This window comes from Amphibalanus amphitrite, unplaced genomic scaffold, assembly GCF_019059575.1.
Source record: "Amphibalanus amphitrite isolate SeventyFive unplaced genomic scaffold, NRLGWU_Aamphi_draft 000429F_arrow, whole genome shotgun sequence".
Lineage (NCBI taxonomy): Eukaryota > Metazoa > Arthropoda > Thecostraca > Balanomorpha > Balanidae > Amphibalanus > Amphibalanus amphitrite.
Genome location: NW_024881923.1, coordinates 158,556 through 216,584, shown reverse-complemented (window position 1 = coordinate 216,584; position 58,029 = coordinate 158,556). Strand labels below are relative to the sequence as shown.

Sequence of the window (58,029 nt, the reverse complement as noted above, 5' to 3'; positions counted from 1 at the left end):
TCTCTTTTGGTCTTCTGTTTGCACTCACACTTTAGCTAACAATGCTATTTATTCCTGACTCCATTCCAACAAATGCCGTAGCATGGCTCCGAACCCTCCACAACCAATAAGGCACCGGACATTCACTCTCCTTCCTTCAGATTCAGATCCAAAATCCCTCACAAACTCCGCCGGTGTCCGAGCACTCCAAGTCGGCGCTTCTCCACTCGCGGCTCTGACTGACGAGGTGAACCACTCTACATGACGTCAACTGCTGACCAAATCACCCCGACCCGTCCGGCCCTGCTTTCACTGGGGCCGACCGCGCCGGCCCGCCCGCCAACAAAAAGACGTCAGTCGGCCCCTCGTCCCGGCCCGGCCGATATACCCACCTGGCTGCGGTCTTGATGGATGACCTTAGCGGCGTCCCCCTGCCGCTCAGCGACGGGGCTCCTTCAGCACGGGGAGAGGGTGTTTGAAGGAGTTGGGAAGGTGCTTTGGAGTGGGTTACGACCGGTCGACTGGGTGAGGGCCGGCGTGGATCGGGCAGGGATGGAACGGTCCTCTCGGAGGCGATATACGAGTTTATCGGAGCCCCTGCTCTCTCTCTCTCTCCATCGTTCGCTGTTTATCGTCACTGTAATTACAGAGAACAGAAGGCCGATACTAAATTCCGCAACTGTCCAGCAATAGGCAGACGAGGAGGACATTAATTAGGCTTTATTAATGAACAGTAATGAGCGCGCCCGGGGCGGCGGCGGCGGCGGCTGAGTCGGTAGTCACTCCATCAGCGGTGTGACATGGGCTGTGTGTGGGGCGCCGGCCGGCCGACTGTCCTACTGGCCGCGCCCGGGGCGGCGGCGGCGGCGGCTGAGTCGATAGTCACTCCATCAGCGGTGTGACATGGGCTGTGTGGGGGGGGGGGGGCGCCGGCCGGCCGGCTGACTGTCCTACTGGCCGCGCCCGGGGCGGCGGCGGCGGCGGCTGAGTCGGTAGTCACTCCATCAGCGGTGTGACATGGGCTGTGTGTGGGGCGCCGGCCGGCTGACTGACCTACTGGCCGCGCCCGGGGCGGCGGCGGCGGCGGCTGAGTCGGTAGTCACTCCATCAGCGGTGTGACATGGGCTGTGTGTGGGGGGCGCCCAGCCGGCCGGCTGTCTGTCCTACTGGCCGCGCCCGGGGCGGCGGCGGCGGCTGAGTCGGTAGTCGCTCCATCAGCGGTGTGACATGGGCTGTGTGTGGGGGCGCCGGCCGGCTGTCCTACTGGCCGCGCCCGGGGCGGCGGCGGCGGCGGCTGAGTCGGTAGTCACTCCATCAGCGGTGTGACATGGGCTGTGAGTGTGGGGGGGCGCCGACCGGCCGGCTGACTGTCCTGCTGGCCGCGCCCGACGCCCCCGGCCGAGCGATCCCTGAGGCTCCCGCGCCCGTCTCTGTTCCCAGTCCGGCCCTCGGGGTGTAAGAGAGACCTGGACCGAACTACCGGCGCCCAACTTGAGTTGCGTGTGGTATACAGTGCTTAGAGCGTTTCCTTCCCGTGTTGTGGCCTATTTTTCCTCGCGGTGGCTTACATGCGTCTCGGTTCACAACATGTCATCAGTCATGAGATGATCGGAGTATTGAAATCTTATTCAGAAATCTGACAACGCTGTCGCTGACTAATTGACCCCGCCGGGTTTGACGGCACCGAATTGAGACGGTCTTCGTCAAACAACGTCGGGCTGTTGCCGGCTGACGGCCAGGGTTGACCATGCAGCTGGTGTTGATGGTTTTGATGGCAGTGATGGCTCCCGGTGTGACTGGTGCAGCGACTCTATCACTGGCCTGTATCGTGGGCCCGCGGCGCTGGGCAGTGGGTAATTGCCCCGCGCTCCCGCCCGTCTGGCGGCGCCGGGTGGCCCGATTCACCGGCCGCGGCGCCGGGCCGTGACGCTCCCCTGCCGCCGCGGTGACGGTCGTCACGGGCCGTGACGCCAGAGCTGACCGGCCTGCTCCGGGCCGGAGGGAGGCCGTCACACCGGCGGGCGCACAAAGGGGCCGCCTGCCGCACCGGGTGGGGGGGCGCAGCACACGTGGTCAGCTACACGTGCAGTGGGCACAGACGGGCGGAGGACTGAGAGCTACCAACACACTGCCGTGTGGTGACGTAGTGGAGCAACATGCAGCGGAATTAAGGCGTTATGCATTGAATGGCTCCTGACTTTCGATTTCCTTTTCGCAACTATTTGTCGGATTTTTAATGTCTGCATATCAAGAGAAAGAGTGGGTTTGGTGGGTTTCACGGTAAAAATCTGCACGCCACCGTTTGCCACAGTTTGTCGTCAGTCAGGTCCCAGCTGCCATGAATGTGTCACACGCCTGACGAAGTGTATAGCAAACAGAGCTACCGGGGTCCGTCAGCAGCTCTTTACAGATCAATGTGACTGCACCCTGATTGGTGGCATTCCATGATGTCTTACAGTGATGATCGCCTACCACAAGCCTTGGTGAGTTACCGGTGGTGGTTGACAGAGCCATTAGTGCTTAACCAGATCCACGGTAGAAAATAAATTTTCCGTGACAAGCAGCATGAGGTAGAAGCACGATTATTTCAAGCAAGGTACTACTCTTTCGGTGTAAATCTAAAATAGCTTTATCAAAAGCACCGATAAATTCATTTTTGATTGAGGCGTCACATATTTATTTGGCTTTTGCATACTTCACTGCAGGCTCAAATGCAAATGCATTTTTTTCAAATGCAGGCTGCAATTTTCAAAGTCAGAAAATTGTCGGTTTTCACCCACGGAAGACGCCGCGCCATTGTCTCTCGGTATGTACCGAGGTGTGAGCAGCAGCTCAATTCCTGCAGTTTATCGAGAGAGGGCGGTAGTTACCTTGGTCGGCTCCCTGACAGTGCCAGCGGCAAACGACCAGTGGAAGAGTGAATGTCGCCACCCACTGTGCCTTTTACATGGTCCGCGGGTCAACTGACATACCGTGCTAAATGGCCGTAAGGTCCGGTACGGTGCTCGGTGCCGATTTTTGTTTGTCACCGACTCACTTTATTCTCGTTGAGAACAAATTTCGCACAGTGTCGCACAGGCGACCCGTGTGACCTTGTGCGAGTGTAAAATACAAAACACGATTTGTCAACGTTGTCGGCGGGCCGCCGAAGGACCTCGGTTGTCGTCCCGGCCCGCGGCCGCCCGCTGACCGGCGCGCTGTGACCCAACCGCCGCGAAACCTTTCCACCTGTTCTCACCGGCGCCGCACGCGTCTCCCGCTCGCACAATGCGCCAAATGGGATTTCACGGACGGCTGAGCACGAATGCGGCGCACTGGGGGCGAGCGCGGCGCACGCCCCGCCCGGTGTGCGTCACAATGGTCACCGTCGGCTCGCGCTCGCGGCGGTCGTGGCGCAGCGGCGGCGGTGGGTCTATGTCGGGTCAAGGGCGGGGAGCACTGAAAACAATTTAACCCAAGGCTGGCGAGTAAACCGGTGTTTTACGGGTACCCCTATCCGCAACCATTTTTAACCACCCTCCCAGGAGTAGTGCTAGGTCCCATTGCGGTGTAGTCGTACTTGCTCTGAGCGGATATAACCGCTGTCAGCGAACAAGTCCGCTGAGAGCAGGGACGACTACACTGCAATGGGACCTTACTGTACTCCTGGGAGGGTGGTTAAAAATGGTTGCGGATAGGGGTACCTGCAAAACGCCGGTTTACTCGCGGGCCTTGGGTTAAATTGTTTTCAGTGAGGGCGCCGGCGGCGCGGTCACGCCTGGCTGGAGGGCGCCGGGGCGCCGCGGGGCACCAGGAGGTCGGCAGGTGCCGGCGCCCTCCCCCGCCGCCGGCTCCCCTCCCCGCGGCACGCACCCTCCTCCGCTGCTCCGACGGGGAGGGGCCGCTGCCGGCTGCAGGCCGCGACACCGCGACTCCGCGGCGGCGGCGGCGGCGGCGACCCTTTGTTCACGGCCTATGCAAATCGAGCGGTCCTTTTGCGCCACCGCTCACCATTACCCATTTACGCCTATCATCGGTTTTGTTTTTCAACCGTTCATGCCTGCTCGTCAGTCGCCACCAAGTATTGTTTTGCCGAGTTGCAGAGTTGTCCCGGGTACTGGGGAAGGGGAGGGGAGGGGTGGGGTGGGGGGGGGGACTGCACATCGACCGGCGGTCCGTGTTGTCCCTGTAACCCTGGTGACCCCCCACTGACGTCATCAGGCCAGGACACCGCGCCGCCGACTCACTGGACACGCTAGACGCTAGAGTCTCCTCGCTACGGGACAAGGCCCATTGGAACCCGGACATCCAAGTCCTTGACGAATGTAGAGAGTTCCCATTTTATTTTGTTGTTGTTGCTGACTAGCCTTTACGAGGCAACAGTGCACTTACATCTCAAGTGTTCCATGAACGCCCCGGCTCCCCATTAGTTACAGTACGACGCCGGTGACCGGTAGGGGCGCTGCAGTCGCCCAGCGGCCCGAGGTCGGCGCTAACCGGTACCATGACTCAGCGGCGCCCCGCCCCGGGGTTATTACATACTGCGCAGTTGCAGCGGTCCAGACCGGGACAAAGGCCGACGGAGGGGCACGAGCTGCGCTGCGTCCACCGGCCGGGTCAGTCGACAGAGCGGGTGGTCCAACAGTGTGTGGACGGTACTGAGCTCTGTCCACCGGAGCCGACCACGGCGGAGGCGGCGAATATCAGGTGAGCAGGACCGACCTGTGTGTGTGTGTGGAGGGGGGGGGGGGTCTGTGTGTCCCTGTGTCTGTTGTCTTAGGCTGGAGACTTCCACACGCGGGTAAGTCGTGTGTTAGTGGTTTGCGGGTAAATTGGCGTTTATCTCGCGTTTTTAAGTCGGCGGGTAACTTTGCCCGGAGATTTCCATCTGCGGGTAAATAGTTTGTTCGCTAAGTTAGCGAACGAACTTACACGCGAGCCACGCGAGTATTAAGTTCGCGGGTATCTTTTCGGTGGTGCTTTTTTTGGGGTCCTTAGGTGGTTTTGAAAGTTTTTTTTTTGTGCAAATTTTATGTTGAAGTGATAGACAATAGTGCAATCAGTGGCGTATCCAGGATCTTGTAAAGGGGAGGCCAAACCTGGTCAAGGGGCCCCAACCTTACCTTAGGGGCCCCAGTAGTGGCGTACTTAACCCACGCCCAGGTGCGGTTCCTAGCCACATTCACCATGTGAGGGAGCCTTTTTAGGCACACTCGGCAAGCTAAAAAAAAAGAAAAGAAAAACGAAAAAGCCATCGATATCGATAGCTCTGTATGTAGTGTACAATTTATTTCAGCAGTAGGCATACAGATTTTTTTTTTTTGCTTTGGTCGTCCCCGGGGCCACTAAAAGATTATCAAAAGCAAAAAGTTTTGTAATTTTGTACAATTACGATTTACGATTTTTAACGATATTTTTCCAAGGGAAGATGTTAATCTCTTAGTGTCTTGCGCTGGTTGAGGGCTGATACCCTTAACTTTAGAAGGGCCCGACTCGGGTTGAGCTCTGATCTAGACTCTGATGGCTCTATGTCGCCCACATTGGCCTCACTCCGACCTCTGAAGGCTCATTCTGGCCCCTGAAAGCCCCACACCGGCAACATAGTGAACCACGCTTGCCTCCGGGCCCCATAATGGCCTCAGGAGACCCATGCTATGGCTGACCTCATAGCCCCCCCCCCCCCGCTGGCTCTTGGGAGTCTTTGAGTCAGTCTGACGACCCTATGCCGCTCTCGAACCCACGCCGGTCTCTAGAAGCCCATGATGCCCCCTGAGGGTCCCACACCAGCTTTTAAGGGCCACTCCTATCTCAAGGGGCCCAAACATGCATAAGATCTGAAAAGCAGCTGCCGAGACCCTCGAGGTGGCCTCTAATGACCCGACGTCAGCCTATGAAGGCCCGCGCTGGCTTCTGAGGGCCCAGCACCAGCCTCTGAAGTCTGAAGTCAGATGACAGATGGCCCCACGTTGGCCTCAGAGGGTTCACGCTGGTCACAGAGTGTCCCACACTGGCCTAAAAGGGCTCCACATTGTCTTCAGAAGGCCCCAAGCTAATCTCGGTGGCCAATGGACCTCAATCTGACCAAAGAAGGCCCCATGTCGCTGGGCACGGGGGTCATTTTTTTGCCCCCCCCCCGTATCTCCAAAACTACTGGACAAATCCGGAAAATTCAAACGGCGTTCGATAGCCCTGTCAAATTTGTCGAAAGAAACCAAATTTGATTGATCTCGGGGCCACCGATGACGTCACAGGTCATGTCAAAGATTAAATGTTTGACCATTCACGGGGCTTCTAGGGAAAGCGCTATCACACCGAGTAAAACGCATTTTTTCGAAAATCAGCGATAGGGCGTCAGTTGTCTAGTACATATGTTGCTATTAGAGGTCACTGGTCATACCAGGTCAGGTCACATGTCAGGTCACCAAAGGTCACCAAGGGTCACCACATGAACCCAAATTTACTAAGGTTGCGCGATGCATGTTTTATGACCAGTTTTTCATTTCCAACTCAATGGTGTTGGTTATAAGACCATCAGGTACGGTTAACACGCGCAGTGGAAGGGTTGCGAGTACTACGCCCAGTGGAAGGGGGGCGGATGTCGCCCCCCCCCCCTAAGATCTCAGCTCCCACTGGAGCTAGAAACACGAAATTTGGAGGGTAGGTGGGGGCCATGGGGAACTCTGTTGTGTGTGAATTTCATGACCCTAGGTCAATATCTTCAAGGTCAAATTAGGTCAAATGTGGTCAAATCTGCCATATTAGCGATTTTTTGCGTTTACACGCCGATAACTCAAAAAGTTACCGGTCGATTTTCTTTTTTCTTTCACTATACGAAAGAACAAACATTTGGAAGTATGTATGGTGAATTTCTAGATAATCCAACAATAAATATGGAAGTTAGAAGCCTGCTAAGGGTAAGATGTCGCCGGCTGAAGCGGGATCGGCGGACGCGGGAAACGCGGGAATCACAATTTTGTGTTTACACACTCATAACTCAAATTGTTACCGGCCGATTTTCAAAATTCTTTGACCATATGATTGCCTGTACATTTCTCAGTCTTCTCACCGAATTTGACGCGAATCTAATATAATCAGCGGTAAGGAGCGCGATGTAAAGACGGAACCGTCCCGCCCCGGCACAGTCTACAATTCAGGCGGCGCGTAACGGCTAGCGCCGGCCGCCGGGCCACCGCGCCGCCGCGGCGGCAGGATGTTTGACTTTACACCGCTATTACTAGAAAAGTTGTGAACCGATTTTCTTATTTCTTGCATGAGAAGATCCGCAATTCAATTTTGGACAGGTAGCCAAAATTTCACATTGATATTATGTTCGCGGTGCGAGTTATTGGCGAAAAACTCGCATGGCCCCCCCCGTTGGGGGGGCCATTTTGGCCCCCCCTGTGGTTTTTCCTGAATAGCAAGAAAACGGCGGCGCGCAGCGCCGCCAAATTTTCAGTACCTTCCCGGGCATCAATTTGACACCTTCACACCAAATTTCAAGTCTTAGGTCACCTTAGGTCAGGAGTTATTGAGGTCAAACTGAGGTCATGTTCGAGCAAAAATGAGCAAAAAACATGCAATCTTGAAACGCTCACCAAATCTACAGTTATCAAGCAATTTCAAAGTTCTTTATATGGTCTAGTAGACAAAAAGCGGCGCTACAAAACTGCTATCTCGGATTTTCAAAATTTTTGGTTTTTGACAAAAAAAAAAATCAAAAAATTGATTTTTTTAGAAAAACTTTGAAAAAATCCAAAACATTTTCGAATTTCGAAAAAACCGGAATATATGTGATAGTCCCAGCGCTCTTCTATATACATACCAAATTTCGGATCGATATCTCGTTTTTTGGCCAAGTTATAGCGAAAAAACTGTTCAAAAATGATGACGTCAAATCTTTGAACTCAATTTTTAGCGATTCTAGACCACGTACGGCAAAACAAAGACCACTATTGAACTCCCCGTGACGAGCTGCATCGATTCGATACCCATTTTATGCAAAAATATTAACTTTGAAATTTGACCTAATTTGACCTGACCTTGACCTGACCTTGACCTGACCTTGACCAAAACGTGATCTAAGCTGGCCCCAAAGGCTGCCTGACCCATATAATCGCATTTGTCATGTAAAATGGACCATAAAACATGTATCACACGACACTTTCATATTGTGACCCCCCCGTGACCTGACCTCTGTGACCTGACCTGGTATCAGTGACCTCAAATAGCAAAATATGTGTTTGAAGAACATTTCCCCATCGATGATTTTCAATGAAATGCATTTTACTCGATTTTACAACGCATTTCTTGAAGTGCCTGTAAACGGTGAAAATTGGACCTTTGACCTGACCTGTGACGTCATCGGTTTGACCTAGGTCAATAAAATTGGGTCACAAGGTAGTTCCCCGTTGGGGCTATCCAACGCCGTTTACCGCTTGTCGCTATGTTGCGGGGTTCTCGAGATCTTAGGGGGGGGCCAAAATGGCCCCCCCCCAACCGGGCGCGTTGTTCGGCAGAGCCCAACGGGGCGCGGGTTAAGGTCACTTTCTGGTGGAGGTCAGGTCAAGGTCAGTGTTCCGGAGGATCCCGGATAATACTCTGGTGTTACTCTCGAAAGTAAAACAGCAGAAATAGCATGTGCCTCCATGCGCGAGGAACTAAAGAAATTTGTGCTTAAATAGAGTGTTTTTGATGTCGAAAAAGGGCTGGGAAAAATACAAAACTAGAGAAATGTGAAAACAGTTTTTGAATATAAAGTTAAGTTTAATTAAGCTATTAAGAAACAAGGACACAACGCGAGAACACTATCAACAACATCTGGAGCCGTATTGACCCGGATTCGCCGGTGATTAAGAAATCTTTGAACGCCTTGTGCAAATTTAAAGAGTAAAGTAATGTGAAGTAACGTAGGTAACTGGTGTCTTGAATTGGCTTTGAGTAATGTAAGTATCTGTTAAGCATTAATTAAGTGTATTCTTTGACAAGATGGCAGGGAAGAAGAAAAGGAGAGCTGACAATACAGAAGCTGCCGATCAAGATAACTCGGAGAGTTCAGATAAATCAGATTCAACGATGCCTCTGAAAAGGGACATTAGCAAGACTATGCGTGAATTTCACCGAACACAAAGACGACTCACTTCACTTGTAGAGAGCGGTGAGATCACAACTGGAAACTAACCGATGCCATCGAATTACTAGAGGATTTGATCGAGCATATGCATGGACTGACGGAATCACTTTGTGAAGAAGTAAGTGATCAAGGCGAAAAGGAAGAACTTTGGCAGGAACTGGAGCAGGTTGAGAAAGAATCGCGAGAAACCATTCGGTTGGCCAATAAAGCCATTCGCGAGAAGATTAACCCGCAGCCTGCAAACGCACCAAGTTCAACTGATGCGAGCACGTCCGGAACCCAAGCAAACAAAGGAGTGAGAAGAACTCAGATGGACTGGACCACCCATGGTCTAAGAAGTCCTCAACTGCCGGTGTTCTCTGGAGAGGACTATGAAAATTGGAAGATAACATTCGACGCATTTGTGGGAGACGAGGACATCCCGGAAAAATTCAAGATGATACAGCTCAAAGCCTGTCTCGGCGGTGACCCGCTGAAGCTCGTCAGCCGATACAATCCCACGGCAGCCGGGTATACAAAGGCCAGAAGCGAGCTGGAGCGCAAATACGGCGGAACGGGAAGACGGATCAGACGTCAACTTGAAGAGATCCGAGCGATGAAGCCGGTACGAGCCGGAAACTGCAAAGACTTGGATGATCTTGCTGACTGCGTCCAGAACCTAGTGACCAATTTGGAAGACAGTGGATGTGTGGCGGATCTGACCGAAATGTCAGCATACTACATTTTGGTCAAGGAGAAGCTGCCGGCATCATATTTGAAAACCTACAAGCGGTGGCAACAGGATGGGAACAGGACGGACAGTTTGATTCTGTTCGCTGACTGGCTGGCAGATGAAGCTGTATGTGAGCGGGAGGCGCAGGAGATAAGCTTGGCCGGTCAGCAGAGACCTGAAGGCAGAGGCAAGGCGGAAACCGTACCGAAGAAGCCGAGAAGAGTTTTCAGCACGGAAACCGTCGGACAGCCTGAACGAAGAGCAACGTGTCTGTACTGTAACGAGCCGCACAGTCTGGATAACTGCCCGCACTTCACCCGGTGGACTGTCAGCAGTCGCTACCACTACTGCAAAACTAACAGGATATGTTTCCGCTGCCTGTCTGGCCATCATCTGGGGCGTAACTGCCGGCAGTTCAATGGCTGCTCGGTGAATTCATGTGAAGGCACGCACCACACACTGCTGCACGCTACAGCCAAGCCCGCTACTACTGGCCGTGAGGGAGCCATGGGAGGCCGGTCGGTACCTCACGAAGCTGAAGTAGCTGGTGCAGAATACGTCCCATCCACCCAGACACAGAGAAGTTCCAAGCAGTCGTTTCGCACAAAGAAGCCATCTGGAGACGCTCAATCGAGCCCCGATCGAGTGGCGTTTCAGACGGTGCCAGTGAAGCTCTCTGCGAATGGGAGATCAGTCATTGTGAGTGCACTTCTGGACCCGTGTTCTGATGCCAGCTACCTGACGGAGGCCGCTGCGAATGAGCTACAGCTGCAGGGAGAAGATGAAGATGTGGACCTGGAGACGGTGAACGGAAGCTCACAAATGAGGATGAAGAAAACTCAGGTTCAACTCAGCTCAGTGGATGAAGGCTACAAGGCCAAGCTCAGCGCATTTGTCATCAAAGATCTGTCCAGCGCATCAACAAAAATTGACTGGAACCTGATGAAAGATCGCTGGGATCATATGAAGAAGATCCCGTTCCCGACCGTATCCAGGAAAGGCGGCATTGATATGCTTATCGGCCTGACGGGCGACACCATGTCCCTGTTCCTACCTGAGGAAACCATCCAGGGGCCTCCCGGTGATCCAGTGGCGGTGAAAACCCCACTGGGCTGGACCGCCTTCGGGCCGGTCAGTGGAGCCGAAATGGAAAGCATCAAGACCCTGAGAACCCATATCCGAAGCAAGCTGAAAGTGGAAAATCAGGAAGAGATTAAGGCCATGCGAGAGATGAGAGAGCTATAAGTGATCGGTGTAAGGGAGCAGAAAGAAAAGATTCTGTCAGTTGAAGACAAAGAAGCGATGAAGAAAGTTGAGAAGATGAAGCATGAAGGAGGGCGATATGAAGTGAATGTCCCCTGGCGAAATGATGAGCCCAATCTGTCCGGAAATTTCGGATATGCGCTCAGCAGGCTGAGAAAAACGGAGGAAAATATGAAGAAACGTAAAGATGAAGCCATGGAGAAAAAGTACGGTGAGATCTTCGAAGATTACGTGAAGAAAGGCTACTTTCTGAAGATAGCCGCCGGTGATGAAAACTGGACAGCCGCCACCTGTGAAGGGTGGTTCTTGCCTCACTTTCCAGTGATAAGACAAGACAGGGCAACAACAAAGATCAGACTGGTCTTCGACGCTGCGGCAAAGTACCAGGGAAGGAGCTTGAACGACGAGCTGTACCCAGGTCCTTCAATCTGCAGCGATCTGATCGAGATTCTACTGGGATTCCGGCGTCATTCCATCGCTCTGACGGGTGATGTCGAGGAGATGTTTCTCCAAGTGAAGCTGGCGACCGCAGACAAGAAGTATCACCGCGTCCTATGGGGCGACGGTGAAGCAGAGAGGGCGCCAGATATATACGAAGCCCAGCGATGGATATTTGGAAACGCGGCTGCACCTTTCGCTGCTCAGTATGTCATGAAGGAAAATGCTCAGATACACGCTGCCGAGTTCCCTCTCGCCGCTCAAGCCGTGGAAAGATCATTCTACATGGATGATGCGCTCTGCTCCTTCAAAACTGAAGAGGAAGCCAAAGAAGCAAGAGAGCAGCTCACTGATGTGATGAAGCAGGCAGGCATGCACATACGGAAATGGCGAAGCAGCAGCTCGGATGTAACAGCAAGTATCCCGGAAAAGGAGCGCGCTAAGAAGCCGGAATTCAAGATCGAAGATGGCCCAAATCAGACAAGCAAGACGCTGGGTCTTCTGTGGAATGCTGATGAAGATACTCTTGGAATCTGCGCTTCCACTTCCTCAGACGCCGCGCCTGAAAACCGGCCAACAAAAAGACTCTGTCTCAAGAAAATAGCTGCGGTTTTCGACCCGCTGTGTCTGATCTGCCCGCTCACCATCACCGCCAAGATCATCTTTCAAGAGACTTGGGCTCGCGGTCTGGATTGGGACGATCCACTGCCGCCCGACATGGAAGCTGAATGGCTGACCTGGCTTGAAGATATTCAGGAGGTGAGCTCATTGATTGTCCCAAGGTGCGTTCATTCATTTTCCAGTGAAAACGCACAACAACTGCATGTATTCTCAGACGCATCGGAGCAGGCGTACGCCGCTGTGATTTACGTCGTCACTGACTGTGAAGAAGGGATCGTGTCAAGAATAGCTCTGGCTCGAGCTAGGGTCACACCAAGGTCAAGAAAGGTCACCATACCTCGACTCGAGCTTATGGCTGCGCTACTTGGCCTGCGGCTCGTGAAGAAGGTCTGCGCTGCGTTTGAGATTCAGCTGACGGACGTGGTGTTCTGGTCGGACTCGCTCAACGTTATCTGCTGGATAAAAAATGACGTCAAGCGCTTCCAACCGTTTGTCGCCCACCGCGTCTCAGAGATCCGGGAGTTCACGAGTCCTGATCAGTGGAGACACATTCCTGGAACGGAAAATCCAGCAGATCTCCCCAGTAGAGGTGTCAAGCTGGAAGACCTGAAGCACATCAGCCTCTGGTGGGAAAGACCTCCATTCCTTCTGGAGTCACCCGAGAACTGGCCAAAACAGAGAGACATCTCTGAACAGGCATACGACCCCAGTGAGTTCCGCAAAGAAAAAGTAACTACTCACTCAGCGCGGGCGAAGAAGATGGACACAGACTTCCGGCTACAGCCAGCACGCTACTCGAAGTGGATGAAGCTCATCAGAGTGACAGCATGGGTGTTCCGCTTCGTGAAAAGGCTGAAACAAAGAAGAACCGAGGCTGAATCTGAGAACTCGGATAGCTCCTGTGGTTCTCTCTCGAGTGAAGAACTGACTCAAGCCGAGTATTTCTGGTTCCTGAAAGCTCAGGAGTGCTTCGAGGACGAGCGACGTCATCTGCAAGCACAAGAGGAAGACAATGACGTAGTGCACTCAAGGCACGTGTGCAAAGACAGCAAGATCCGTCGCTTGTGTCCAGTGCTGGATAGCAACGGATTAGTGAGAGTTGGCGGCCGTCTACAGCAGAGTGGACTGTCCTTCGACGCCAAACATCCGGTGCTGCTACCGAAGCATCATGACGTGACGAAGTTGTTCGTGCGATACGTTCATGAAGATGGCGATCACGAGCTGGGAATCGAACACACCGTCTCTGAGCTTCGTCAGAGGGTGTGGATAATCGGCGCCAGAGAGCAAGTGAAAAAATGCATTTGGTCATGCCCAGAATGTGTGAAGAGGCGCCGACTACCCAGAAGCCAGCTCATGGCTCCAAAACGCACCAGTGAAGTAAAGGGGCCCTATCGGGCTTTCTTGAGATGTGCAGTGGATTTTGCTGGGCCGTTTGAAACCAAGCAGGGCCGATGCAAGTCAAGAACCAAGCGCTACTTGTGCCTCTTTCTGTGTCAGCAGACCAGAGTGGTGCATCTCGAGGTCGCCTTTGGCCTTGACACAGACAGCTTTCTCAGAGCTTTCATGCGATTTGTAGCTCGCAGAGGTGTACCTGCTGAAATGACCTCAGATAATGGGAAGAACTTCATCGGAGTGAGCCGTGAACTACAGAAGCTGGCGAGCAGCCTGGACCAGGGCGACATCACAACGAGGACCGCGCACTTGCGTGTCAAGTGGAACTTCACGCCTTCAGGCGCTCCTCACTTCAACGGAGGCTGTGAAGCAATGGTGAAGAGCGCAAAACGTGCGCTTCGGAAGACGCTGGAATCGGCTCATCTCAGCGATAAAGAGCTACAGACAGCGTTCTGCCGCGCTGAAGCTCTGCTTAACTCGAGACCTTTGACGAGTGTCGCATCTGATCCGAATGACCAGCCGCCCATCTCTCCGGCGTCGCTCATGTTGGGCCAAACCAGGCTCGACTTCATGCCTGATGATGATGGAGATGCAGAAACGACAAGAAGACGCTGGCGCCGCCTGCTGCAACTGAGCTCGGAGTTCTGGCGACGCTGGATTCGCGAGTACCTCCCAACTCTGCAAGGCAGGCAAAAATGGACTGAGCAATCTGAAAACCTGCGTGAAGGTGAACTGGTGCTGTTGGTGGATCCGAATGCACCGAGAGGACTGTGGCCGCTAGCCAGGGTCACGAAGACGTTCCCAGGACCAGATGGGCTCGTCCGTGTTGTAGAAGTTAAGTTAACCCGCGCCCGGCTGGGGGTCCTGGATTTCCACGCCCTGCTGGGGGGGGTGTTTGAACACCCCCCCTTCTAACTCGGCTCCTGGGCCACGTAGCGATACGCGGAAGGCGGCGTTCGAAAGAGCGTCAAAAATAATGAGGAAATCACTTCGGTCAATTTTTTGGTCAGGTCAAAGGTCAGGTCACCAGAGGTCATTGAAGGCAAAATTTCGCCGATTTCCAGGTCGAATGTCGACAATTTCCAAGAAGCCAGCGCATAACTCGGGAACCAATAGAGCTACAGCGCCGCGGAAAAGCGCATTCGATAGCCCTATTAACCCTCGCCCGCACATGCCATTTTCCCATCCTAGAACGCACATGGGGGGGGTGGTTGCCACCCCCCCCCCGCGCCATTTCGTTCCTGTTGGAGATAGAGCTTAGCAGTAAAGACCAAAAAGATTCTTTGGGAAGAGACGAATCCAATGATACCCAGTTTTACCTTCTCAGGTCAGTCATTGACCTTCCAGGTCAGGTCAAACTAAAAAATGTTGCTGTTTTGGGTCACCGTTGGATATCAAGTGCGCTGCTTATCAAATACCGATGACGATGCTGTTTTCTGGTGCCAAGCCAGCTAGAACCTCTTTGTCACACTATCCGACCAGGATTTTGCTGCTGAGGTCATTTCAGGTCAAGTTAGGTCAAGGTCAATTATATGTGTTTGTATGTCTGTGTGTGTCTGTGTGTATACTGATGTGTGCACCGATTGTTTTTGGGTCCATATCACATGAAATCATGATCTGAGAAGCTTTTACCAAAAATGCAGTCAAAAAACTTCAAAAAAGTAAATTCAGCTTGCCTAAAACGCAATTATCTTAGATGACCTAGGTTGACCTTGACCCTGACCTTGACCCTTGTTCATCGTCGAACAACATGTTCCATGATAGGTGGGAGGTAAGACTGGCAAAAAAGGCCGAAATCAGAGTGTCAAAAGCTCACAAGGCCCATGGCAAACGCAAGATGTTGAGAATTGGCCATTTGGGTCATGACATGACCTGAAAAACAAGGTCATATCTCCGAAACTAAAAATCACAGAAACTTGAAATTTTCAGTGGACATCAAGAAAGGATAGACGAGCAGCTATACGAAAAATCAGCCTTCTAGCTCTAAAAATGTTGAGTGCAGAGCAGAAAGACTGCCTGGGGGGGGGGGTAGCAACCACCCCCCCCCCCCATGTGCGGGCGAGGGTTAACGCCCTTTCTGAGCAATTCTCTCAGATTTGACCTAACGTCAACGGTTTTGCCTGCAGGGGGCAAAAACTGCAAAAATAGCCGATTTTTTCGGAAACAGTTTTTCTGCAATAACTTTTGACCCAAGCCTTGTACGAGCTTACTTTTACCAGCATCGTGTTCCTCTCGTCAAGACGCATCGAATGAACTATAACTTGACCTTGAAAAGTCAACTTGAAAATTTGACCTCAGGTCAAGGTCATGACCTGACCGGAAAGGGTCATGTTGCATATCAGTCGATCCGTATCGTCGAGCTGAACACATCTAAGGCGTTTTCATCGCTCTAGCATGCCTCTATCAACAGTTATTTGCGAAAAACTGTTAGATACCATTCGTGACCTTAGATGACCTCAGGGCATAAACAGGGGTCACGGACACCATTTCCATGTTCAGTGTGTCTAAACCACTTGTAATTCAGTGTTTGGGAGTGTTTATAATGTCTTTCGTCCAAAAGAGGCGCATTTCAATTTTCTCCCATTGACTTATAATGGGGAGGTCGCAAAATTGACCTGACCTTAGGTCATCGATATCAAAATTCTGAGATATACATTTTGTACTTGCTATTGCTCTTAGCAATCGCTGAAAGTTTCAAAGCGATCGGTCACTCGATGTAGCTATGACAGACATTGAAACTTTTAATGAGGTGAGGTCACTTCAAGTGACCTGGTGACCTGACCTTGAATGACCTTGGTCTGAAATTTTCACAACATGTGTAGAATTGATGTATGATAAGGTGTACCAAAAACGGCGGCGCTCCGCGCCGCCGTTTTTGAGATATTTGCGAAAAACCACAAGGGGGGTGTTCAAACACCCCCCAGCAGGGCGCGGGTTAAGACGGCAAAAGGTGTATATAAGAGGCCAGTCACGAAGACTGTTCGACTGGAGCTGGATGTCTGAAGAGGATGACTGTAGACGCCATCGGTGGGTGACTGTCATGATCCAGGGATGCAGCTGATGTGGTCTAAAGTGATTCTGAATGACCGGAGGTTCATTCAGAGTGGGGGGTGATGTTCCGGAGGATCCCGGATAATACTCTGGTGTTACTCTCGAAAGTAAAACAGCAGAAATAGCATGTGCCTCCATGCGCGAGGAACTAAAGAAATTTGTGCTTAAATAGTTTTTTTGATGTCGAAAAAGGGCTGGGAAAAATACAAAACTAGAGAAGTGTGAAAACAGTTTGTGAATATAAAGTTAAGCTTAATTAAGCTATTAAGAAACAAGAACACAACGCGAGAACACTATCAACAACAGTCAGGTCAAAAGAGGTGAAATTTCAAAGTTGATATTTTTGCATAAAATGGGTTTTGATTAGATGCAGCTCGACTTGGGGAGTCTAATGGTGGTCTTTGTTTTGCGCTACAAGGTCTAGACTTGCTAAAAATTGAGTTTGAAAATTTGACGTCATCAATTTTGAACAGTTTTTTTTTCGCTATAACTTGGCCAAAAAAAGAGGTATCGATCTCAAATTTGGTATGTAGATAGAAGGCAGTAGGGACTATCACATATTTTCCGTTTTTTTTCGAAATTTAAAACACTTTTTGAATTTTTCGGCTATTACATTCAAAAAATCAATTTTTGTATTTTTGGGGGTCAAAATCCAAAAAATATAAAAAATCCGAGATGACAGTTTTGTAGCCCTGTCAATTCTACAGCTTTTATGTTTTTTAACGTTTTTCTGTATATGCAAAGCTATAGGCCTGACAGCTCTTCCCGCGAAACCCTTTTTTGGGTGGAAAACGGCAGAACATGACGTCACTCTGACGTCATTTTCGGCCAACCTATCATAGCCTTTGGAAATTTGTTTGGTCACAATGTGCAATAGCTGTTCACGGGAGGCTCCTGAAAGTTTGGTGACGGTCGGCGCAGCGGTTCTCGAGATATATCGAAAAAACTAAAGGGGGGCAAAAAATGCCCCCCCCCCACCGCCTGGAAGGCTAACTGGGGGAGGGCATAGGCGGCGGAACGGGAGCGGGGACACCAGGGAACCGTGCCCAAAACAAAAGTGATTTTCCCTCACTGAATACCTAATCCCCTGAAATACAAAAAAACGACATTTTTGTTAACCCGCTCCCCGTAGGCGCGCACGAATTGCTCGTCAAACACATATTTTGCTATTTGAGGTCACTAATGCCAGGTCAGGTAACACAGGTCAGGTAACTGAGGATCACAATATGAAAGTGTCGTGTAATACATGTTTAATGGTCCATTTTACAAGACAAGTGTGATTTTGTGGGTTATGCAACCTTTGAGGCCAGTTTTAGGCTACGTTCTGGTGAAGGTCAGGTCAAGTTCAGGTCAAACTAGGTCAAGTTTTAAGGTTGATATTATATGAAAATGGGTACCTATCGATTCGATGCAGCTCGTCACGGGCAGACTTGTGCCAAGAACCCAAAAAGATCCGGGATCCAGGATCTGCAAGATCCAAGATCTGGGATCTTGTGGGATCTTGGATCCAGCACTTCAGCTTTTATCGATGAATCGTGGAGATATGGGACTCGGTGTCATCATTTCGTCGATAGATCCTGGAGATCTTGGATCCTGGTTTTTTATTTTGTAGAGGGATCTTGAAGATCTTGGATCTTGAGTATTTTTTTCAGAATCATGGGAGGTTTGTATTCTGAGTAGAAAGGTTTATTACCATTTGACATTGGTGGCGGTGTTTTGATGTTGTAACTATTTAGTATTATATCTGACAGAGGTTTGATATGTTTGATGTTGTGCATGTACAGCCCTCTGCAAACTGCGTGGTAGGTATTCTTTCTTCGACAAAACCGAGAATAACGCGGATATTATGCTATCGGTCTCTCGGAAATCATAACAGCAAGATGCGCGAGATTCCGCACCTTAGATTGGCATTACCATCGCATTCATTTTCCATCCAGTTTGGCAACAAAACCCAAAAGTTTATATTTGCCCCCATAACAAACTTTTGCATTTTGTTGCCACACAAGGCATATACTTTGTTTAGTGATATACCCAATCGAAGGAGTAGAGCATGGCGCCTCTATTTTCAGTGAGTTTCGACCGACTGACAGCATAGTCTTTGAGTTATTACTGGTTTTGTCGAAAAAAGAATACCTACCACGCAGTCTGCTGAGGACTGTACATGTCCATTTAGTGCCTAGAAAACAACTCTCAAAATAGAAGCAAATTGACGAACATATCCAGAAACACATTTAAAATCCAAAACAATCAGCCAACATCCAGCAATGAGCAAACCAGTGGTACAAAACATGAATAAATGCTGATGAAAGCATATCATGCAACAAAAACCTAACAGCAAACTTATAGGAAGCTGAACTGAAGTCTACATCTAGTATACTCTATACATTATGCAAGAAACCAGACCGTTCAATGACATGTTGAAAATCAAAACAAATGTCTGTTACTTTATTTGCGCCTGGTCTGCAATCTGGATAAAAAAGGGAGCTATCAGCTAACCAAAATTTGATGCAAATTCATTAATTTTCTTACCCTACCACACCGAATATCACGGACACAACACACAGAACTAATTGCTTTTAAAAAAATCAAAATATTTAATAAAATGCGGCTCTATATCACACGCAGGATCAATTATTTCCAACCTCACAAGGATTGGTATTTGACTGTGCCAATTTTCAGTCTTTAACCCTCGCCCTGGCAGGGCATTTATCATAACACGGCATGGCAGGGGGGGGGGGTCGATGCGACCCCCCTCGCGATTGGCTCCTATGGCACCGCTATATAGCGGTGCCATAGGAGCCAATCGCGCCAATATAGAAACACTAAATTTGGTAGGTAGGTGAACCCCCTGGAGTTCTCGCCCCTGTGCAAATTTGGTTCCTCTAGGTCAATATTTAGAGGAAGTTGGGGGGTATAAATGTACAAATTTTGCTTAAACAGGCCAAGGGTTTTTCGTCTATAACTTCTGATCTAATTAACCCGCGCCGGGCCGGTGCTCTGAGATTCCGCGCCGGGCCGGGGGGGGGGGGTGTCTGAACACCCCCCTTCTAACTCGGCTCCTGGGCCACGTAGCGACACGCGGTAAGCGGCAATCGAAAGAACGTCCAAAATAAGGACGAAAACACTTCGGTCATTTTTTGGGTCAGGTCAAAGGTCAGGTCACCAGAGGTCACCAAAGGTCAAATGTCCACTATTTCAACATTTTGGAAACTGCCAACGGCTATCTCGAGAACCGATAGAGCTACAGCGCCGCGGAAAAGCGCATTCGATAGCCCTTTTACAGACCTTTCTGAGTAATGTTCTCAGATTTGACCTCAGGTCAACGGTTTAGCCTCCAGGGGGCAAAAACTCCAAAAATAGCCGTTTTTACGAAAAACGTTTTTTCGGCAATAGCTTTTGACTCAAAAGAGTCATGACATTACTTTTGCCACCATCGTGTTCCTCTCGTCGAGACGCGTCGAATGAACTATAATTTGACCTTGAAAGGTCAACTTGAAAATTTGACCTCTGGTCAAGGTCATGACCTGACCGGAAAAGGTCATGTTGCATATCAGTCGATCCGCAACGTCGAGCCGAACACTTCTAAGGCGTTTTCAGCGCTCTAGAACGTCTCTATCAGAAGTTATTAGCGAAAAACTGTTAGATTCTGTTCGTGACCTGAGATGACCTCGGGGACATAACGAGGGGTCACAGTTGCCATTTTCCGGTTCAGTGAGTCCATTTTACCTACATCTCGATGTTTGAGAGTGTCTAGAATAACGTTCGTGCAAAACAGACGCTTTTCAATTTTCTCCCATTGACTTATAATGGAGAGGTCGCAAAATTGACCTGACCTTAGGTCACCGATATCAAAATTCCGAGATATACATTTTATAGATAATGTTGCTCTAATCAATCGCTGAAAGTTTCAAGGCAATCGATCATTCGGTATAGCTATGACGAGCATTCTTATTTTTTCTGAGGTGAGGTCACTTGGCGTGACCTGGTGACCTGACCTAAGGTGACCTGGGTCTGAAATTTTCACAACATGTGCGGAAAAGATGCACAAACAGGTGTGCCAAAAACGGCGGCGCTCCGCGCCGCCGTTTTTGAGATATCTGCGAAAAACCGCAGGGGGGGGTGTTCAAACACCCCCCCCCGGCCCGGCGCGGGGATAGAGCAAAAAAAGCACCAGTGAACTCAGCACGTCAAGGCGCGTCGAATGACATACTTGTTTGCCTGCTTAAGTGTACTTAACCCGCTCCCTAGGCGGTCTCAGCCAACTTCGCCCTAGTGGGGGGGGGGGGGGGTCATATGTTACCACCCACCTCTAACTCAAAAACTAAGAGGGCTAGAAAGACGCGGTAAAAAGCGGTCGATAGCTCTCAATGCGTACATTTGAAAGTATTAAGGTCATTTTTCATCTTAGAGCAATATTGGGGTCACTGGAGGTAATCAAAGGTCATAATTTGCCAAATGTCATTATATTTTTCAGAAAACATGCATTTATCTCAGGAACTATGATAGCTAGAAAAACGCATGGAAAAGTAATCGCTAGCTCTTGAACTCTTCTTTCGATAAGGCCATTATCAAAAATGATCTCAGGTCAACGGTTTAGCCTCCAGAGATAAAAACTTTCAAAAATGGCTGTTTCTACGAAAAGTGTTTTTCAACACTAACTCTTGACTGAAAAAAAGCCACGACATTTCTATTGCCAGAATCGTGTTCCTCTCGCCGAGACGCGTCGAATGAACTATAATTTGACCTTGAAAGGTCAACTTGAAAATTTGACCTCAGGTCAAGGTCATGACCTGACCGGAAAAGGTCATGTTGCACATCATTCGATGCGTCTCAACAAGGCAAACACAATGAGGCCATCCCCAGCGTCCTATCTCTTTCCAATCGAGAGTTATTGGCAAAAATCTGTTTGTAGCCTCAAATGACCTCGGATGACCTTTCTAGAGGCTATCAGCAAAACAAGACACCATGGTCGTCACGGGTGGTCCAAATCATTGTGATTCTGAAATATTTGGACTGTTCCTATGCGTACATACGGATCTAGAGGCATTTTCATTTTTATCCATTGCCTTATAATGGTAAGGTCACGCCACTGCACGGTAGGCGATCGGGCCGGTCTAGCCTCTCGAAACCTCAAAGACACTTTTTCCCGAAAATTGGAAAACAACGCATACTAGTCGACAGAAAATTCATCAAAGATTACGATTAGTGCATTTGCATGGCTCAGGAGACATTTTTTTTCGTAGACAAAAGCACGGGCGTAGGAACGTCATGAAAAGTGGGTGGGCCACCCTGTCAAGGGGCCTCCTTTTCCAGGGGGCCTCCTATTTTCAGGGGCCTCCAACTTTTGCCTCGTCCTGCTGGCTGCTTTCAAGTATCCAAATCTAGCTTCTGAGATCGGGCAGATGTACCTACCCAGGGCCGTAACCGCTTAAGCGAACAGTGCGGAAAGTCCGTACCATTTTTAAAACTTATTTTCCCTACACTTTTTTTTAGAATCTTTTTTTCCGCAAACGGCGCATGACCCCTGAAAACCCTTACATAAATGTCTTTCTCGTTTCCCAGGTGCCCCCATTAGCTTCATAGGCGCCCTCTTTGGCATATAAGCGCCCTATGTATAGTCATCAGAGACATCCCTAAAAGTCCCACAGTCACCCCGCTGTCGCATACAATGTGCGCTTATCATAGGCGTCTCTCTTTTATGGACACTTGAAGGCGCCTCTCTTTGCCATGCTGGCGCCCCTGTTTCTTATGAATGCACCCCCGCATTGATCAATTGCAATTTGCAGACCTCTATTGCATGTGGACCCCCATATATGTAGGCCTCAGAGGCGCCCCTATTTCGCATTGAGGCGCCCCTATCGGCTTCATAGGCGCCCCTCTATTGCACGTAGGTGCCCTACTGTCTCAGAACCGCTCCCCTTTGGCATGCAGACGCCCATCTTTCGTAAGGAGGAGCCGCTGTGGTTCTTAGAGACGGCATGGTGCTCCCAGATGCAGATGGGGCTCTCGGAGTCGACAGTGTGGGACCTTCAGTCGCTGCTGGGTGCCCGCCAGATGTGGACCATCGAAGACGCCGGTATGGGGCCCTCAGAGATGCCGGTATGTGGCCCTTAGAGACACCGGTGTGCAGTGGAACCCTCAGATACTTTAGTGTGAAGCCCTTACAATTGCTGGTGTGGAGCTATGAATGCACTGGCTTAAATCCCTCAGAGGCCGGTACATGGACATTAGAGCTCAGTGAGAGCTTGTGTGGTGCCTTCAGTGGCCTTGTGGAGCCGTTAGACATCAACATGGTGCTCTCAGGAGCCGGTGAGTCCTCAGAGTCATCGGTGTGGGGCCTTCAGAGCTCCGAGATACTGGTGTGGGGCCCTCAGAGGTGTCGGTGTGGGTCCTTCAGATGTACCTATAGAGCCTTGAGATGCACAGGTGTGGTGGCCCACAGAGGCGCCGGTGTGGGGCCCCCAGAGCCACCGATATAGGGCCCTAAGAGACACTAGTATGACCCTCAAAGGAGCCGCTGTGTGGTGCTCATAAACACTGGTGTGGAGCCATCACAGGCGGGTGGAGCCGTTAGAGGCCGGAAAGGGCCCTTAGATGCCTACAAGGAGCCTTCAGAAGCCGGCGTGGCATCCTTACGGGGATAAGCGTGTCTACTTAGGAGCCCTTGAGGTGTTCTCATGAGCTCTGTGGGGCCCTACCGAGCCGAAATATGACCACGGCCAGTTGCCGCCGCATGACTCTTCGGACTATCATTCTCAGGGGCCTCATCTGCCTAGTTTGAATAGAAGGGCCTCTCAGACCATCAGTCTCATGGGCCTCCTCTGGCTAGTATAAATAGAAGGGCCTGTTAGACCATCAATCCTAGGGGCCTCCTCTGGTTAGTATAAATAGAAGAGCCTCTCAGACCATTAATCTCAGGGGGCTCCTGTGGACAGTATAAATAAAAGGGCCTCTCAGACCATCAGTCTCGGGGGCCTCCCTAGAAAAATGTAAATGTGGATAGAGGGCCCCCTCAGATTCATTAGGAGTGGACCTCTCTGACTATCAGTCTCAGGGGCCTCTTGTGGCCAGTATGAATATAAGAGCCTCTCAGACCATCGGTCTCGGGGGCCTCTTCTGACTAGTGTGGATAGAGGACCACCAGACCACCGGTTTCAGGGGCCTCCAGTGGCCAGTTATATGAACAGAAGGGTTTCACAGCCATCAGCCTCGGGGGCCTCTTCTGACTGGTGTGAATATGAGGGCCTCTCATACCATCAGTCTCAGGGGCCTCCTCTGCCAAGTGTGAATATAAGGGCTTCCCAGGCCATCAGTCTCAGGGGACTCTTCTGACTGGTGCCAGATTGAGGGACCTCCCAGACCGAAAGTTTTGGGGATCTCCTGTGGCCAGTATGAATAGAAGGGCCTCTCAGTCCATCAGTCTCATGGGCCTCTTCTGCCTGGTGTGATTATAAGGGCCTCTCAGGCCATCAGTCTCAGGGGCCTCCTCTGACTACGGTGTTGATGGATAGGCCTCCCAGACCATCAGTCTCAGGGGCCTCTTCTGACTATTGAGGATAGAGGGGCCTCCTCTGACTAGTGAGGGTAGGGGGCCTCGGCTAGACCGCCAGTGTCAGGGGCCTATTCTGACTAGTGTGGATGGGGGGCCTCCCAGACCACCAGTCTCAGACCTCTGACTAGTGTGGATAGAGGGGCCTCCCAGACCGCCAGTGTCAGGGGCCTCCCCAGATCAGTGTGGACTGTGGATATTGGGGCCTCCTCAGATCCACTAGGGCCCTCTCAGGCCATCAGTCTCAGGGGCTTCGACTGACAAGTATGAACAGAGGGCCTCCTTGGATCCATCACGGCCCCTTGGAGTCCGTGCGTGGGGATTCGTGGAACTTATTTTTACCGAGTTCGTTTATTCTGGAAGGTGATGAAGTCCTCTCAAATCGAGACGAGGGGCCTCGAGTAAAAAGTGGGTGGGCCAAAACACATGGTTGGCCCCCCCACCTCGAAAAGTGGGTGGGCACTTGCCCACCTGGCCCCCCCTGTTCCTACGCCTATGGACAAAAGTATCGTTAAAGACAGCGTTCCGTAACAGTTCATAAGGGGGATAATCACAGCCGATCTTTACGCTCTTTGAATATTTTGCGGAACGATGAAATTGCTAGGTGTTGAGTATCCATTTTGCATGGAAAGTGAAATTTAGATGTTTAGACGATTCGGCCATAGAAAGCAAGTAGACGAAATCAGTTCAAAATGTCTTATAATTAGGTTAACTTTTTATATTTTTTCTCTACCATTGAACATTACGTTCACTGAATTAACCAAGCCCAACAAAAAAAGTTTTACGAGGATGAACTGAAAATAATGCTGTATCGCATGCACTAAGACACTATCTGTTAGGGGAGCCAGTGAAAATTTGCAGCCACTTGCAGCCCTGGCATCCAGACACTTTTTTCTTCTAAGGGTTGGCCGTGGCTTGGTGCACTTGAGCATAAGTGGTAAATGCCCCAAAGGGTGTTTTCGCGATAGCTCAAAACACCCAGGCAATAGAGAGCTGCAACCTGGCATACCTCACCTTTGATGCACGCTGGATCTTGTGACACCAACCGCACTTTCAAGTCAGGTCAGGTTACTGACCTATGACGTCATACATGAACCTTTGCACGATCCTCAGATGTCGCAACCTTGCAACGCTCTCAGTGCCAGAGTAACTTTCACAGGGAGGTGAGACTTGCAGGACTTATTGTCCTTCAGAGGTCTTAACACTTGTATACCTCAGATTTTTCCTAAATGTCACATAAAGTCAGGTTGGTCACGTGACCTCACCTATAAGTCAATGGGGAAATATGAAAACTGCTATTTTGGCGCCAGGAATGATATTCAATTATCTCAAGTACATGGAATCATTACTTCATGCACTCCTTGCAAGATCTGATGCTGCATTTTTGCATTGTTGACCTTGCATGACGTCATTTATGACGTCACTAGGGTCAGACGAGTTTTTCGTCAATAACTCCCGATCAAATTGAGCTAGAGAGTCGACAAGGTCACCAATGGACTCCGGAAGACCTGCCGAATCGAATGATATGCGATATGACCTCCTTCGACCAGCTTCGTGATTTGAAGACCTGTGACCTGACCTTGACTCGAGGTCAAGGTCAGGTTGACCTTACGGTGGCCTCACCTGAACAAAAGTATACCATTCGACGCGCCTGAGCAAGGCGAACACGACGATGTCAAAATCGTGGTTCTGCGGCCATTTTTTGCGAAGTTATTTACCAAAAACCAAACCCGCTGCTTGGGTCACGTTATGAAACGGGGCCTTGCCGGGCGAGATTTACGCTGTTTCATTATATGTATAAATTGGTAGGGCATAATCATTTGAATAAAAAATTGGTTTGGAAGCAATTTTCTACGGAGGTACACACCATTTCAATGTCCTACCCAGCTAATACCGTCATAAATTTCGACCTACCCTCAAAAGTATTCATGCGTTATTCGAGCAGCAATTAGGCAAATTGCAAGCTCGCCACAGAGCACTAATCCTATAAGAGATAGTCCTTATTTAAAACATATGCTCATTGGATATTCAAGAAGGTTGCTCCTAAATATTGTGGTTCTAGCTTCAAAAACATGGATGTTATGAATGCCGATAAGTTTCGCGAGGCTACACCGGCCGGATCGCCCACTGTGCACTGGGCTGAACTTAGGTCACGAATATAAAAAATCCGAGATATACAAATTATAGGCGCCCATACCATCATGCAATCCACCAAGTTTCAAACCTTTCTGACAACCTTTCTCCCACCGGTCCCATGAGTGGGACCGGTGGGACTGTCTCTGCCGACTGTCCCTACCCCATGAGTGGGACCGGTGGGACTGTCTCTGTCGACTGTCCCCTACCCCAGGAGTGGGACCGGTGGGACTGTCTCTGCCGACTGTCCCTACCCCATGAGTGGGACCGGTGGGACTGTCTCTGCCGACTGTCCCTACCCAATGAGTGGGACCGGTGGGACTGTCTCTGCCGACTGTCCCTACCCAATGAGTGGGACCGGTGGGACTGTCTCTGCCGACTGTCCCTACCCCATGAGTGGGACCGGTGGGACTGTCTCTGCCGACTGTCCCTACCCAATGAGTGGGACCGGTGGGACTGTCTCTGCCGACTGTCCCTACCCAATGAGTGGGACCGGTGGGACTGTCCCTGCCGACTGTCCCTACCCAATGAGTGGGACCGGTGGGACTGTCTGCCGACTGTCCCTACCCCATGAGTGGGACCGGTGGGACTGTCTCTGCCGACTGTCCCCACCCTATATGTGAGTGTCTGTTTCTGCGGCGGCCGCTGAGCCCCCAACCCTGTCCTTCTCCTCTCCCCAGTCCGCTGTGCAGGGTCGCTCGAGGTCACGTGGTCAACTGGCTGTCTTCTCCAATGCACCTTGTATTCGTCGATGGACCTTACACACCACCGTGCAGTCACATTGCTCCGACCCGACTCCCCTCCGTGCCGTCCGACGCGCCGGCATGGCCCCACAACTGGGACAAACGGCCGCCGGGGACGCTCCTATGTCCGATGTTCGTCTCCGTCCACACCGGAGAGGACAGGGCAGGCGGCGGCCGGCCGACGCTGCCCGCGGCGCCGAGGTGACAGCCTCAGACCTCGCTGCTCCCAGTACGCTACACTGGTCAGGCCGGGCCGGCGGCGGCGTGCCATCGGCCGCGGCCAGCCGGCCTCCCCGTACTGACCACTCACTCACATACAACACACCTGCCCCTGTTTATCGAGAAACATACACAACATACGCTCTGAACTATGTAATCAGCAGTCACGAACGAATAACGATGGTCTTCCATAACTCAATAGTCTCAAATGTTAAGTTTTTAATTGCCGTTTAACTGCCGTTTTTACGTTATTTGCGAAAAACCTTAGGGAGGGTTGATCACCCCCCTCGCCGGGCGAGGGTTAAATGCCTCAGTGTACGGCCGACCCGGACAGAAATTCCGGCCTGGGTGAGGGTCAGCTGCCCCCCCCCCCTTCAGTCCCCCTTTGCCTGCGACACGGATCCAACCTGATGGCCGGTGTAACGCTTATCAGTTATCGTTAGACCCACAGTGTATATAAATACAGTGGCGGCAAATGCGCTTGGTCACGTGACCAAATCTGCACGTGCGGTTGTGGCGAGGGCACTTCCCGAAACTCTGGTGCCAACGGCCTCGCGGCGCCCATAGAGAATACATGGGACCTTTTCTTTTCAGACCTATCGTGTCTAAACCAAGCCATTTAGTGCAAGGATACGACTGGTTTGAGATTCAGTAGTCTTTTGGCTACAAGTTGGCATAAGAAACGTATTTTTATCGGCAAAATTCGCAAAGTACCAGGTGGTTTTCCGATACCCTGCACGCCTCCTTTCCCCGGCGGCCGACCGGAGGAGTCAGTAGCGCTCCACTCACGACTTTTGGCGATAGCTCAAAACACCTTACAGCTAGAGGGCTGCTATTTGGCACACCTTATCTTTGCTTCCATACGCATCTTTGGAAACCAATTGCATTTCCGTCTCAGGTCAGGTCACTGACTTATGACGTCACACGTGAACCTCTGCAACAGTCCCAAAATACCGAAACTTCGCAATGCCCTCGGTGCCAGAGGAGCTGTCACAGCGAGATGATACTTACAGGACCTAGTATCCTCTAGGAGTCTCAAAACTTGTATATCTCGGATTTCTCCTAGAGGTCACATGAGGTCAGGCCGATCGCGCGACGTCAACATAATGGGGAAAATATGGAAACTGTTATTTTGACGTCGAGAATGATCTAAACCTAGCTCAAGCACTTGAAATCGCAATTTCATGCAATTCTTGCAATGTCCAATGCTTCACTTTTGCATCTTTAACCTTGCGTGACGTCATTCATGACGTCACAAATGTCACAAGTTTTTTCGTCAATAACTCCTGATAAAATTGAGCTGGCAAGTCGGAAAAGTCGCCAATTGACTCGGGAAGACCTACTGAATCGAATGATATGCGATATAACCTCCTCCGACCAAGTTCGTGACCTGAGTGCCTCTGACCTGGCTTTGATCCGATGTGAACACCTTATGTTGACCCCACCCAAACAAAAGTGTACCATTTTGACGCACCGGAGCATGACAAACATGATGGTACTAAAATCGCGACTCTGCGCCGTTTTTTTTTTACAAAGTTATTTTTCAAAACCCGAAATCGTATTTTGGCCCTCGGGGCACTTGACCTGACCCTCAGAGGCCATCAGTTGACCTGAGACTTTTAAACCGTGCATCAATCGCTGCGTCCCCGGTCCCGTAACGGCACACATGCTCGTTTTTCCCGCGAGGCTAGCTCAATTAAGGCGAGGGAGTCGTACCCGCCCACTCTCGCGGCTGGGGCGTAGGTATGTAAAAAAAAAACTAAGAAGTCTGGTGATGATTGATGCAAGATTCTTACAGATAATGGTAGATGAAGGTAGGGCATCAGTTATTAAAGATAGGTTAAAAACAAGTTTGCAGCCCTCAGTAGCATTGATTTATGCATTAAGAGTTATAGAATAGAACCATAGGCGGCGGAACGGGGAGGGCACCGGGGCACCGTGCCCCCTATAATTTTGGCATTTTAACATTAGCCCTATGGGCGTTGCATGGAAAGAATCGGACCGAAAGTCGGCAGTGCCCCCCCCCCTTAATTGAAGGTGTTCCGCCGCTACTGTATAGAACAACTGTAAGCTGCAGGCTCAGCTTTTCAGTTTCTACCTATGCCTGCAAACACAATAAAATCAATGGAAGAGTAATAATAGATTGATTGCATTTTATTGATGCTATTCAAGTATCAATGGTAACTATGTCACCGATGATTCAATATTATTTGCACTGTATCGTTTACCACCACACGCCTAAATATTTAGTATCTAAAATAATGCAGTAAAATAAGCTGCGCCACGTCTGTCGACAAAACCTGGTGCCAACTCAAGGTCACACGGAAAATGTGGTCACGTGACCAATGTCCGGCAGCTGGTTAGACCAATAGTACATACATACCGGGCCTCTGTCTATCTGAGACGCTGTTGCACGGGACTGGTCTGATAGTCGGAGCCACTGCAGGCCGATAGTGGCAATCTGGGAGCGGCGTCTGCTCAGGACTATCTGGGTGGAAGCTCAGACAGACGCCGCGTCCATCCGTCAGACGCCCGCTGCTGCCGACCCGTCCAAGGTAAGTCATGGGTGTGGTGAATTAACAATAAAAATAGCCGGTTCGTTGTCAAGAAAGAGTTGAATTGATTTTACTTTATATTATCTTCGGCGGCGGCGACTCTCAGCAACACGTGGCGGCGACACAATCACGGCGGCAGTCAGGGCGGAACTCAACCACGAGGACGAAACGGGGGCGAAATCAACTCGGTTTATACAGCGCAATGTGAAGGATTCAGGACGGGCTACCAGACAGAGGATACTTTAAAAGTCGGAGAGGAAACTAGTATAGGCACGGGGAGGATAAAGGAAAAGGGCTCGAACACACGACATACTCCCCACCCGAAGTAACTCGGGTTACTTCGCAAAAGCCAATGCTCAAGCGTCGGCAACACAGGGCGGACCGCGAGCAGCCAGCTCGGCGCTTCGCGACGGTACAAGTGCGCAGACAGACGCACAAACAAATCACAGCGCTTAAACCCGTCTCGACACTTCACATGACAGACTGAGCACAACCACGTGCAATCAGCGCACACAGAAACGGTACTCTGGTTCTGACGCGCGCACAACTCGGCACTCTGACACGTCAGTCGCCATTCCGAGCTCACAACTCGGCACTCGGGCACGTCAGTCGCCATCCCGCGCACACACCGACAGGCGCGCGGACGAGAGTCTTACTCGGCGGCCTCCAGACTGAAGAGTCGGGAGATTGGTCGCCGCGTTAGTTTGCCGCGCACACGGAGAAAAGCCGCTCGGCAGCGGCCGTCCGGTCCCGGGATGAGCGAGACAACCCGGGCGAGGGGCCACGTGCCCCGGCGTCCTTCGCCCTGAAGCAGGACGACCTCGCCGACCGCGGGCAGGCGAGTGGGGCGGCCGCGCGGTGACGCGGCCCAGCCTCTCAGCGTCTCGAGGTACTCGGTCGTCCACCGACGGACGAGACGGTCACTCACACGGCGCCGGTTACGCCAGGTCCTGCCCACATGGGAGTCAGAGTCAAGACTGGGACAGACCACACCGGAGATGGTGGTAACCCCAAACAACAGGTGAGCCGGGGTAAGTAGATCATCTCCATCACCAGGGGTCAGGGGCCTCAGGTTGAGATGAAACGCAAGTTCATACAGCGTCACAGCCAGTTCATCATACGACAGGTGACATTGGTGCAACGTTATCTTCAGGGCGCTCTTGGTCACACCGACGAGCCGTTCCCAGAACCCGCCCCACCACGGGGCGGCCTCGGGGATGAAGCGCCACTTGACTGACCGCGGCACATGACTGACGAGAGCACGGAAAGTACGGGCATTGTCACTGACAATCAGACTGGGCGTTCCTCGCAGGGCCATGAAACGCCTGAGCGCCAGGGTGAGATCAGCGGCGCTCTGAGACCGCACCAGTTCCAGGTGTACGGCACGAGATGAAGCGCAGGTAATCAGCAGCGCCCACACTTTGGTGTCTCTATCCACATACAGAGGGCAAAAGTAATCGATTCCCACCTTGGAGAATGGGCGCGAGACTTCTGACCTGAATGCAGGCAGACGGCCGTCCGCAGCTCGGTAGGGCAGTCCTCTGTACCGCCGGCACCTGAAGCAGGTCCCCAGCACTCGGCGCACCGTCCTCCTGCGGATGAAGTACTCGCCCGACAGGAGCGCGAGCGTCACTCTCGTTCCCTGGTGAAAACAGCGGCGATGCGCCTCGTCAACGATCAGCACAGTGATATGTGCCCACTCCGGGAGAACGATCAGCGGCGGCTCATTGGTCCTTGGCACGGAACACAACAGTCCATCACCGCTGATGCACAAGACACACTTGGCTAACGGGGAACTCACCGGCAGCAGAGTCCCGTTTCTCACCGCACGCAGCTCCTCCGGGAAGGCGCGCCGCTGGGCCTCCCGGATCCAGTACACGAGCGCCTCTCTTCTCTCCTCTGGCGACAGCGGTCCGGACTGACGCTCAGTCTCAGGACTCCGGGCGTTGTGGACGAACCTCTTCAGCCACGCGATCCTGTTCACGGCGGATCCAAGATCTGAGAAATCGGTGGCCTGGAACGCGTCATCAGCAGTCTCTACCGACGGCACGTTCTGCATCACAGGATGGCTACGAGTCACAGGAGCCACCCTCCTCTCCTCCACGTCGGCCTCAGGGCTCACCGTCTCCACCGGGTCTGGCTGAGGAGGCAGGTCAGAGGTCACGAGGAACGGCGGGCCGTTCCACCACTTCGCAGACTCTGCGAGCTGAGACAGGGTGATGCCCCTCGTACCCAGGTCGGCTGGGTTCTCAAGCCCTCGGACAAACCGCCAGCGGTCAGGATCGGTCAGCTCTCTGATGGCAGTCACACGGTTCTGAACAAACACGCGGAACAGTTTGTCACTCTTGATCCAACACAAGACATCTGTCGAATCAGTCCAGTACGTCACACTGGGTGCTGACAGACACAGTGACTCAGTCACGAAGGCCATAAGTCGGGCCCCGGTCAGCGCCGCCATCAGCTCGAGCCGGGGGACAGTCAGGCTCGGGTTGATCGGCGCCAGTCGTCCCTTGCAGATCAACAACTGTGACTCCCCACCCTGAGAGACATACACAGTGGCACAGTAGGCGGTCTTGGAGGCATCACAGAAGACATGATACTGCGTGCCCAGACTGGTCTCACCGATCATCGCAGCACGCGGGAAGGAGACTGTGCTGCCGGCAGAATCTTGCCACCAGGCGGCGACCTCAGCTTGCAGCGCGTCGGGCAGCGGCTCGTCCCACGTCAGCTCCACCGACCAGGTCCGCTGGAACAGAGCCTTCCCTCTGACCAGCCACGGGGTGAGCAGGCCCAACGGGTCAAACGGCTTTGCCACTGCAGAGAGAAGCTCACTCCTGGTGCGAGGACACAACATCTCAGGCACGGTCACAGCGAGTCGGTCAGTCTCGGTGTTCCACGCCAGACCCAACACTTTTGAGTCCTCGGAGGACACATCACCTGTGGTGCGGGTCTTGTGCAGCTCCATCCTGGCCTTGCTGAAGACGCTGCTGACTTCCTTCATCCCAGCAGCCGCCTCTTCTCTGGTGCCGAACGTCGGGCACAGGTCGTCCATGTAGAGCGCTCCCTGCACCTTCTGCATCAGCTCCGGCTGGGAGACAAGGCACTGGCGGACATGGCAGCACACAGTGCGCAACAGCATGTACGGCGAACAGGATACGCCGAACGGGACCCTCTGAAAGCGCAGGTGGCGGTCTCCCCACAGGAACTGCACGTAGCGCCTGTCCTCCTCCTTCAGGACGATCTGGTGGAAGGCGGCTCGAATGTCTGCCTGGCAACCAACAGCATTGGTGCGGAAGTTCAGCAAGACAGAGGGAAGACGGCTCAACAGGTTCTCCCCCGGGCTCAGGTACTCGTTCAGGCTCCTCCCGGTGGCATCAGGAGCGGACCCGTCGAAGACCACTCTCAGTTTATCACCACGGACAACACCCCGGTGCGGCAGGAAGAAGGCGTCATCAGGGTCATCTGTGAGAGGAGCATGCTCAACCACACCGTTCACAATCAACTCAAAGATATGACGATCATACCTGTCGAGCTCGTCGGTACTCATCTTGGAGACCAGACGTCGGGTGCGTAGCTCCGTAGACGTCAGGTTGGAGGCCGGCCTGCTGTCCGACTTCCAGAGCAGACCCATCTCGTAACGCTGCTCCTCTGGGTTCCAGGTCGGCTCAGGTGGCGCCTCGTCTGCAGTCTCCTTCGCCGAGATTCCCACGGCGTCCAGGCTCCACATCCTCTCCACGTCGGCCAGCTGACAGCGGTAGACGCGCCTCTGTTCAGTCTGCTGGTTCTGTGCCTGCCCATGGAGAACATGACCAAACACAGTCTCAATCAGGCGCAGTCCGGGCCCAACCTCCACTTGGTCCCACATCACAACCTGGTAGATCTGATCACACCCGATCAACAGATCCACAGGCCCCTCACGGTAGTCGTCAGCGAGCACGACACTTGGGGGCAGCGACAGGTTCTCAGGCAGGCTGTACGTCCCAACAGGTACACACAGGCGATCAGTTTTCCAAAAAGACAGTGTGGCCTCACCTCCTTGTCTGCCAGTTAACTTAGCTGACACTCGGTCGTACACTCTGGCCTCCTCAGTCCTCTCCATGAACCCGACGCAGGCGAAGACTCCCTGCTCCTCAGTCTCCAGGCCCAACTTCTCTGCTAGAGACGACCTGATAAACGAAGAGTCAGAGCCTCCATCGATGAGTGCGCGCACCTGGCACACACCTCCCGGTCCACTGACCTCTACCAACACGGTCTGAACAAAACAGCTGTTCTGAGCGTTCACATTGTAAAGGCGCTTACCCTGACCAGGGCTGGTGGCTTGGCAGGGCGGCTGGACGGCAGCTGCGCTGGGCGACTGGACGGACGGGCCGACGGCAGAGGTGTGCCCAGTCACTTCACCTCCAGACGGCTGCTCAACAGGCGCTCTCTCTGTCCACGCTGGCGTCTGACTGTCCTGGAAGGTCAGATGGTCAGGCCAGCCAGGCGACCATGCAGCAGCAGCAGCAGGCGCTGCACACGTTACAGCGTGCATCGAGCGGTCAACAGCACGAGGCGGGTGGGGCGCAGCAGGCGACTGACGAGCAAAGCCCTGGCGAGCCGGTGCAGCAGGCGGGCGCACAGGGGCAGCAGGCGGGCGCACAGGGGCAGCAGGTGGGCGCACAGGGGCAGCAGACCCTCCCGCATCATGCAGAGATGAGTGGTGAGCCTCACCACACCTTGGACATGCAGAGCTCGTGCACACTCGCACCATGTGTGGCCCGAGACACTGATAACACAGGCCCTCCTGCCTGACGGCCCTCCAGCGTGAGGCAACATCCATGCTCCTGTAAGTGGGGCATGCAGAGAGGCCATGCCTCCCATTCTGGCACACTCCACAAACCCAACCAGCCCTGCCTGACCTGCCTTGTATCCTGAGGACACTGGTGGCTGACCTCGTTGATCTCGGCTGGGACGTCTGACTCTGGTGAACAGCTGGGCTGGCGGCTGGTGTCCCTTGTGCAGCTGCATCCTCTCTCATCTGCACCTCCTTCTGCAGAAACTGCAGGAAGTCTGGGAGGTTCTCGGAGACACCACTCTGCGCTCTCATCCACTGCAGCTTCCACGTCTCTGGGACACAGGACTTCAGCACAGGCATGAGAAGCACAGAAAACGACTCAGCAGTCACACCCATCGTCTCCAGTGCACGAACATCAGACACCAAACCATCCACCATCTGACGCAGCTGCAGAAGGTCATGGTCATCAGGGACACAGCGAGTGTTCAACAGTCTCTGCATCAGTGACTCCCTCAGCAGGTCCGGACGGTCAAACCTCTCCTGTAAGGTTTCAATGGCCTTGACATATCCAGCATCAGTCAACGGCAGTCCCTGGATAGCTGCATGCGCCCTCCCAGTCAGGTACAATTTCAAGTGTACAAACTTTTCCACTGGGGAACAAGCTCTGTTGTCATGAACAGCAGTTCTGAACAGGTTCCAGAACTCAGGCCATGTGTCAACTGCTCCGTCAAACTTAGGCAGCTTTAGCTCAAGTTTAAAAGCACTCTGGCGCTCATGCAGTACTGGAGCAGAAGCTACTCCCCTCTCGAGCCTGGCTAGAACACGCTTAGCCTTGAAGAGAGCATCGTACGCATCCTGCATGTGTGAGCTATCATCCTCGATCCCATGTTTGTCAAGTTCACATTGTAGCTGTAGCATATGCTCATAGTGCATCTCGAGGTGGTGAATGCGTAGGGCCAGCTCATCCTCCTGCGACTGATCACTGGCAGAGAGGTCACGCAAAAGTCTGGTTACCTTACCTCTGGCTAAGGTTCGCTTCTGGCGCAGTTCACTTTCCTCCATCACAGCTCTTGACAGAAACACTCAAATCTTGAAGGCACAATCTCAATCTCAATCTCAAAATCAAAATCTCAATCAAAATCAAAGCAAAGAACAACCAACAGCAAATCTTGATCCGGCCAGCGGAGGACTATGTGGTGAATTAACAATAAAAATAGCCGGTTCGTTGTCAAGAAAGAGTTGAATTGATTTTACTTTATATTATCTTCGGCGGCGGCGACTCTCAGCAACACGTGGCGGCGACACAATCACGGCGGCAGTCAGGGCGGAACTCAACCACGAGGACGAAACGGGGGCGAAATCAACTCGGTTTATACAGCGCAATGTGAAGGATTCAGGACGGGCTACCAGACAGAGGATACTTTAAAAGTCGGAGAGGAAACTAGTATAGGCACGGGGAGGATAAAGGAAAAGGGCTCGAACACACGACAATGGGAGCAGAGCATATCCGATCAACTTTCTTTGGGATAGATGCGAGTGAGCACAAAGCGAGTCTATTGAGCCATAGTGGAAAACTTACGTATGAAACGGCAATAGCAACGCAAGAATAGGTTTTTGACGAATAGGTAGCGTGTGTGCTGTCGTCCTAGCAACAAGTACGGCTCTCGCGAGATTAAGCGGTAGGTTTTGCACTTTTACATTTCCGGTTATATCTCAGAAACTAATCGATCTACGACGAAGCCATTTTACACGATCATGGCCGGCATGTTATCTAACAAGTCGATCGCATCTTCAACACTTAAAAGCTTAACCCTCGCATGTGTGCGGCGTTTGCCAGCTTCTAATGTGTAGGGGGGGTGGGGTCGGTTGGACCCCCCCCCTTGCCGTTTGGCCCCTGATCGAGCTAGAGCTTCGCGGAAAAAACGAGCGTGTTGCCCGTGACGAGAGGAAGCCAATGATACCCAATTTTAAGGTCCTAGGTCATTAGTTGACCTTCCAGGTCAGGTCAATGACCCAAAGTCGGGAAAATCGGGACCTGTTAGAAAGTCGTAAAGTGTGGCTGCTAAGGGGTTTTTCGGGGTGCTGATCACGAATATCGTGTTAGTTTTGATCACAGATGATGTCTTGAAGCATTTAGACCAGGTCGGGTCAGGTCAGGTCAGGTCAACCAGTAGGCGTCGTGACGGGTATTCGTAGTACGTGTCAACCGCCTCTGACAGCTTCGTAACATGTTACGAAGTCACCAAAACTACTTCGTAAATGTTCAAATGGTTGCTAAATTCGAATTCAGCTCCAAAAACTAGCCTAGAAACATGTAAAACTCGAAAAAGTGACCCGAGGTCACCCGAGGTCACCAAAGGTCAATGACCTGACCTGACCTTCAGGTGACCTTGACACACACGGGAGTAACATCAAATCACATGTTTGAACGTTTGAAACCACGAAAAGCTTGCAAACACGCGGCTAGTGCGAGCCGACATACGCGAAATCGCGATTCCGGCCAAACATGGTCTCGGAAAAGAGGTCACAGGTCAAAGGTCATTTGGGTCAGGGTCATGAAATTTTCAGGGTAGGTGTAAAATTGATCAATGCGAGGGTACTGAAAGTTTCGTCGCGATCGGCCGCTTTTTACGCGATTTATTCGCGAAAAACCATGGGGGGGGGGGGCCATCCGACCCCCCCCCCCTACACATGCGAGGGTTAAGACGACGAAGCTATACCCTGAAGAACGCTGAATTTTCTAGGTGCAAAACCTACCGCTAAAACCCGCGAGACCTGTACCTAAGCGTCGCAATTTCGAATACTGCTCGTACATAGTAGGTGCACCGAGACCGACTAGACCGAAGATGATTGGGGATTGTTCCCAGGTGATGACAGTAATGAGAAGCGAACTCGCGGCTCATCTCACTGGTCTGTTCCTTTTGCCAGAGTTAACACCGTCCTCCGTAGTCTCCTCTGCTGTATCCCAACGCACACAAGCTCATTCCTAAGATCCTGTCCGTCAGCAGATTTCTTCACCTCATCTCGCTATTCCTTCCTTACCAGTCTCCAAGACTGCACTGGCCGCGGCGGCACGTAAGTACCTGTGATATATCGCTGTGAATACTCGAGGGCTGCGCGGTTTCTCGGGGTGCTGATCACGAATATCATGTTAGTTTTGATCACAGATGATGTCTTCATGCATTTAGATAGACCAGGTCGGGTTAGGTCAGGTCAGGTCAACCAGTAAGGGTCCTGCGAGGTATTTGTTGTAGGTTTCAAGCGCCTTTGACAGCTTCGTAACATGTTACGAAGGCACCAAAACTACTCCGTAAATGTTCAAATGCTTGCTAAATTCGAATTCAGCTAAAAAAGTCTAGAAACATGTAAAACTCGAAAAAGTGAACCGAGGCCATCAAAGGTCAATAACCTGACCTGACCTTCAGGTGACCTTGACCACCCTAATGCATGTGAACAACATCACATCACATATTTGAACGCTTGAAACCACGAAAAGACTGCAAATGCGCGGCTTATGCGGGCCGACATACGCCGAATCGCGATTCCGGCCAAACATGGTCTCGAAAAGTAGAGGCCGCCTCCACTGTGCGGACGGCTTGCGGTCGGTGCGGAATTTAACACAGAAGCCTATGGGCGCATGCGGTCTCCGTCCGGAGTCGGTCAGGAATGTGCCCGCATCCGGACTGCCGACGGAGAGCTCACGGACACTGGTGGACACAAGTTTTCAGTTGTTACAAAAAGAAAATATGGCAATTGACTCGCATCACAGACAATGATGGTGTCATACCAAGGAAATGATGCTCATTTACTTCAACATGAAAGAGCTCTAATTCAATCTTAACCTTCCAGGCGGTGGGGGGGGGGGCAATTTTTTGCCCCCCCCTTTACTTTTTTCGATATATCTCGAGAACCGCTGCGCCGATCGTCACCAAACTTTCAGTACCCTCCCGGGAGCAGCTAGCGCACATGGTGACCAAAAATTTTTCCAAAGGCTATGATAGGTTGGCCGCTAATGACGTAAGAGTGACGTCATTTTTGCCATTTCGACCCAAAAAAAGGTTTCGCGGGAAGAGCTGTCAGGCCTACAGCTTTAGAGATACAGAAAAATGTTTTAGACATAAAAGATGTGGAATCAAAAAGGCTACAAAACTGCTATTTCGGTTTTTCAAATTTTTTAGATTTTGACCCCCAAAAATCAAAAAATAGATTTTTTGAATATAATAGCCAAAAAATCCAAAAAGTTTTTTGAATTTCGAAAAAACCGGAATATATGTGATAGTCCCTACCGCCTTCTATCTACATACCAAATTTGAGATCGATACCTCGTTTTTTGGCCAAGTTATAGCGAAAAAACTGTTCAAAATTGATGACGTCAAATTTTCAAACTCAATTTTTAGCAATTCTAGACCTCGTAGCGCAAAACAAAGACCACCATTAGACTCCCCGTGACGAGCTGCATCGAATCGATACCCATTTTGTGCAAAAATATCAATTTTGAAATTTGACCTTTTTTGACCTGACCTTGACCTGACCTCCACCAGAAAGTGACCTAAACCGTACCTGATGCTCTTATAAACAACACCATTGAGTTGGAAATGAAAAACTGGCCATAAAACATGCATCACATAACCTTAGTAAAGTTGGGCTCATGTGGTGACCCTTGGTGACCTTTGGTGACCTGACCTGTGACCTGACCTGGTATGACCAGTGACCTCTAATAGCAACATATGTACTAGACAACTGACGCCTTATCGCTGATTTTCGACAAAATGCGTTTTACTCGGTGTTATAGCGCTTTCCCTAGAAGCCCTGTGAACGGTGAAACATTTTATCTTTGACCTGACCTGTGACGTCATCGGTGACCCCGAGGTCAATGAAATTTGCTTTCCCGCGACAAATTTGACAGGGCTATCGAACGCCGTTTGAATTTTTCGGATCCGTCCAGTAGTTTCGGAGATACGGGGGGGGGGGCAAAAAAGTGCCCCCCCCCCCCTCACCGCGTGGAAGGTGGCTGGTAGGCCCACCGCCTGCCGGGTTAATTGAAAACTCGAAGACGGAAGACCGTCCGTGTCCGCATCCATTCCGTCTGCGTTCTCCGCACAAATTTCAACACGTCGTACCTCATACTTGCATTTCGTCTCTGCGGCAACCACTTCCCTTGCCACTTCCGATGTTTGTCAATATCTGATTCGATTCTGAATTGAATAAATTTAGTTCGAGGGAGGTCACGTGCGACATGAATAATGCGACCTCCGAGTTGGGACTGAATAAAACTTCATCAGCTATCAACGATATATTTCCACGACACAGCGGATGCGGTCCACACACGGTTTTCGTACAGACCACATGCGCCAATAGGGTTCTGTGTTAAATTCCGTACGGACCGCAAGCAGTCCGCACAGTGAACGGCGGCCTTAGGTCACAGGTTAACCCGCGCCCCGTTGAGGTCTGCCGAGCAACGCGCCCTACTGTGGGGGGGGGGGGGTAATTTGCCCCCCCTAAAATCTCGAGAGTCACGCAACTTAGCGACAAGCGGCAAACGTTGTTGGATAACCCCATCAAGGAACAACCTTGTGACCCAATTTTATTGACATAGGTCAAACCGATGACGTCACAGGTCAGGTCAAAGATCGAATTTTCACCGTTTACAGACGTTTCAAGAAATGCGTTGTTAAGTCGAGTAAAATGCATTTCAATGAAAATCATTGATGGGGAAATGTTCTTCAAACACATATTTTGCTATTTGAGGTCACTGATACCAGGTCAGGTCACAGAGGTCAGGTCACTGAGGGTCACAATATGAAAATATCATGTGATGCATGTTTTATGGTCCATTTTATATGACAAATACGATTATCAGGGTCAGGCAGCCTTTGGGGTCCGTTTAAATTATGTTCTGGTGAAGATCAGGTCAAGGTCAGGTCAAGGTCAGGTCAAATGGGGTCAAATTTTGAAGTTGATATTTTTTGCAAAAATGGGTATCGATTCGATGCAGCTTGTCACGGGGAGTTCAATGGTGGTCTTTGTTTTGCGCTTCGTGGTCTAGAATTGCTAAAAATTGAGTTCAAAAATTTGATGTCATCAGTTTTAAACAGTGTTTTCGCTATAACTTGGCCAAAAAAGGAGATATCGATCTAAAATTTGGTATGTATATAGAGGAGCGCAGGGAATATCACATGTATTCCGGTTTTTAAAATTCGAAACAAGGAAATTTTTGAATTTTTCTAAAAACATCATTTTTTTTGAATTTTTGGGGGTCAAATTCCCAACATTTTGAAGATCCGAGATCGCAGTTCTGTAGCACCGCTTTTTGTCTACATGATCATATAAAGAAGTTTGGAATTGCTTTGTAACTCTAGATTTGATGAGCGTTTAAAGATTGCATGTTTTTTGCTCATTTTTGCTCGAATATGACCTCAGTTTGACCTCGATAGCTCCTGACCTAAGGTGACCTAAGACTTAAAATTTGATGTGATGTGATGGTGCCCGGGAAGGTACTGAAAATTTGGCGGCGCTTCACGCGACCGTTTTCTTGCTGTTCAGGAAAAACCACAGGTGGGCCAAACTGCCCCCCCCCCCCCGAGGGGCGAGGGTCATTTGGATCAGGATCATGAAATATAGTGGGTAGGTGTATGAATAACGCGAGGGTACTGACAGTTTCGTCGCGATCGGCCGCTTTTTACGCGTGTTATTCGCGAAAAAACGAGGGGGGGTCCGTTCGACCCCCCTATACGGGCGAGGGTTAAGCTCCCGTTGTAACAGTTATTCATATGTGTATCTGGACAATTATTATTTTAACCGTCAACCCGTAGGGGGAGGGGCGAAATGGCCCTCCTTGTCCTTTTCCGTAAATATCTATTTTCTATGTCTCCTGAAACGTCTGCAGAACTGCAGATGTCGTCACCAAAATTTTACGACATCTCCGGGCAGCGAGTTACCTAAGGGTGGAACTACCCAGCGCCGAGCCGGCCGGATGACGTCACACCACGGCCAGTGCCGGCGCGGCGGCAGACTGGCCGAGATTGGCATGGTCTTAACTTGGCGAAGAGGCATCGGACGCCAAACTTCTGCTGCAGCTATAAATCACATTTTATGTGTTTCTTCCATATGTATGAGCTATTAACCCTCGCCCATGTAGGGGGGGGTTGGTGCAACCCCCCCCTGAGGTTTTTCGGAAATAGTGAAAAAACGGCGGCGCGCAGCGCCGCCAAATTTTGGGTACCTTATGGGGCAAACCTTGCGCATCTTTTGATAAAAAAAATTTGACCGGGTCATGTCAGGTCACGGAGTTATGACGTCACAAAGGGAACAGCCTCCGGCCGGATTTTCACAAACTGAGTGCCAACGCCCGAGGTTTCCTGCCGGTGGTACGGACATCGGTTGATGGATCGTGATGAAACTTCCCATGCATGTTGGGGCAAGTATTGGCTATCATATGGTATAAGAAACTTGACCGGGTCAGGTCAGGTCACGGAGCTATGACGTCACAAGAGGAACAGCGTCCGGTACTATTTTTGAAAAGCGCCCGAACCACTATTTTGCTAATTCTTGTCACCTCAATGGGAATATGCAGCAATATTAGCTTCTGTAAGGAGCAAATGGACCTCCCAAATCCAAAAATACAATCAGATTTAAAAAATTTAAATTTTGATTTTTCGAATTTCTGCCGCCGACTGTGACCTTGCCGACTTCCGGCGCTCCCAACGCGCCATTTTTAGAGCTAGGGAAACGAAATACATACCAAACGATAGAGAATTGATCAAGGAACACGATAGTGAAGGTTTCAAGTCGATATCTCCCACCGTTTTGCCGCAATCGCCGCGGAAAGTTGAAAAAGTCTATTTTTCCGAAAATTTGACCTTTGACCGGTCAAAAGTAGGTCAAATGTTGACCTAGGACCAAAAAATATACCACCAATCGCGAGATCTCGGCGAGAGCAATCCGTTGGTCTTTTCCGCTAAGCTCTACGACGCTCCGTTTTCAAACGCCAAGGGGGGGGTCGCACCAACCCCCCCCCCTGCATGGGCGAAGGTGGCAGATCGCCGTTTACGGGCGAGGGTTAACCCGCGCGGGGCTGGGGGGGTAAATTTTACCCCCCCTCGCGAATTTTTGCGATATCTCAAAAACGGCGGCGCGCAGCGCCGCCAAACTTTCAGTACCTTTTCTTACATCAATTTGACACATTCCCTGAAAACTTGAGCGAAATCCGTCGGAAAATTTTTGAGAAATTGACGTTTTAGTGACGTCATGTTCGCCATTTTCGCCTCAAAAACGGCAAAAGTTCAAACGCCGCTAACATCTTCATTTTCAAAGGAATCAAGACGTAACAAAAAAGGTTATACGTAATTTGACTTTGTCTATCAAATGGCTATCTCGGTTTTTTTGAAAATTTTGGATTTTGGCCTAAATTTTTTCAAAGAACTGATTTTTTTGGGAAAATCATTATAAAATCCAAAATTTTGAGTCTATCGAAAAAACCGGAATATATGTCAGAGAAGTGGTCTATGTGCACCTACATACCAAATTTTAGAAGAATCGGTTCAAAAATGTGGGAGTTATTCAAAATTTTATGACGTCAAGACACACAAAATTTTTGAAAAATGACTTTTTTGGAAGTTCTAGACCTCGTACGGAAACAAAAATAGCACCATTCGATTCGCCGTGAAAAACTGCATCAGATAGACACCTTTTTAGGCCTTAACAACCAACTTCAAAATTTGACCTCACTTGACCTGATCTTGACCTGACCTCGACCTTAAATTCATCCACAGGTGGTCCATATCACTTATTGAGTGTGCCTATTGAATTCTATGAGTAAAATGACCCATAAAACATGTGTCGCACATGCCCTTTTCTATATTTTGTTTTTTTGGTGACCTGACCTGACCTGACCTGACCTTGTACTTGACCTCTGAATGATATTGTATGCAACTTATATTGTCTTGGTAGCCTAAGAACACGTTTTGGGCGATCAGTCTCAGTCCATGACTCCAATCTTCGGCAACTACGGTACAAGGCCGATACTGTAGAAACTTGCAATTTGTACCCTTGACCTGACCTTGACCTTGACCTCAAACTTTAAATTAAGTACATGTTTTTAGTAGTTCGTGATGAGAGCTTGCGATTGGCGTTTGAATTTTCCAAATCGGACCATTAGTTCGGAAGATAACAGGGGGGGGGGGTAAAATTTACCCCCCCAGCCCCGCGCGTTCGGCTGGAGACCCCAGCCCCGCGCGGGTTAAGTCCTTCGAATACCTAATGTGTAGGTGAGCGTACCTGCATTTAGCAGTGTGTGCTATGCTATGTGGATTGAAAACTGGGGACACATCCGACACACTGCGCAATGGATTCCGATATTGCTTGGCTGATTCTGGCTTTGTGTCTTCGCACGAACCATTGAAAGGGAGGACGTCATTTTTAAAGGTTGTCAGGTGCACTCAAACGTTTTAATAAGCAACTGCTGATTGAATTTCTGGCGAGGGGTGGGGGAACGTTCTGTTCACAAATGAGTATCTACCTACCTAGTGCCTACCTGCATTGGCAAATAACTTGGTCGCGGTCAATTAGGCATGATTCACGAAGTCCCTTATCTCTTATTAGACTTATTAAGCAGCAATGTGCAACATTTGCGTCTTTTCGCGTTGCATCGGGTAGCAAATGAGAAAATCTGCCTCTTCTCCACAGCCCTCAATTCAAGAAACCGTCCTTTTCCTTATCACACCATTCCATAACATAATTTTCAAACATGGGTGTCCTCCCCACAAAAAAAAACTGAAGCAGTTTCCTTCGGCTCCAATGCGCCGCTCGCCCAGGGAGACGGAAGTGTTATATTCTCGGCGGTCCAGTCTGCATTCTGCAGCACAATTAAACTTGGCGGACCCCCAGCGGCGACTGAACGATTCGTATTGTTGTGAGTGACTGTGGCGACAGCAAATAAATTCACTGGTGGTTTCGGAATAATTAACAGGCGGCGCAGCCCAGTGCCTCTTACAATGAATTACAGTGGCGAATGCACTATTGCAGAGAAGAAATGGATTGAGCAGATGCCCAACCTCGCTGTATTATCAACTAAACATTAGATACGCTTTACATTTTAACCCATTAATGCCGCTTGGGTCATATATGACCCAAAAGCAACATCTTAACATTTTTTCTAAATGGAGGCAAGTGGCACTTTGAGGAACTTGTGCGTGTGTTTTGTTGGATTTGTGGGTTCAGTGACGAGCGTCGGAGCCGCATAAAACTCGTGTGAGCTCGTCCACTCAAGTTTCTGGAGCCAAAGACGACGGGACTGCACAGCCGCCGGTCACTGGCAATGGCGCGCCTTCCCAAAAAGTAATATTATGTTATGTTTGCACTTTACTATCTATTGAATGATCGTCCACCTGGCATCTAAATTTGTCTGAAAAAGACATGATGTATATTTTTGCCCTTCTTGTCGCCATCGGATAACTTTTTTCCTCGATAGATATCCTTGGGTCATAAATGACCCAGCCGGCAACAGTGTTGTCAATTTTCTCGTATGTTGAATACGAGGGAAGCAATTGATGATTATACGATTACTTATTTCTGGGGGTTGTGATCACATCACAGTGGCGGATCCAAGGGAGGGGGGTCATATGGGTCACTCATGACCTCCCCTGGGACCCGGGGGCACCACCGATCTATCAGGGGCACCACAGGCCTAGTGTTGCGATATTAGGATATCATGAGCGTACCGGTTGTCCGGGGCCGTGACGCGGGGCGGGCCGGCGACTTGGCCGGCCGAGGGGCACCACGGTTCTGTCAGGGGTACCACAGGCTTGTTAGGGGCACCACAGGCCTGCAGGAGCACCATCGGCCTAGCAAGAGCACCACAGGTCTGTCAGGGGGCACCACAGACCTGCCAGGGGCACCAGCCAGAGGTCTGCCCAGGGCTGAAAAAAGTCCTTTCGTGGTTATATATATATATATATATATATATATATATATATATATATATATATATATATATATATATATATATATATACTGCTTATTTTCAACTGTAAGGTTGGTCTTACAGATATTGCAAAAAATGTTATAGACGTATGCGTAAAAAGGTCACAAAGCATAGCAATGACAAATAGCGCTGCAGATACACAAGCATGGTGTATTGGTAATATTGTTGCGGAACAATGGCAATTTACTAATGTAAAACTTCATTGATTTTACATCCAAGTACACTTCATTTCACTTACAACCAATGTCAAAAGTGAGTGAGCTGGGCTCTGACAGCCTCCAACGTATCATCACTTATATGCTGCTCAGCACGTGACTGTCACACCATTCGAGGACAACGAAACATTACAAAGGTGCAGAATAGATACAGCAAACACATGGGAGCTACTGCTATCACATCGCAATGTACACACCTCTTCACTTAGCTCGGTGTAGTGCGCGGATATATATGCGATTTTGCACATCTGTGAGCTTTGTGGCGGGCTATCACTTTGCCTTCCACCTGCTGTGACAGCGTGGACCTGACGAAGTTATCCAGGTGAGGATACTTCTGCACGACTGCCGCTATTAGACCGTCAGCCTGCGGCACGCTAGGGCCGTTCCATCTAACGATGAGCTCTTTTTCGGCGTTGCCATGGTCAAGGACGCGGGACGACGATACACCGAACACGGCCTTCACCACCGAGGCCATACTCTCTACTACGCTTTCGGACGGGCTCAATAGCCACAGACGCGCCACTAAACTCAAGTAAGGCAAGAGACGATGGTCATCCCTGAGCCAGAGTTCCTTGAACAGTTTCTGGTTGGTGCCATGCTGCATGCTTTTCAGTTCCTTGAAAGTAGCAGCGACTGATTCCCAGGGAATCGGAGCGGGTGGAATCAACGAAGCGTGCTGCAGGGCACTCAGCGCCCTTCCTACCTCGGTGATGGCGGATGAGGTGGGAGATTGTTGAAGCCTCTCGAGATCTGCTGCCTGTCTGACCTGGACCATCTTCTCCTTCAGTTGCAGATTGTGGCAGCCCCGCGTCCGCCCTCTGGCGTCCACACCATGTTCTCTGCTGGCGCAGTGAGTCTCCAGGGCTCGCGTGAACGCCAATATTTCCTTCACCTATAAAATAAGAGATCATTATAAATTATCATATATCGTGGACAATAACCATTCTGAATGCAAGCCACTTTCTTTCTGAGCATCGATTTTATTGAGGCGTGAGGGCGCGCCGACTAATTGGGTCATTTTGCGCCCGTGTGAGCATCAGTTTATGACCCACCAGGATAAAGAAATCCATTTATTGAGTGCCTTAATATTCTAATGATCAATAGGCATCAACCGCGAGTGAAAGAAGTATCAATGATCAAGGCAACTCGAAACATTTTTACCGGGTCAAATGGTAACTTCAAAGTGATTAGGTGTCTGTAACCGTCCTTCCATTCTCTTAAATGATATCACAATGAAGCCATCCAATCTTGTCTGTATGTTGTGCTTATGCATAATGAGTTGCACACAATTATCACGCGGGCGGCTGATGGTGCATACTATTACCACGACGTTAGTCCCGTCTTACTTACCACTGACTGAGGCAGGTTTATGCCGCATTTGGAGAGGTTCGGCCAGAACGCCGCCATGTCATCGTCGTCGCCTTCCTGAAGCATTTCTTGGATTTGAAGTGCAGACATTGCGGCGGAGCCTCTCTGTTGAAAAAAGCCCAGCTTTTTCCTTTTCTCGCCAAGGTCATTCACCATCTCCTCGTAAGTGTTCTGACGCTGCCATGGGAGTAGCTGAAGGTTCTGAAGAGACTTGCTTGTCCTCGACATAACCGAGTAGAGATCTAGCAGTGCCAGTAGGCGCGCCCGAAATGACGCATCTGAAAGCCAGCAATTTCACTTTAAAGCAGGCGCGTCACAGAACAGTGTTACTCATAGAAGGCACTTTAAATTATTTACCTAAGCAGCCCCATTCCATCGCGAGTCAGGTACCATCTATTTTATATTAATCGTGTAGTATCATACACACGATAAACAAAACAATTTAACTTGTTATTATCAAGATTGGTAATAGCATTAAATGCTTGTGAAAATCTCTGCGACACGTTAGCAAACCATGAAATATTTAACGCTCTGGAGTTCAGAACAGCCATGTTTAATATAATTTACGGTTATTACCTTTCAGAAGTTTGATGTCCTGCTTGATCTCGGCTTGCTGAACTGTACGGCTGCCCGCTGAGGCACAGCTGGCCACTAGCTGGTCCTCCAGAGCGACTGCCAGTACGGGCAGGTTTGTGACGAATGCCTCGATGACATTGGCAGCGTGAGGGGAAAAACGGGTCTCTGACCAAAGGAGCAAGCCTCTGGTTTCTATCCCCATGCGTTTGCCCGCCGCTATGAAAACCTCGCGGCCTTTCCCGTAGGAAAACCGTTTAACGACGCGGCTGATGGCGTCGACCACATCATCCACCCACTTGGAAGACAGCTCCCTTCTCGCACTGCTCTCGGCGAGGTCCAGTAAGTGCGCGTTGTCCCACAGGCACGGAACGGATGGTGATCTTGAACGCGCCGCGTAGTCCGAGTGGCTGGACTGCAGTTTCGCCAAGAATTTGGCAGGAACATCGGCACCGTGGTATTGTCCATCTGTACAGACAGCGGCTATTTTAGCCGTGTCCTGAATGTTCACTCGCTTCACAGTGTTCACCCACTCCTCCGCAAGGGATTCGCCATCATGGTGCGCTACCACTGGGGCACCAATTACAAAGCTCTGAATTAGCTCATCGCAATGAGCTTCTGGGACAAGCGTTAATATCCCGGTGATGTCCACAGTCCGGTGCTGTACTGTCACCTTGTCCGCCACGATACCAACGCAGGGCATCCGCTCAACGTAGCGTGCTACATGATCCAGGACAACGTCACTGAAGGCATGCCTAAAGCGCTGCATTTGGGGACCAGAGTGGCAAAGATCGCCCATCTTTGATCCAGTGAGATCACAAAGCACTATAGTGTTTTCGTACATCACACGGGCCAGAGAATGTTTCATAACGTGGTATGCCGCCATCAAGGAGTTTCTGCAAGCACTTTGCCTTAAACGCTCACGTGTTTCAGCATGTGCCGAGTCTCTCTTGGCCTTTTCCACAGCATCTCTGTGCCTTTTGGATGCGATGTGGTGTTTCACAGACTCTTTCAGACGGGTGAACGGCTTTGGTATCGTCATTGGCCGTGGAAAAGAGGTTCCGGCTGAAAAGGTATAGCGGCATATACCATGGACGTTGTTTTTGTTTCGATCGAGCTCGACCTCGGGACCCATGTTTGGGACGCACAGCTCGCAAACAACGATGTTACGATCCGGCATCGCAACCCATCGGTGATCAGAAATCGCCTCAAGAAGAGAATCCATGTCACGTGCCGAGTTAATGCGCGCCTCTGTGTCCTTGTCGGCACACACACGTGACTCTCGCTGGTCACCCTTTAGCGCCTGTTTCACTTCTAGCAGGCTCTCCTCGATGCGTCGTAGTCTGCACTCCACCGACACTCCGAGACCTGTAACGCATGTGATAAGCGAATTATTTCAGCTGCATTGCGTTTCATAGCTTAACCCGCGCCCGGTTGTCTGTCTCAGCCAACTTCGTCATGGTGGTTGGTAACTTTTCGGCCACATACCATTAGGTGGGTATCGCAAAAGCTAAGGAAGATTAAAAAGACAAAGAAAAAAACGATAGCTCCTATTCAGACGAATAACGGTCACTTTTTGGTCACGTCAATGCTGAGGTGGTGAATTCTAGTGCTGACATCACTATAGGTCGCCAAAGGCATAATTTTCCCGATTTTAACAATTTTGTGTCATAGACATGTTGCATTTCGTTGAGTTTTATGTATAGACGTGTGTTTATAGAACAGAGAAATGCTGATGAGAATTTTTTTATGTAATAATTGCAGCCCAAAGTAACTTCATTACCTACACACAGGGGCGTCGCCACGGATTTTCGACAGGGGAGGGGGCGGATCGGCCGACAAACACCCAGAATTAGGTATTGTTATCGTACTTTTTCAGGACGATGCATTGTCTGTCTAATGGAAATGGACCAAATTGCTACACAGTGCATGTCTGAAGTCAGATTCATTTTGACACAGTTAAGGGCAAAGACTGGTCTTCTATCAGGGCACAATTGCTGATGTATTCCACCAATCTGATATGTAATGCATACATACTTGCGTATGGGCTGCTTTACTAGTCACGACTCACAACCACTTTTGGATTGAGGTATGAATCGGCGGCGCTTTCCGATTCTCGAGGCGCCCCCTTACCCCCCGCATGATTACACACCTGTCTTGTCAGAGGTATGTCGCTGGTGGCCGATGTCTGTGGAAGAGCTTGGTTGATGTTGGCGATAACTCCTTTCTTTAGAAGGTTCACCAGCGGAGATATGGACTACAGCTGAAAACAAACAAGGTGCATGCAGAAAGCATTTGTAAGAAGTGCTAGTTTTATAGAGTCGGCAGTCTGTGGAATAGATGTCGCTGCGGTCTGGCAGCGCCCCAGCGACATCTACGCGCCGAACAATAGGAAATTGGAGCCACGGGTACATAACTGACCCTTGCATGGCCCTGTTTCAGAGCAATGAATCTGTCTGACGCTTAAACGGTATTGATACTCAGTAACCATGGAAACCCGAGACGGCTTCAACTCCTTGACCCATGCTATAAAATTTCAATTCTGCACTGAGATAAATGAATACTCAATTAATCAATAATTATTAACAGATACACATTTCTGAGAGGGGTTTTAGAGATGAAGATATCTTTCAAAATGGCTAACATTTGAGTTATCTTACATAAAAGCCTGCAATTAACCTGCATATGACTGGGGTATTTTCCATAACGCGAGGGACGGGGGGGGGCTCTCCAGAGCCCCCCCCTCCTATCTCCGAAACGAATGGGCCGATCGTCAAAATTCAAACGGCGTCTGATAGCCCTGGAAAAACTGTCGAACGAAACCTATTTTCATTGACCTCGAGGTCACCGATGACGTCACAGGTCAGGTCAAAGTAAAAACTATCGGCTTTTTGCTTGCTTACAATTTAGGCTCTGGCCGCCGGCTGACAAGTCCGATCAGGCTCATTTTTGGTTCACGCACTCCTTGATATATGCCTTAGATACCCTGCAACCCTGAGGGTACCGAACTTTTACTTCGAATTTTTAAGGTCATGGCCAGGTCATCCTAGGTCACGAAAATTGTATATCATGTATCGGTCACGTGACGAATGTTTTATGATCCATTTAACACGTAGATTTCGAAAATAATGTTCTCCGTGTCATTTGAGGCCATTTTCAGCTGAATTTACCGGAAGTCAGGTCAATTTCAGGTCAGAAAAGTTCAACTTTTGAAGTTAAAATTTTTCAACAAAAAAGGTGTCTATTGGATGCAGTTTGAGCTCAGGAACACTTTGAACACAAGGTGTCAAATTGATGCCACCGAGGGTACCGCAAGTTAAGTGTTGATCCGTCTAACGGTTCAGAAGATACCCCCCCCCCCCAGTCATGCGCGGATTAACATAAAAACCCTGAAAACAGAAAGTGTAAGTTCAAAATTCACCGGAAATGCCACAACAAATGAAGAATCATAATTACACCATACCTTCACGTTGCTCAGGTTCCAAATCAGGTGCTGCAGTTCCAGTTGTGGTTGGATGATCGTCCGTAGGAGTGGTAGGATCGTCCATAGCCTCCCTCTCTGACGAGGCAGGACTCGTCCCAGAGGGAGGCGCACTGGATGGTGCACCACGTTGTCCTGAAAAAGGAGACATGAGGGATGAAATGTTTGTACCCACCAGCAAACACCAGCATCTCCATTATACTACAAATATCACTGGTCTTTCACAGTTTTTAGTACAAAACATGGTCTTGAACGCATACCTATGCAATATACCTATGGACACATAATATCAAAAGACAAGGATTTCATGCTATTCCATGTAGATTTCATGACACCATCATTACCTAATTGTACCTAGGGCAAACAAATCGTAGCAAATTTATGAAGAAATGTATATAGTTGCAAGTCCTCTAACTAGGGTAGAAACAATGGTGATCTTGTATGCATATGCAATATACTTATCAACATGATTTCAATATGCATGGACTTCATGCTATTTCATGGAGATTTTGTGTTGCCATGATAGGGGAAACAATCATAGCAAGCTTTTGAAGGAGAAATGTATCTAATTTCAAGCCTCTGACAAGGTATATAAATATGAAGTAGGTAGCAGCCAGGCATGCCACAACACGCACCAGAATTTGACAACAGACATTTGGTGAACTTCCAAAAGTTAACAAAACATAGTGTGCTGTAGGTCAATGAAAAAAGCAAAAAAAGCATTTTCCATGATTGGCAAACTCTAAAATTTACTTTATTTTAACCTTCATAGTTCATACATCAAACACCCAATAAGGTTTGGCTCAATGCAGTGTTTGGCTTATAAAAACATGTTAGTGATCATAATGCAGGTTTTCCCCATTAGCTTTGTCTTCCCCAAAAATGCTTATTTACAAAATAAACATTGCTGGGCCATAACTTTAAAACTGTACAACTTTCAAACAGCTGATTTCCTCTGCAAAAGATTCCCAGGCAGCCTAAAATTGAAATGGCTTTCATCCTTATACAACCCCTATTGCAGCCTTATTTTCATCTGAGCTCATCTGTTCTCATCTGGTATGTACATTAAACTCCTCTCATATTTTTAGGGGAAGAGGTATGGAAACGGGCTCCACATCTCACCTGAGATTGAAGAAAGTGGCACAGCAACAGTGACATGTGCCGAGCCTCTTTGGGTCCAGTCAAAGCGCCTGCCAGGGCCAAAATGACTGTTGTTGAACGCTTTTAGCACAGGCTGGCCAGGATGTCTTGTTTTCGTATGCTTGTAAATGCTTTGCTCCGTGCCTTTCCATCCGCAATGTCCACACCTGCAAGCACTTCTCACTCTCTTTTTCGCAGGGCAAGGACAGGCCCTTGGCTCACTGTTCACCGTAGCCTGCTTTAGACCAAACCAAGGCTTCATATCACTGCCTTTTAATACACACTGTATCTAAGCTGTCTACCAGCACTGGCAGGCCTTGCTGCGACCGCAGACAGCGAGTCGCGAGCCCCCTTCGAAAGGTTTGAAACCGCACTGCGCGCGCAACCACGAGACACGCACCAGGGACACGCACCACGCACAGCGACGCACTGCGACGCCGCCTAATCGGAAACAGCACTGCCGTGCTCTTAAACTTTTCAGATTTTATTAATTTTTGCTCATTGATATCCTAGTTAATTGAAAATTGTAAGCATTAAAATATTCTTTTGACAGTAAATTAAACACAAATTTCATTTCCTATTTAAAATGCACTACCTAACAACAAAACAACTAGAGTTGCCAGACTTAGACCAACGGCGGCCGACAACCACGGCGACCATCTGGCAATCGCGGTATGTCATTGGTCGCCTTTATGTGGTCGCCGATCTGGCCGTCCAAACGATGGTCGAACGACGCAGTATATACTAAATAGCCAGAGGGTGTTGGAATATTCGTATGTATACTACATGGGTACTTTTCCATTGCCGCCAGCGCGTACGGAGGGCTCGGGAGCCGGGGCCCCGAGGAAAATGAATGGAGAGGGGCCAAGGGGACAGGGCAGAGGGAATTGGCATGCGCGGCGCGCGCTAATCCAGCCGTAACCGGATCCAACCGGATCTCTGCTGAAGTGTCAGTTGTGGTCGCCATAGCTCGCGTTCTCGGTTGTCGTCGACAACGACAAAACGATGAGATTTTTCAGCCCTGTGTATAAGAGTAACACTAGGTTGGAGTGTCGCTTGTAAGAGTGACATTGGGTTGGAGTGTCACTGTGTAGGGTTAACATTGTGTTGGAGTGTCTCTGTGTACGAGTACTACATCAAGTTGGAGTGTCATTGTGTAAGAGTAACATCAGGTTGGAGTGTCACTGTAAGAATATACTATGTTGGAGTTTCGCTGTGTAAGACTTAAGAGTAACATAAGGTTGGAGTGTCACTGTACGAGGGTAACATTAGGTTGGAGTGTCACCGTGCTGGATTGCCACTGTATTGGACTCCCGTGGTGTTGGAGTACCACGGTATCGAAAGTGTTGCTGTTGGTTGGATTGCCATTGTTTTATAGTGCCGTTTGTCTTAGCGTAAAAGTGCGTTGGAGTGGCATCGAATTTAGTTGGATTTTCTTCAATATCTGTAACTTGATTAACGTCAATATCAATTGGTACAAAAAAACTTTCCATGAGTGCTTGATGGAATGGACGGCGACAGCTGATTGAATGCCGTCGAAGTTTGCATCGCTGCATTGCCATCCTTGACTTTTGTTAAATTCATGAGGACACTTTACCTCTGCATAAATCCGCTGTGCTACCGAATCCAGCGGTCACTTTCCCATACAAGTCTGCGCTTTTTGTCAAGTCTGCCGTTGTACCGCATTCCCTGCCGTCGTGATGTCTTTGTCCATTCAATAGCGACAATGGTGACTTGGACGTCATTTCTGCAGGGCCAGGCGATTCGTGTTTCAATGGACGATGCAAGATAGTGAACTGTAGGACCACCCACGGTATATGCGGGCCATGTTCAATAGACAGCGGACTGACGCTAGGCTGAATCGACTTCTTTGTTACAGAAATCCCCTGTAATGCTAAGCTGAATCATTTTGTTACAGGAACCTCGTCTCAATGGCAGACTGCGAGCCCCAGCGTTCGTGGATTCCGGACAGTCGAGAGGACGTCACCGAAGACTGGGTGAGGTCACTGCTGGTGACGCACTTTGGTGACGGAGTTCGAGTGAAGAACCTCCACGTGAGGGACAGCCCAGAGACGGTGGACCACTGCTGTGAGCTTGTGGTAGAGTTCGACTGCAGGTTTGATGCGCCTGAGTCCCGCCAAGCGTCTCCGCCGCCAATCTCCTCATTCTTGGAGGAAGGTCTCATCTTCACAGCGTGTGTAGATGAGGAAGAAAAGGACGCCTCGACTGAAGACCACACGGTTATACAGGAGCTGGATTCCTTCACTCTCCCAGGAGATGACGGGGCTGCGGAAGAAGTGATCGAACTTCTTGTCACCGGTGATGACAATCCCGATGGTGCCTTCGCCGGAGGCCGACGTCCGAGTTTCTACATCTCCGATTCGGATGAAGAAGCCGAAGCTCCCCTTCCTGCACTTGTCAGCTACCCAGCCAGCGGAGTGCCGTCCCCTCGCGCCCCTTCACCCGCGGACTCCGATTCCGACGACCAAACTCCCGACAAACATCTGGTCTGGAAGGTGCGGCTGCCAACGAGTGACCCTCTCGCGGAGCTGCTCTGTGTGGATGGACGCGGAGTTGATCGTGAGTTGACTCTGTTCTCACTCGTCGCGCCGCGAATGGCTGCTCTGTCCGTGCCCAGCTGTGTCTACTCTGAACAGGACTGTGGGAACTCTCGTCGCTGGGTGTTGGTGACTGAGGATCCTCGCCTACCAGGCCTGTCCTCCCTCGACCCGAGAAAACCCTTGAGCCATGCAGCAGTGAAGTCGGTCGTTGACGCAATAGCGACCAACGCGGCGTTATTTCTTGTGCTGCGACGTCAGCTAGAGGGTCAAGGCAAGCAATTGAGTGATGAGTATGCGGCACTTCGGCCGAGTGACCTAGAGATGGGGAGACATCCACTAGCTGTTGACCACGCTGGACAGTGTCTCCGCGAGGTGGCGCAGATTCTCTCTCAACGGCGACCGGATTTGAGAAATTGGCTTCTGACTAAGGCACCCAGTGCGATGAGCTCATTCTTGCGCCTTTCTGAGGTGGATAGTGAGCTGACTATCCCAGTGAATGGTTTCTGTTGTCCCCAAAATCTGCACCTCGGCGATGAAGGTGTCGTGATGCTGGACTGGCACTTGTTTAGGCTTGCAGGACTGACGTTTGACCTTGCACATCTGCTTCTGACGGCTGTACCTCTTGACGTACGACGCCAGATGACCGGTGAATACGTCAATGGCTTCACTCGACGGATCTGCGAAAAGCTCGAAGAGTGGAGCGAACCGCCTGTTGTCGCCCTCACCGAGGATCGGGTGAAGAGGGACTATGAGCAATCGCAAGGTGCGGCGTTCTTCTGGGCAGCCACAGACATTTGTAGGAGACTTGGACGAATGCTATCAGGTCCTTCTGCTAGGCGAAGGACTAGTGCCGGGAAGGACCTGGCAGAAGCCACTGCAGGACTTGAGATCAGGGACGAAAGAGCCCGTGAAACACAGGATCCTGGAGAAAGTGATACGAGCGCAAGTGTTTGCCAAACTGAAGACAACTTTTCCCAAAGATGCAGTATCGGGTATAGTGACAGACAATCAAATATGAACAGCGATGTTCTAAGCATTCCAAGAGAACAAGTTCCTCCACCAGAGTCTAGTTTCGACGCGGGCCAGACTAGTTCTGGTGAAACGGTGAAGCTCGGTGTTCAAAACGACGGATGTGCGAGTGACGACACGGAATTTGACCTAAGGGAAGTGCTTATTGAAAGGCTTCAGGATATGGTTCTGGAAATCAAGGACGCGGATATTTTGTAGTTCCTATGAAAGCTAGGCACCTATTTAGGAGGAGTTTGCTGTTATTTACAAAATTATCCATGATAATGTGCCCAACTTTCGCATTTCAGTTTTCACCTAAAACGGAACGCTTTTGCGTTTCATCGATGTTTTCGCTATCCTTAAACTTATTCCTTTTCTCTCACCTCGAATAGACATCATTGAAGCTTTGATGCATTCCCGAACATGAATCGAAAAGGAGATCACGTTTTGCATTATTCGCCAAGCAGCCGTCATTCATTCAAGTCGCAAGACGTTGTCTGTGTCATTTCAGCATTTGCTGTCCGTCATAACCTGGCAAAGCTTTTGGCCTCTTTTGGGTGCTCTGTTGCTTTTAGAAGGTGTGTACGATCATTACCTTTATGTGGTTTGTTTTTGTTTCTGTTTATTCGTTGATGAACCGGTTACGTATCGTCGCTTTTATCATCTGTGTGCTGATCTTATTTTCTCGAAACGGCATTTCCTTACCAGGTGTGCTTGCTACAAAAAAAGGTTGCATGACATAACCATTACCAAGGAAATCGACTGTGATATTTTTAGTTTTTACTTAGGTCATTGTGGCAAGATATATATGACTGATATGATAAATTGTGTCGAACACTCGAAATAGAGGTGTTACAGATAGACGTTTGAGGAATGATGTAGAACGTGCAGTAGATGGTCAATTGGTCACATCGTAGTTATATGTTACGTAACCATCCTCAGTTCGTCTTGTGAGTCCTCGGCGATTAACAATACACTTCTGGATTACATGTGTCAGGTGTATGACTTCAGACTTAGTCCAGCTAAATCTAGATGCTATTTGCTTCCTTAGCTCCCATATGTCTGCGTGTTGACCGATTGTTATCTGCTCATTGACACTTACGGTGGTTTTGTCGCTTTTCAGACAAACAACGCCCATTTTTAAGTTTTCCAGACCCGACGCAATTTCGGATTTCCTTAAAACATGAGATGAACCTTGAAACAACTTTATTTATGGACGCATGCACGTAACCGAAACAAATATGTATTTACATATCAACTGAACGCGTTTAATAAATCGCTTCCCAATGTTATTTTTACACTATTTTCCTTAACTTACCCAAAACCGTGACAATTTATCGTTGGAGTTGAGAAGACGATGTGTGCTTGTTAAACTGATAGGTACCTGTATTTTAATGGTCCTTTAATTATACTGATTGATGGTCGTAAGTCTAAGTAGTCAAGATAAGATTATAGTTCAATATGCGTAATTGTTGACGCCAGTCTTTTCTTTACTCTAAAATTAAAATATGTTTTACTCTTTTGGTAGTGTCGGCCTTTTGAAGCGTGAAATATCATCCGCATGAAAGAAAAAATAAATAAAACGCTGCTTAATTCAATAAACGTTAGGCACAATTGATGCCATGAACAAGTACCTAGGCAGTTAGCTAGGTTTCTGGCTCCTAGCCATTCCCAACTAATTCCTATCGCTCGCTGGAATGCATGATGTGAGTCCAATTCTCTAATTGAATGCCATACATTAAAATCTCATTATTTAGCAGAATATCAAAACTCGACGTGCACAGCTGTGTATTCACCTGTGCACGCCGCCACCACCGTATGTGATGTCTGAAGCCGTCCGTCGTCACAGCGACGTCGAGCTTCGTCACGCTCGGCGTCACGACGTCACCAGCGCTGTGACTTATCGTCACGGCTAGCTTCGTTACGTAGGGAAGTGACGCTCGTCACCTCTCGCCCGGAATTCAAGCAAGTACAGGGTGGGCGGATACTAACATACTGGCCGTTTTCACGACGGAATAGCAGGCATCTATTTAATCCCCATTTGATCCTTTAGTTCCTCAGGAATTTTAGTAGTTCTTTTTAGTAGGTTCCCCAGCTTTCGAATGAATGGTGCGTTAGTTTGCTATTTTTCTATTAAATATCACATCGATTTACTTTATCTAAG

At 49.9% G+C, this 58,029-nt stretch overlaps 2 protein-coding genes and 1 long non-coding RNA gene across 3 annotated transcripts; all 3 read right to left on the bottom strand.

The window, feature by feature from the left end:
* Positions 1–30,435: 30,435 nt before the first annotated feature.
* On the bottom strand, positions 30,436–35,600 carry LOC122391285. The gene is made up of 6 exons (XM_043385076.1): positions 35,558–35,600; positions 34,724–35,188; positions 34,343–34,479; positions 31,590–34,118; positions 31,233–31,406; positions 30,436–30,714 (listed from the first exon to the last, which is right to left on the bottom strand). Exons 1-6 carry the CDS (start codon positions 35,598–35,600, stop codon positions 30,703–30,705), a joined length of 3,360 nt encoding a protein of 1,119 aa, XP_043241011.1. The 3' UTR covers positions 30,436–30,702.
* Positions 35,601–45,557: 9,957 nt separating this feature from the next.
* Positions 45,558–48,681, bottom strand: LOC122391291. Its single transcript, XM_043385086.1, has 3 exons — positions 47,679–48,681; positions 47,085–47,380; positions 45,558–46,626 (listed from the first exon to the last, which is right to left on the bottom strand). The coding sequence occupies exons 1-3, from the start codon at positions 48,559–48,561 to the stop codon at positions 45,940–45,942; spliced, it is 1,866 nt and encodes a 621-aa protein (XP_043241021.1). The 5' UTR covers positions 48,562–48,681; the 3' UTR covers positions 45,558–45,939.
* A 197-nt stretch (positions 48,682–48,878) lies between these two features.
* LOC122391290 lies at positions 48,879–52,735 on the bottom strand. Its single transcript, XR_006258320.1, has 4 exons — positions 52,279–52,735; positions 51,139–51,291; positions 49,828–49,938; positions 48,879–49,043 (listed from the first exon to the last, which is right to left on the bottom strand). It is a non-coding gene; the product is annotated as an uncharacterized LOC122391290 (long non-coding RNA).
* Between the last annotated feature and the right edge of the window lie 5,294 nt (positions 52,736–58,029).

Excerpts from the sequence above, each read along its gene's own strand:
- LOC122391291 (XM_043385086.1), bottom strand. The coding sequence starts at position 48,561 with ATGGCGGCATACCACGTTATGAAACATTCTCTGGCCCGTGTGATGTAC. Across the intron at positions 47,381-47,678 it reads GGACATCAAACTTCTGAAAG|ATGCGTCATTTCGGGCGCGC; the intron begins GTAATAACCGTA and ends GCTGGCTTTCAG. Across the intron at positions 46,627-47,084 it reads TAAACCTGCCTCAGTCAGTG|GTGAAGGAAATATTGGCGTT; the intron begins GTAAGTAAGACG and ends CTTATTTTATAG.
- LOC122391285 (XM_043385076.1), bottom strand. The coding sequence starts at position 35,600 with ATGGAGGAAAGTGAACTGCGCCAGAAGCGAACCTTAGCCAGAG. Across the intron at positions 35,189-35,557 it reads GAAGCGAACCTTAGCCAGAG|TGGAAAAGTTTGTACACTTG; the intron begins GTAAGGTAACCA and ends CTTGTTCCCCAG. Across the intron at positions 31,407-31,589 it reads TCCCGGAGGAGCTGCGTGCG|GGAACGAGAGTGACGCTCGC; the intron begins GTGAGAAACGGG and ends TGTTTTCACCAG.